Source organism: Phaenicophaeus curvirostris, chromosome 2 (assembly GCF_032191515.1).
Source record: "Phaenicophaeus curvirostris isolate KB17595 chromosome 2, BPBGC_Pcur_1.0, whole genome shotgun sequence".
In the NCBI taxonomy this organism is placed as follows: domain Eukaryota; kingdom Metazoa; phylum Chordata; class Aves; order Cuculiformes; family Cuculidae; genus Phaenicophaeus; species Phaenicophaeus curvirostris.
The window spans coordinates 99,328,498-99,389,445 of NC_091393.1; the positions used below are offsets into that span (position 1 = coordinate 99,328,498).

General features: G+C 41.6%; 1 protein-coding gene across 1 annotated transcript; it reads left to right on the forward strand.

Annotated features, from left to right (window-relative positions):
- Window positions 1–23,267: 23,267 nt before the first annotated feature.
- Window positions 23,268–59,926, forward strand: JAG1 (jagged canonical Notch ligand 1). Its single transcript, XM_069850155.1, has 26 exons — window positions 23,268–23,614; window positions 24,269–24,574; window positions 35,425–35,476; window positions 40,912–41,166; window positions 42,155–42,215; window positions 45,991–46,121; window positions 46,428–46,547; window positions 47,005–47,118; window positions 47,677–47,790; window positions 48,592–48,705; window positions 49,104–49,150; window positions 49,725–49,898; window positions 50,399–50,549; window positions 51,055–51,219; window positions 51,748–51,861; window positions 52,437–52,550; window positions 52,661–52,774; window positions 52,899–53,015; window positions 53,526–53,553; window positions 53,670–53,755; window positions 54,538–54,651; window positions 54,879–54,988; window positions 55,070–55,306; window positions 55,629–55,760; window positions 56,220–56,370; window positions 56,958–59,926. Exons 1-26 carry the CDS (start codon window positions 23,519–23,521, stop codon window positions 57,413–57,415), a joined length of 3,675 nt encoding a protein of 1,224 aa, XP_069706256.1. The 5' UTR covers window positions 23,268–23,518; the 3' UTR covers window positions 57,416–59,926.
- Window positions 59,927–60,948: the final 1,022 nt, after the last annotated feature.

Sequence of the window (60,948 nt, forward strand, 5' to 3'; positions counted from 1 at the left end):
CATCTCTAAGATCAAGCCAGGCTTCCAGTTTGGCTTCTCTGCACACAGTAGAGACTGTACCAATGAATGCAGGGAAGAGTTCATTGAAGAGAGATGTAAGGGAGATGACTGGTGCTTTATGTTTCTTCTGCAATGAAAAGAATGATATAGAAGAACAGAATAAAAGATTAGAAATACTACTCTGTGATCTTCAGGTTTAGGCAGAGATCACCTACTCTGGTTTCTAATGTAAAAAGCAAAAAGGAGGCCAGTGGCCATACACCATAAGGGGTGTGCATATCCCAGAGTTTAAGTGCCCAAATGGCACATTGAAGGCTCATGGAAACTGTACCTTAAAGAGGCTCCGATATTTGGCAGTTAGATTCCGTTCAGCAAATCAGGTACTAGCATTAAGAGATGCTACTACTAGGAGTGAAGGAGGCTGTTGCTTAGGCAGAATATTGTCTCCCTTTATTTGGAACAATTGAGAACTATAAAGTAATAGGAATAAAACAAATAAATACAATATTCTGTGTGGAAGAAAGACAAATCTAAAAATCCCACCAGAGTTAAAGCCCATAAGAAAGACAAAGTAGAAATAAGAGAAGTTTAAGCAGTAATTTTCCTTCCTAGCCAACAGGAACTGTGTTTCCTTTCAGGTAATGGCTGATTCTGAAGCCATAAGTGATCTTTACGGTTTAGTTAACTTATGCAAGGGAGGTAGAATATTAAATATACAAGAGTACTATACTGGAACAGTAAAAAAAAAAAAAGACATAAATACTCTGTTACTAATTGGCAGCTGAAAACACAAGCTGATATCAGGGTCAAGCTGATACTAAAATGTGAGGGGGGGAAGGAGAGAGAAATTCTGTTGAAAGATTTAGGAATAACCCAACTAGAATTTGCCAAGGAAAAGAAGCCAATCCTCCCAAACTGAAACATAGGGGTCAGGGACAGTTCTGATAAATATGAGAGACAACATACAGAAAAGGGAGACCTGTGGCAAAAATATGAGAGTCCACAGAAACAAGACATAGTTTATGAGTAAGACAAGCCAAGACAACATCTGGTATTTGGAAAAAGATACCAAAACTGCAATGGCTCACATCATTTTGGCATTTGCAAACTCTTGAAGGGAGGTACTGGAGAAAGTCCAGTGCAAAGTAAATTGCCACTGCGTGACTAGCTCAGAAGTGGTTGTAGGACATTAGATAATGCTGCAGGGGTTGAACAGACAGCTGAGAAAATGGATTGTTTCATTCAAGTTGGACATAAATGCACAGGACAGTTTGATCCCCCCAAAAAGCAATATTTATGCCACCTTGTCAATACTAGTGTTGACCATAGAAAACAGCCAACTAACAAGCAAACTTTTGTCTTTACTAAGGAAATGTAAACTAAGAATTGAGGTGGATAAACTAGAGAGGTACATTGTGTAGCAGTATCAAGAGAAAGTACCTGCTGTGGTAAAAACTTGTTAATGGATCTTCTTAAGCGTGCATGTTCACGACAAGGTACCAGGACAGAAACAAATGAAGAATTTGATATAAACTTTCAAATGCAAGTAACTCCTCTGAGTATATAAAACTCAGAGAGCCCAAGCATATGGTATTTTACACTCCTGGTAAAGTGTCCCTGGAAGCTAACAGAATATTTGAGCAAGATTATTGTTTGAGAGTAAGCAGAGGAGCCAAGAGTCAATTCAACATCCATTCAGATTAAGGGAAAAAAAATGAGTTCTTCGGGTGAGTATTGCCACCTTCATTCTCTCTCTATCAAAAAAAACCCCAACTCCCAAACTTTCAAATGTGATCATTCAAGCAGTCAAAGAGAGCAGATACAGAGATCTACTGGGAGAGTAGTGTGTGACATGAAGACAATGCTCAGTCTAACCATCCAACATTCTTCTCAGAAGACAATGGCAGGGAACAGAGGCATATCACAAGTAAAATGCCATATCATAGTAAAAGACAGGAAAAACTGAAGGAACAAGTTAGAAGTGCCAGACCTAAGGCACGACTACAAATTAAATCTGAATTCTCTCAGAAATATCTAAGGTGGTACCAGCACAGACTTGACAGCTGGGATGCTGAGGTTCCTGAAGACTCACAGCTTGCTGTAGTGGCACAGAGCATCTTGGACATTGAATGAATATTACTAATTAATTGATAGAGATTTAGACCACATAAAATTCTGTGTTAGGTTAACATTTTGCGGGAAATGTGCAAGTTGGATTTTCACAGAATCATAGAATCATTAGGTTGGAAAAGATCTCTTAGATCATCGAGTCCAACCATTCCTATCCGCCATTAAACCGTGTCCTTGAGTACCTCATCCACCTGTCTTTTAAATATTTCACACAGTGTCATATTCAGTAAAGCTGGGTCTGTCAGAGACCTTGGCTCCAAGCAGTTTTTGCACGGCGGAGGACTGGATGCTACTCTTCCTTTTTACATTTCTCTATGATGATGGTCCCCTGCCAAAACTTGCAAGGTTGTACCTATATCAAGTTCATGGTGAACAAGGTAAGGCTCTGCTCACTCTGATGTAATCTGAAATAAATGGGATGGACAAGTGATCAGATTAAAGAAGTGGGTCAGATCCGCGGCTGGCGCCACTCCACTGACGTCAATAGAACTAAGCTGATTTATACCAGCTGAGTATCTGGCCTAGAGGTTTCAATGTATTTAGATAAAATAAATAAAAATGCACATAAAAAGCTCCCCTTGAAAGATCCCAAGTCCAAACCCTTCATTCCTAAATAGAGTAAATAAATTACAAGAAAGCAGTTACTGTAGACATCACTTGGTACAAGTCAACAATGAAATGAATAAAGGTCAGGCCACCCTAAATCTTTCATTGCCCCTTACACTCCTGAGTGAGAAAGAAACTGATAATTCAGCACAAAACCACCTTAACTCTGACACAAAACAAATACCTTAGTAGTAACTGTTCCTGGAATGAATAGGTGCTGTCCTTTGCCTCATGAAACATTAACTTCAATCCACATAAGGCAACTGAGGCTACAAAATAAAGTTTAGCTTCTGCCCAGAACTGGATCATAACTTAACTGCTGAAGAACAGCAGTGTTTGTGGATTATATACAGGAACGTAAACACTTTCTGAAAACAAATCTACATGCATAGATAAACTTTCAGGTACTCCTCAGACTTAAGTTCACACCCCACATCCTTATCCTAAGTCTATTACAATTTCCTTTGGAAAATGTTTCTATAAATGCTGTTCTTCTAAACAATATTTTGAAAATACGACAGTCAGACAATATGTGTGCATTGTAATACTTTGTCCCTGGTGAGAAAATATTTAGCTGTTGATAGTGGAAAACAACAATAAGAAATGGAAAATCAGGCTTATTAGAACAAAATTATAAATCATACACATTTCTGCATCAAAGAAAAACAGGCCATATCCTCAAATTGCTGGAAATGATTGTTGCCCTGCAGAAATGTCATAGCTTTGTGACTCACATCAAGTAAGTGCATTGGCGCACTTATCATACCAAAAAGATAAAAGTTTAGATTCACTTATTTTTACAAATGACACCAAGCCGTATGTATTCCATGCAAAAGCAATCTAACCTGTGTTTCCACAGTGTTGTGGCTTGAGCACAGAAAGTGCTTTGTTCACGCTGTGTAGACTTAAAGCACAAGTGTTTCCGCTGAGGCCTGAGCAGAGAGCTGGAGACTTTTACCATATTTAAAAGTCCATCAGAAATCATGTATTCAAAAAGCAGTCAAATTGTCTTGCTGGACACACAGACTCAGTCTGGCATCTTCCAAGTCTCTACTGCTTGTGTTTGCTACAAGAAATTTGTGTGTTTTACAGATACAAACTCCCCTCAAAATACTTGCAAAATAAATAGATGATTTACATTTATCTGTTTTTCCTCACTGAAAACCAACTATTTTCTACTTCCACATTTCAGTCTCAGTTTTGAGGTCTGACTGATTCCAGCTTTCTGCTGTCTTGGAACTCAAGTCTACACTTGCTCTGTGCTACAGAGAGCATGAGCAAGGATGCAAACGGGGAAGGCTGACTTCCTAGTCTAATATTTCCTTCTCTGCGTGCAACTATCAAAGCCTTCTTTCCTGCTGTTTCTTTGAGCACTAGAAACCGTTCTCTCCAAACATCTACCCTAGGCAGTTGTACGCAGAATAAGTCTGCTGCTCAGCTTATGCTGCCAGCATTCCTAAAATGTTACAGCTAAGCACAGAATTTGACCTATAGCACAGTGAAGGAAAAGTTCCAACATAAAACGAGATATCCATTCCACAATCTGAATTCCAATAAGCAATTTCCTTTTCCCAATGTACCACATATTCTCATCAGATGGGCAATAACAGACAGAAACCTTGCCATTTCTTATTTTATTTTTTATAACCCATAAAATTTCTTCAAGCAATTGTACATATTTCAGGCTTCCCTTTGATCGCTCTTTGCAACAATGACTCTAGGCCTTTGCCTAGGTATGATTCCTCAATCCCAGTACATACAATGGAAGTGCCCTAGCCCACAGAAAGCCTTCTCATTAAAGCTCTAATCTGTTCCACTACATTCTTGCAAGACAGAATTATCCAGCTTTAAAGCATGCCTCAATAGTGAGCCGTAATAAGACTGATAGAAACAGCTTAAGTAATTGGATTGCTATATGGTATTGAATGTCTGACAACAAAAGATATCAATCTCTATTCTACTACCGAATCTTTGTTCCAGCAATGAATTCATTTAGTAATGCACTTGGAGGCTTGCAGTCCCTGCAAGAGAAATAACAGACTGTGGACACAAAAGCAGGGCCATCTGATGAGCACAGAGAAAGCAACTGTGCCATTCCAAGAAGTTAATTACAGTGAACAAAAGCACAAGACTATGACTTGTTGACGATTACCATAATCACATTACTATAGTCTTCTTTTATTCCCAGCAGCAGAGGGTCTATTCTTTCTTTCCATTTGGCACTGTGCATCATATTTGTGTTTTGTCACCTGAAATGTATTGTAGAACAGACTTCGCTCTAAAGATAACTGGAAACATCACACTTCTGCTTTCGTTTCTTTTACAATTTATTCTCTCAAGACTGATTTATAAATACTATATGTAGATTATCTTTTTCTCAACTTTGAACAAGGATAACGTCTCCCAAGATTTTCTCCAAATTAAAATTTGTAAAAATGATTGCCTATGAAAAAATGTGCTTATAACAACTAATACTTCTCTGATTTACATACATTCTCGTAACTCAAACACAAGAGAATGGTTCACAACATATTCATTACACCCACACCGCTTCTGGAGGGAAAGATATCACACACTTGCATATAAACTAAAAAAGGATAGATTTGGCCTACATCTAAGGAAGACTTATTTTTACAATGACGGTGGTGAAACACTGGAACAAGCTGCCCAGAGAGGTGGCAGATACCCCATCTCTGGAAACATTCAAGGTCCAGCTGGATGGGTCTCTGAGCAATCTGATCGAGCTGAAGATGTCCTTGCTCATTGCAGGGGGGTTGGACTAGAGGACCTTTAAAGGCCCCTTCCAACTGAAACTGTTTTATGATTCTATTATATTTAACAATGTTTTAAATCCTTCTGGTTACTCCTGATTTACTCCACATAAGGTCCCTTCTAAGAGCATGTGACAAATATTTTGCTTCAGACAAAAACAAGCCCTGGGACCCATTTTTTTCATATCTATTAGACATACTAATGTACCAAGGGGCTACGATACCTATAATCAAGGGAGCTAAGAGGCATCTGTGTCTGCGAAAACACTAAGTTTTCAATTCCATATACCAGGGTACAAATTTTTAACTGGTGCACATCAGCCTAGCACAAAGCTGGTTCCAATAGCTCCACACATATAATACAAAATACAACAAAAATAAAATGTAGCTAGATCTCTTCTTCTTCAAAGTAGCTTAAATGGCATGGTGAAATAGTTCCCAACCACTTAGACTTACTCAAGTGGTGCTGTGCCAAAAGCTGTATGAATTTATTTTTTTTACCACTACAATCATCTTCAGCAGAGCAGTAAGTATCTCCCTATTTGGAGGGCAGGGAGAAATGATATTACTTGTAGTGGGAAAGACCAGAGTAGTGTCCGTTCCTCCCAGAAAGCTCCAGAAACAAGATCCCCAAGTGCCTTCCAATAAAAGGGAGAAATGAAAAATAAAATGGGAGAATATAAAGATCACCAACATTCTCTGCTGTTCAACCAGTGGATCATAAATTAGCAGAACAATGCCTTTTAACTTATCAGCCAGGGTATCGAGCATGCAGTCATAGCAGCAACTGAAATGACGAGTGCTAATTGAACAATCGAGCCCCAAAGAGGCTAACGAAACCCTACTTCACCCTGGTTGGTGACAGAACACCTTAGCTAGTCATTACAGCCCACCTCTTGCCTCTGTAGAGAACTACCTCTATCACAGTGCAGCTCCCAAATGAAGGAAAAGGAGTTTTAGTGAAGCATGGTTCTACAGACCTCAGCTGACCAGTGTAATTTCTGCTTTGCTAGAATGCATCTCACCCAAACTGATCCTTTTCACACCCCAAAAAAATCCCTTCTGAACCAGCCAAACCCTGAAAATTTTCAACCAAAGCAGGACATGCTGTTGAACAAGAAACTCCCTGGCTGAGCCCTAGGAAAACCCACTGGATGACCACATGGCAGTCTGATAAACGTCACCCACCATTGACTGGAATTGCTCTCTGTGGTAGAGTTTGACACACCACAGCACATTTCCTGTCATATGCAACCCATATTCCAGCAACAGACCATCAACACCAAAAACCAAGAATACTCATCTCTTCTGAAGCATTTCATCTATTCAGAATGGCAATGCACTAGAGAGCATGGGACACAGAACCCAGTGTTCAAACATGGAAACTAAGGCACCAAATGGCCTCTCCAGTTAAACCTGGAGAGGAACTGTCTGGTCTCTTCTCACCAGGCCGCCTCCTCTTTCAGCTGTGAATTCAGGAATACTCCAAAAAAAGTTTAGTGTGAATTACGACAGGTTCTAAATCCAGGCCTGTTGGTTTGGAAACTCTGAGCAGTATAGACACTTCCCTATGCAGAGTAATGATTAAAATCAGCAGTGCTGTGGCCTCTCCTGAAACTTTCTGAAGATTTATTCTTTAAACAAGAGAATGATTTATTTCAACAATTATCTTCAGGCAGATTAAATTATGTGCTTTCAGGGCTTCTATTCACCACAAAATTAAGAACACTGGGTGCCAGCTATGGAAGCCCCATGTTCCTTTGAGACTCAGCACTGACAGACACTCATCCTGACCCAGGAGAAAGAGCTGTCTCTTTCCCATGGCCACAAAATGCTATCCCTGACCTTCTGCTTGGCTCCACCATTTGCACAAATCCTTTGGCTTCCCCCTACTTGACCTCCTGCAAGTTGCAATGGACATATAAGGCACATGGCTTCCCAGGACTACACTAGGCATGCTCTGGGTCGGTGTCAAGACAGAAGAGTTAGGCTCTGAAAGGACTGACTGATTACAAGCCAGATGCCCCAAAGCAACAGCATTTCCTAAGAGTATCTGTTTTAAAATGCTCTAAAACACCAACGTGGGTTTTCTGGTTTTTTTTTTTTCAAGGAAGCAGTAGCTTTCAATGAGCAGGAAGTCTCCACCAGGAACACCGAAAGCATTTGGGGTTTTTTTAGGGACAAAATTTAAGAAAGTTTTTCCTGCGTTATACGAGGGAGGATCCTAGCTTCAGCTAGCAGTCTAAGAGTATATTTATCATCATGCAAGGCTACTTTTTGGCTTTGATAAATCAGGCTGAAATTGAAACGGAGGGAAGGTGTTGGTGAATTCTTACTGATAAATAATCTCTTCACCCCCAAGAACCTCAAATCCAAGCTTAAATAAAGTAGTCCTTGTGTCAAGTACAGTTTTGGAAGCATGACTCATACGTTTCCTACATTGCTAGAACCCAGATCTCTGTTTCATTTAGAAGAACCCTCAAATGCCGATTCTCTTTTTCCCTTCCCACTCCACTATTTCTATTTCCCTTGATTTCAGCTTTTGCTCCCTTTATGGTTTTACAGCTTTCACTCAGTAAACATAAGCCTGTTATTCTGTGTATACTGGACTTGTTCCTGTTCTTTTCACCACAGACCAAGATGCCTTGAAATGAGCCATTCACAATGCCTAATGATTAGTGTGTCGGCAGCAAGACGCTCTGAAATATGGAGGGTGCAAGCCTTCCTAAAACATGGAATCAAAAATTAAAGATACCGAAATGTACAGGAAACACTAAAATTGTAATGCGATCATCTTGTAGAAGACCACAGGCCCTGAACTAACAGATTTTCAGTACCACCATGCTATGAGTCACTATCAATTTACCTCCAGCAGCAACATGAACGATCATGCTCAGGCTGAAAAGTCATGCTCGGTGCTGCAGCTCTCCTGTAATTTAAATACCTTTATTTTCACTCAGCTGTAATTATTAAGTAGTAGCAGCAGAGCATGCCTACATGGCTTAGCCAAGCCATTATTTTCTTAGCAATAGAATTCATTATACTTCAACTTCAATAGTCTAAAACCTAAAAAATAAGAACCTTGAATGAGATAACTGTTGTGAAATCTTTTCTAGATGATTGTTTATAATATACGGGCATCTAGTATAAATTTTATTACTTTCCTATTACAATAGGGTTGCTATGCAAGTTCTTTGTCCAAAATATGAATCCACAAGAAGGAGAAAAGAGAGCAGAAACAAGAGGGGACCAGAGATTGGCAACTGAGGTGCCTAGAAGCTTAAAGAAATATCTGAAAAAAAACAGGCAGAAAACACCAGGTGTATAATTGTTAAATGAAAATGAGATGACAGATACATAACAGATCAAACATGCAGAAAGTGAGGCACGTCTTATTCAGCTTCTCTTATAAGAAAAGACAAATGTTTTGCCAAAGAAGTAAAAAAAATAATATTTAAAAGTGATTTAAGAAAAGTCTCAATATAAATAGTTAATCTGTGGAACTCTCTGCCAGAACAGCAACTGGGAAACCAAAAATGTTGCATTTTAAAATTAATTAGTGGCATTTATAACAAGATACAATTATTATAATTCATTATAAAGCACTCTGATTCTGACCTGAACTACTAACTAAAGGCTCAGGATGTTTTTTTCCCTTAGGTAAACACTTAATTGCTTTCTAATTTCTTTGCTCCTTGTACTAACCAATACTGACAAATGTTATCACACTGGATATCTTATCTGGTATGACAGTGTTCGTGCTTCTCTTTTTCTTTCCTTCTTACATAACTGACTTCTCTATAGTATAGTGATATTAATAGCATTTTCCTTTTTTAAAAACAGTGCCTTGAAGTTGTTAGAAATCTCTTGATGCAGGACTTTCATAGTGAAAGTGCTGCTTATAGAAAAATTATTCTGATTATAGCCTTTTGTTGACCAAAAGCCAATGACTATTTTGAGTGAGAATACAATTCTTGTGCTAGCATACATAAGCACGACAGATACTGCAAAGGAGCCACACTGTAATAAAAGCAGTAGCTATATTAACAGTTATGTAAAAGCAGCTGTTTCTAATGTTTAAGGAGCTTCCTTACAGGCTTTTCATTTTCTGGAAATTTGAGGGCAATTGTTTATTTATTTTTTTTCTAAATCCTGAATCAGTTTTAAGCATGGTCAAAGTTATCAAATATTTAATCATGCTTTAGAAAGCTGTGTCCTGATGAAAAAATTTATAAAGTAAAAACCCCACAGGTCCTTTTAGATCCGTTTTCAATCTATGTTTATCAACACCTGTTGAGTCATCAGAATGAAAGATTTAGCCTTGCAGTCAATCCATGGGACACACAGCAAAGTATTTCAGCAAAAGTACCTCAGAATACTGATGTCTTCAGTTTTGTGTTAAAGTACATATTTCACTTCCTGCCTCATTTGTTTTCACATTAGGCCTGGGCTAAGTGCTTATTCTTCAGCAGGCTTCCTTACGCACTTTAATTAACTTTATGCCTCTATACCCTTGTTCTGTCCCAAATAGTTAAACTCTGTTTAATGGACTAGGGATTCTTTCCTAATCAATACAGTTGATCTCCGATACCAGGCAACACTGCTAAGCACAACCACCACAATAGTACTGAGACTTGTCTCACAGGAATCAGCCTTTCACTCTTCAGCTCTGTCCAAGGCCTTCACCAAGCAATTTGTTGTCCTTAAAAAAATTCCAATTCCAATACGACTTTCTATATAGCTGAGGCTGGCTAAACACAGCGGGACAGTATAAAAACTCCTGGATTCAATGGGAGTTTTTCCAGAAACTTTGAAATTCTCTCTATAAAATTACTCAGAAGTTGTCCAGCCTGTCTTGGGGCTGGTCTACTCCATGCCTTTCATCAAGGCCTCTTCAAACTTCCTCCCATCAGTGAACTTCCTCCCAAAACTCTGCAAGTCCAGCACTTTCTCCTCTGGTGACCAGGATTACTCAGACACTGGATGCCGAGTGCTGACTGAATTTCAGATCTGCCGCCATATATCTATGCTTGGGGATAATCCTCTTTCAACCAAACCCCCCACATTTTTTGTAACCTTAAGACACATAAATAAAGACCACATTTGAGCAGAATAACAGAAGTCACTATATGGACATACTCTTTTTAGAATGCTGGTTTTATTTTGCCAGCTCAGGCACCACAGCTTTGCGTTTCAACACATGATGTGGATAGGTTGAAACAACCTAAAACCTAGGCATGCACAAACTTCAGTACAGCAACAAATCTTCCCAATCACTCACCATGAACAACTGCAGTGCACTCACCCTGCCTACAGAACACCACAGACACTCTTTCTAAGGGAAACATCATGCTTAGAATCACAGGATAGTGAACTGTCAAGTCTTATTTCCCTTCTTAATGGGTTAGCAAAAGGGCTGACATTTTTTTACAAGCATCCAACTTGTGAATTGATAGTGTTTACTCTTCGCTATTATTTTTAAAGAAGCCTACTGTGACCACAGTACAAACATCCCTTTTGCTGCAGGCTGCCCCTTTGTCTAACAATCTGATACATGAAGCCTACTGACTGGTCCAGTGTTCTCGAAGAGATGAGCTTTCCCAGATGCAGAGCTTAAACTTCCACTAGTCTCCATTCAGGGTAAAAGCGGGCATGTTAAAATAAGCTCAAAGAACTGGCAAAGAATTCCAGAGAGCTACAGAAATCAAAAACTGCTGGAGGAAATTTTTGTTTGTCACAAACAAGCCTCTATTGGTACAGTGCGAAGGCATTGTTTTCCCCCTACCCCATAGTAATCCCTGTGAGAGTCTTAGGAAGAGGAGCATTTCTAGAGTAAACTGCTCTTCACTCAATGAGCAGGCATCTTTTTGTGCACAGCCAAGGGGAAGATGGGAAGGTAGGTGACATACGTGCTATGTATGGGATGGGTGCAGTAGCGCCTGCCCTTCCTGATGACAGGCTGCTCTGAAAAAGCAGAGAGAAAAGGAGAAAAGTAGCTGCTTTCTGTGAAGAAGGAAAAAAAAAATGAGAGCGAGAGAAGGAAATAGAATCTTTCCAGCTACAGCAAAGCATCAATCCAGCTTGTGTCCTGTCCTCCCATCTAGAGCCCTGAGGAACTCGCTCTGCTCCAGCCTTAGGCAAAGTGGACCAGGGTGCTTTCAAAAGGTATGTGGCTGCAGAAGTAATAGGTGAGGAGTGAGAGGTGAGAGGCAGATCCAGTTCTACATAAAGAACAGTGGCTCCTAAAGAAGTGTTGGTGTCTCACTTTTTGGCTTAGATGAAATAAATTACCTTCTGCACAAGAAAAGTGTTGTTTCCTACCAAAGGTGAAGTAGCCACATAAGCAGCTTCTTCATTTGGAGAGGCACGTGGAAGAAGCTAGCAGGACAAAAGAGACAGTGAGAGGTCTACAGGACCCACAGGAGTGAACACAGCTATCCCAGAAATCCCAGCCTCTTCCTGTCTGTTCAACAAAGGACCCTTCTCCCTTCTGCAAGGTTCTTCCTCTTGTATCAAGAAATCTGTGAATCAAAACCCTGAGGAGTTTCAGAGTTATACACCTATCACTTCATGAAGATGCATTCAAAAAGGATTGGACAAGTCCTTAAGCCAAAGAGCAACTTCACTGCAACAGCTGTCAAATCCCTACTGTTTCAATGAGTTTAAAAATATTTAGCAATAACTTTATATTTTCAATCAAAACTCATTCTGAGGTAGATTTGTACTCCCATATATAACACATAAAACAAATCCATTCCAATTTAACCAGCTAATACCTATGTACATTCAGAATTGTTCTGTTCTGAAAATGTGAAAGTTAAAAGTACCTAAATATTGCAGGTTTAGTTATAATGACTTGATGATGTGCTTTAAGAGCACTATGGGCAAGTGGTAAACCAAACATGTTTTGCCACAGACTTAGGCAGAGGGAGGCTCAGAGAGGCTAGCGAGAAAAGGAAAGTAAGAGATAAGATAGAGTGATGAAAGGCAAAAGTTGATATCAGTGAGATCTGGTGCTGAGTATGCCCCTTATATGTTACTTTCCAAATACAATGGACATGCAAAAACAGGCTGGAAAAAATACTCTGAGGAGAAAAATCTATAGCCCTATATGCTCCTCTCAAGTATCTTCTTTAGCAATCTTGCTTTTGGTTTCAGTGTAATATGAACAGACCTATCTACTTACAAAAGCTCCCCTCTTCCCACCAGCCCTGTTTGTTATTTTATGTGTTTCTGCATCATTTGCAGAGTTTGCTTTGATCTACATTCCTCCTGGATGTGCGGTTTCCTTTTCAGCTACCAAAAGGAAAACTGTTTGGTTTGAGAATTTGCTTATTTTGAAGCTCTGCTGGACCAAAATACCTATTTTTAATCCAAATGATCACAGCTCAGTGCTTTCAGCTCTTCAGCCCTGTTTGCCTTCCTTTCAGGAAAAACGTCTTTGAAACAATAAGTGACCTCTTCATACTCTAATCAAATTGCCAAACTGTAATCCTAGCTGGCATGAATGAGAGCATTCTATTTGCTACAGCTGAGTTTGAATATTTACACTCATACATAATTCAATCCATGAATTGCTTTTATTTTAGCACCATCCTGAAATGGTCAATATTTTGTTCCACATCTGACAGCCAATAACATATACCATGCTGCTCTAAAACATCATCAGAAACAGCAATTATGAATTCTCTCAATAATTCTCTATTACAGACTCAATCTTTCTTCCACTGATGGCAGAATTCCTGCTGCCTCCAAGGGTTGGCTGGGCTTTGGTACATTTGTAATATGACTTTAAATACTCCTGCACACTACATGTGATGGTGAATGTAAAGCCTGAGCCATTTTAATCCTTCCTCCTTCTCCAATAAGCATCACAATGCCACCACACTAGGAATAGTCCATAGACAAAACACAATTCATAAATAACAGGTAAACAATCTTCAAATGAGAAGAGAAGACAGGACACATCCTTGGAATGACTCTTTGACTGGAAAACAGGATATATTCTTCAAGGACCTTGCAGGAATAGTCCCAGAGGAAAACTAGAGATTAGATCTTCTCTTCTATGGGGTTAGGCCACAGGAGTTAGCTTGGGAAACAATTCAGATAAACAAAGCATTAGCAGGAGGAAGGACACTGTTAGATTTCTCTTCTGAGTCTTTACTAGATGCAGGCCTTCACGTCAAGCTCCACGTTAAGAACTTAGTTTCAAACGGTAACAAAGGATTGACTGACATCACCAGGATTGGAAAGGGGCAACCCTCTATGGTTCTGGAGACTAATTAACTATTGTGAGACCATTCTTAATGAGATAGCCTAGAATTAGAATATCCTGATCCACTGAGTGAAAGCCAGGGAAAATGTGGTTAGTACGCCTTAACAAATACACAACTCCTTCTGTAAGAGCAAATGTAGAAGCTGGGAGGTTTTTGCTCTTTTCATCTGCAGCCTAGCATACTATATTCAGTCAAAGGCAGATATGCTCTTTATGAAAAATTTTTGGTTTAAGAAAAAAATGGTAAGGAAAATATGTATTCAAATGCATGTGCACACACAGACATTGACACATGTAGAGTTACATAAGTAGTGGGGGGAAAAAAGGTTCCTACTTTGCAAGAAGAAAAACATTCCTCATAAAAATACAGCTATGCCCACTTTACTAGAGTAAATGTTAACAAAACATTTATCAAGGATGAGTAACTGAAATGTCTAAGAATAGCTCCCCTTTTCCATGTGGATATATGCGAGGGGGAAAAGAAGCAAATACATGGAGCAATGTGTATGCCTACCCTGGTAAGCCTATATGAACTATGAAGAGGCTGTGCTGGAAGAGAAGACACATATGTAGAATATCCAAACTTCAATCTAAAATTAAGAAAACAGAAGTTGTTTCCTTCTAAGTGTATGTGAATGAGGCTACTGCAGATTCTAATGTAAAACATAGTGGGTTTCTGTACATACTCTTTTGAAACACATTTCTCCGTATCATTAAAACAGAAGATTACTAATAACGATAGATTAGAACATAGTGATGGTGCTCTGCATGGTTCACTCTGCGAAGCCCGTTTCTCCATCTCAGAAAGTGAGAAGAGTAAAATGTCACACAAGAGAATTAGTACTCAAGGCACCAAAATAGTAATGCCAGTGAATGATTCAGGGAAACACGTGGTTTCTTTTTTCTAGATTTAAACTATCCAGAAACATATCTAAATTCTAAATCTCAGATAAATAAGCTAAAAGCAGGAAACATCACATGTCCCAGATAGCAATGTGTTACAAAAGCAGCACATCAGGGTTGTCCCAAAGCAGACTCCTCCGAGCAGTGCCTGTCCCACTGCCTGCACTGCCACAGCTGCACTGCCTGCCATCTTCTGCATTGTCAGTACCACAGCTTGCATCGTTAAGACTTGAAACTGATCCACTTCAGTGATTAGGCTGATCCAAGGACACGGAGAGAAGAGGGGGATTTAATGGGCAGGCGGGCAGGAAAAGTCTTTTAACACTTTAGAAAACATTGACTTGGTGGAAGGAATTGGCTAGCTCAAGGGATTAGTAATGAGATACTGAGCCCCTTAGCTCTAGGTCACCACACTGAATCTGGTCCAGGTCAGTAGAAATCAAAAGCTGTTGCTGTTCAGTGGCCTTCAGGAAGTCAGTTGGTGGTCCTACCCCAGCTACTGCTGGTAAAATATATGTACTGTCATTAAAGATAAAAGTTGGCAACACTTACAGGAAAGATTTAGGACTGGCACAGCACAGGAAAAGACTGAACAGAGGAAGATGTCCCAGCAAACACACTAGGCTGGAACTCAAGAAAAATGAGCTCCCTGATCATCTACAGACTTCCAGTGTGACTTGCAGTACGAGATGAAGGATTCTGTTCAAGAAAACTTTGTTTCCTAATTGCTATGGTCCTCACAAGGCATAAATGTCTCCAAAGGGCACAGTAATTGCTGAATTCAGATCCTCACCTTTGAAATGGAAGTAACTAGCTCACAGGGTTGCTGCAGGGTGATTTACAGTAAACAGGTGATAAGACGCAAAAGCTAGACAAGAAACCAAGATGGGTGAGTAAATCCTTTCTACCTAAAATCAGCTCCCCTAACTCCAAAGCAGGGCATTTGCTAAGTATGCACAAGGCTTCTATCTGCAAAGGTCTGTGTTTAATGTACTTAAAAAGAACAAATTCCCTTCATAGCAAAAGATGCCCCCCAAAAGCCCTCACATTTCCCCCGTTGCCCAGCACAGCAGCATCAAAAAATCCAGCTACTCCCAGCTTTTATCCCACCTAGGATGAAATTCTAATGTCTGTGTTGTGCAGAAGGTCAAATAGATTACAATAGTCCTTCTGGCCTTAAAAACTATGAAATTGGAGAGTGAATCACAAGGTATCGGTAGGCGGCATAGCTCAGTGATAGGGTGTGATATGGCAGAGTAAATCCGATGTTCTTAGGCCGTGTGAAGCTGGGAAACTGACATTTTGCCTTCTTTGTTGTCCCTTTGGGACACTGAGAGAGAGATGCAGGTTATTATAATAATAAGCCTGGTCCACTCTCAATGCAGCCTAAGAATATTGCCTCTTACAGGAGTGAGTGCGTGAAGGATTGAGAAACACTAGTTATTTTCAAACTGGATTAAGTCTTTCAAAAGCTAATAGGTTTCCAATGAGCTGTGGTGTTGCTGCTGCAGCTGCTCTAATTTGAGAATAAAAGAATGCAGGCTTTGTGCCTAGGGACCTGTTATTGATCTGAGCAAGGACGATGGAAAGGAAGGGGGTAGAGGAGGGTTATCCTCCTTTCAGCTGGGGTGGGGGCGTTCTTTTCAAAGTCACATTATCTGCTAGTAACAACAAAGCCTAACCCCATGACATGCTGCTCTATACAGGACTGCACTTGTTGAGAACTAAAAGCATTAGAGAAAAAAACCTTTTCTGGCAACCTTGAGCAGCTAACTTCATTGAGGGCCCACGAGACTCAACAGATGGGTCTCGGGACACCCTCATTAGGAAACGCGCCCATCCCTTTGCATCTGGTGCCCTGCTCTGCTCTGTGCCACGCATTCATTAGCATTGCAGGCTCACAGATTCCTCAGCACGTGCTTCCAATAAATATTGGAAAGAAAGGAGGGGAGGGAAGGCACTGCTTGGAGCAGCAAGATGAAGGGTCACCCACTAGGCTGGGAAATCCTTCTACACACACGCACACTCCCCTGCAGCCCCAGAGGAGGTAGGACAATAAAAGGCAGCCAACCAAAAATGTGCATTTAAAGGGACAGGTGTGGAATTGCTTCTATTCAAGTTGTGGCAGATTCTCATTCGTTCCCCTCTGCCACAGTAAATAAAAATCATCATTACATTTATAAAAAAACCTCAACAACTCAGGGCAACACACAGACTGCAAGAGTTTGTGGTCCTTTTCAGACAAAAAGTGGGTGCACATTGGGTAATGCCATTACCTTCAAAGAAATTAATTGGTTTTAAGAGTCTAATTCTACAGCCAGGCTCTTTTTCTTTCAGGTCTTCATTAAGCATGTCTTGCTGCCACATTGCCACAATCATCACAGTTGGAACGGTCTGGGACTCAGGGCTGAGATCAGGAGCAATTGAAGGAAAAATCTTCTCCCATGTGTTTGAAAACGTTGTGCGACAGAATGGCTGACAGGAAGGCAGGAATGTAAAACCTCTGGAAAGAGCAAAGAAAAATCTTTAATCAGAGAAATGGGGTGACAGGGTACCATATCTTGATCATGGTCCCAAGAATATGGCTTTTTATTTGCCATCTCTCCATCATGCCCCTAGCCTATTCTTATTCCTTTCCTTCTCATCCACTCTTGTTTCCACTGTCCTGCTAGGAGCTGCAGGCACTTTTATCACAGCTGACTCTAGAGTGGGACTGGGAGAGGTCAACCAATTAACTGATGAAGTTGATGCAGACCTTGTTCAAAATGCAGTTTTACTACCAAAACTCCCAAATCAGAGCAGACTCAGACTCTTCTGGATGCTGCTGGCTCTAATGTACAGTCCCATCACATCTCTAACTGCGTGATTAGTGCCAGAAAAGCCCTCAAAGCACAGGCAGGTAACATCTACATGCCAGCAGCACTGTTGTAACATGCAAAAATGGTCAAGGGTTTTTTGTTAATTCTTGTGTTAAGGATAGACATAGAGAAAGCCATTTTTAGCCCCTTTGCACAAGACCTCGTCTTTCTCCATACCACCAAAGAGGCTAGCCACCCTCTGGGGCCTGTGCTTTATCTAAAAATATTTAGCTGATACCAAAAGGTTCCTTCCGCCAAGGACCGGGCAGTGTCTAGGGACTAGATAAACAGAGGTCATTTTGCCACTGCATCAGTGAGGTCACTCCCATTCACCTAACTTTGAGGCTCAACTTACTGGCCATTCTAACAAGTTACTTAAGCGAATCTCTAACTTAAATTTTTTTGTTCCTTGATTTAGGTACATTTATATTTTGGGCTGAATCTGGATTTTAGTAATCCTTACTCCTCTGAATGTTTCTTCATGCCAAATGAAGCAACTCCCTTTATATCACCCATGCAGGATTAAGTAAGGCCAAGGCCCAGAATATTAGATGAGCCATGGAGTAATGGTGGGTAAGGGCAAGAAGTAATATGCTATACACCCAAATTTAAATTTGTTAATCGCAACTCTCTTCTTTTTAGTCATTTCCTTAGCTAAATGACACTCCTGTATGCTTCAGTCTTGCACCCTTAGGATATTTGTGTTTGCGAATATATTGAACATATTATCATATGCATTTAACAATGAAGAAAAAACAATCTATGTGAAAAAAACTTGACATTTGATGCTTTCATAATAAGAAAACAAAACTTGATCTGAGCATTTACTCAATAAATTTGGCTAAAAGAAGCACCCTTGCAGAAAAACATGAGGAAAACTACTAGAAACTTAAAAGCATCAGCTGTTTATTGGATACGGGGCTCAGTCTAGGTTTCAGTGCAGCCTTTTCTACGACTGACAAGAATAGCTGAAGTTGCTGCTTATCAAATGAAAGTGTCATCTTGTCTGTGACAGATGTGCCAGCACTGCTCAGTGTCATAGTCTTTGCACCTAGTGGAAGCTACTCTAGCTTGATAATCTGTATCCCTACTCAGACCTAAAACTGTAGTCTCAGCTCTACCCTGTTTTTAGAAAGCAGGGATTTGAGACCAAATCACTGGCGTATAGGAATCCCACCACGGAGGAGAACTGAAGGACAAAGCAATTGGGTCCACAGGTTAACATAGAGGCATCTGATCCATGAAGGGTTAACAGAGAAAGAATCAAAAAGCAGGTTTTATATACCTATAAAGAGAGAGCTAAGGTACAGAAAAACTAAGGGGGAATTTCAAAGTCACAAAATGCACAAGCATGCTATACACAACGGGGCTTAAAATTTTAATTCTCTTAAGCATCTGTGCTCCAAGGAAACAGGAAAGTAAGTGCTTGTAGCAGCAAACTGGATTTGGGTCTCTGGTCACTAGAGCATTGTCTTCTCCAAAATCTTTTGTTAACTTTAGAAAGCTTGCCTAGAGGTACAGCTATAAGAATTGGTTTTGTGGAAGTAGGCATGCACTGCTCAGAGTTTGGTAAACTGTGCTCTTTCTCCTAACCTCTGCCACTTGCTCAACTTTCTCATCAGACATAGTTTTCTCTCCTGATCCACCTGTGAAATAGTGTAACATGGGGTGTGGCCTCCCCACAAAACGCTTTCTAATTAGTTTCTAAACATTAAATGATTATGGAAGTGCAATTCCCATTCCACTCAGGTGATGAAAAGCTTTACAGGAGTTCAATCTCACTTTGTAATTAGAGAAATTAGCTTTCTAAGTTTAGATCACTCAACTGTGCAAATGGGTTCATCTGCTGGAACGTGTTGCTCTGAAATGTGTGTCAGCCAAGCAGCACGGCACAGTCCCTATCTCTGCCTCCGCCAAACTTGCACAAGTGGGGAGGTCAGTTCCAGTACAGCAAAAGGAAAATAAAGTGTTACGGGTGTATTATAGGAAAGGCCTTATCTAAAAGCTCACTCGTCCGTGATTGACTGTAGTGATATGCTCTTCTCGGTGCAACAGGGAAGCTTAACTCCGAGATAAAGGATTACCCAAGTGGATGAAATTTTCACTCTTTCACTCAGTTTGTCCAGAATGATATCTAAAACTGCAGCAAACAAATTTTAGAGTGTGGCTAATTTTGAGAAGCAAAACTATTGTTATAAAACTCCACAGAGAAACAAAGGGCTCTTCTAGCCTTTTCCTTTGCTCTGAAATAAGGCCATCAAGTTTTAAGAGTTCTTTATGCCTAAAGATTCCAAACTTCAACTGATGTTTTCTGATAGTTCTTCCTACTAGTTTATTGAAGGCTGATGCCAGATCAGCCCCCCATGATTATGCAACCATCTTGATCTGCATTACGAGAGTAAACAGTTTAGTCATTGACTGGAAAATGAGATGGATCAGGTCCCTGAACCAAGAATTTTTCCAGGGGCATCATTCCAAACTTACCTTCAGGTATCACAAATCTAAGGAAATCCTGTGGGATTGTTCACAGCCATGATTCAATGAGTCACTGAGCTTTAAAAGGAAATTACAACTTTCCTAACACAAAGAATTGACTTCACGACACCTGACCCTGTAAGCCAGGCGCTCCCTCTAAAGGCTGTGATCCTCATCCCACCGAAATCATGGTCATTCACCCAGTTGTTTCAAAAAAAGCGGGATGTAACTCCATATTAGGAAACTGATTCAGGCCCTAAGAGAAGTACTGTCTGTAACACTGGACCTTGGCACATTAGATGTTTGCAACAGCTTCCAGTGTGGATGTAGTCTAATTATGTCAGAATAGGAAGATCAGCAGGAAGTAACTTTACACAATGTAAAAAGCTAAGTGCCAAACATTGGAAAGTTCTTCACCAGCCTCAAAGGAAGACATGTCAGCTCCACAACTCATGAGACACAGATGTATATAAAGCAGAGCATTACAGCAGGAATTTTACGTGCAACAGTCTCAGGTCACTCAAAGCAACTACAATTCAGGCCCCCTGCACACATGCAGCAATTTGTACATTACTGTATATGCAGTGGAATGGGCATCTGGAGAAGACCCTTGGGCTGCACAATGCACCACTCAGCTGGTTTTCAGTACTGTTGTGCGGCAACGAAAGATCTGGCCTTGAGAGATCAGTGAAGAAAAGCAGGAGACAGGACTTCAGGGGTGAAATTCTGTCCTTAATATGTTAAGGTCGTTTTGCTACTGACTTCTGTGAGAGCAAAATTTCTTTAAGGGCTGCAAGGGAGAGGGTTTGCGCTGTGCTTCTGCACTACTCATGTTTTGCCTTGGTTTACCCATCAGTAATACTTTATGTCTCAAGACATCAGGAGGCTTAATCCATTAGTGCTTGCAAAGCATTTTAAGTTGTCAAACAAGTAATTCTGTTTAAGGGCAGCTACGCTGCTGAGTCACAAGCACTGTGGGAACCAGAACTCTGGATTTCCTAAGCTCTGGAGTCAAACAGGTAGAGTAACCTTCTGCAGAAAGGCCAACTCCAGACCTGCCCTAAAGGTACGGAGCATACCAGCAGGCATGAGGGTATTTAAAGGCCCAGAGGAGCACATGTGTGGCACTTGTGAATGAGTAACATCCAAATAGGCCGCGGAAGCTAACCAACACCCACTGAAGAAAAGGAGAGAGGCACTGGTTCTTCTATCACCAAACTGCAGCCACTTCATGGATGAAACACAATGAAGGTTTACCAGCCTAAGAAAAGTTAATGACCACAAGTCAGAAACAACTGATACCGTCAGAACTTCCAGGCTGAGTGAGGCTGAGTATTCAGCAACCATGTACCGCACAGGCTTGCCAAAATTGTGGGTATATAATCTAAGTTTTTAACTCACAATTGGGAAGTCATCTGCAGGAGCCTAATGAAATTACGAGCATGGTTCTAGTGGTAGAGGCACAAGTGCCACTGGCTTCACAGCCTTAGACACTGTAACAGGACGAACCTTACCACAGCCAAGAACAACCATGCACTTTGCTTTTGCCATAGGAAATGAAAACAAAGGAGATAAAATTAGGTCCAAAATCTTGTTTTCCTCTATACCACTGACTCTGGTGCGTAAAATAGACATTCACACATGTACTGTATTAGATCAGGGTGGACTAGGAGATAGGAACATAAGAATAGCTGTTGTGGGTCAGACCAAACGTCATGTAGGCCGAGTTCCTGTCTCCAGCGCCTCAGGAAGAAAGGGACAGCGATGCAGTGACAGTTCCCAGCACATTAGCCCAGCTTCTAGATCAGCGGCTCAGGGACTTCCCGAACAAGACGCAAAGTTAGGGGTGGGGTTTTTTTGGTGAAATGCCCTTTGATGCGTGGCTCTTCCTCTGGGAACCAGTCTGAGCCTTTTTTGCTACTGTGCAAACTGTTGGGCTTCTCCGTGTCCCGCGACAAGGAGTCCCACAGGTAACTCCACCTGGCTACGTGCCTCCAGATCCTGCTCCTCTGAGGATGTGGCTGAGAAAGCCCCACGCTCATTCGGAAGCTGAGCTGCTGGGACACAGAATCGTAGAATCTCTCAGTTGGAAAAGACCTTTGAGGTGATCAAGCCCAACAGTACCTGTCCACTCCTAACTCACGCCCCCTAAGCACTTCATCTAATCCTCTTTTAAACACCTTCAGGGATGGAGATTCAACGACCTCGCTGGACAGCTGTTCCAGTGCCGGATAACACTTTCAGCGGAGTTTTTCCTAAATCCCAACCTGAACGTCCCCTGGAACAACCTGAGGCCGTTCCCTCCCGCCCCAAACCGCCCCGAGCCCGAGGGCGCCTCTGCCCCCCGACAGCGCCGCGGCGCCCCGAGCCCTGTGCCCGGAGCGGCGCCCGAGGGAGGCGCCCTGCTCCTTCCCTCCCGCGGCACGGGCGATCCTCGGTGCTGCGAGGGGATAACCGGTTCCACGGGGGCGGCTGGCGGCTCCGCATCCCCCGGGAGAGCCGCCGGCCCCGCTCCCGGGGAGCGCCCGCACCGCCCGAACGCTTCGGGTTCCCCTCCGAGGGAGGCGAGCAGGGAACGGGCTGCAGCTCCCGGGTGGGGAGAATCCCCCCCGCTCCCCGAGAGGGCGAGCAGGGAAGGGGCCGCGGCTCCAGTTGCCGGGCACGGAGAATCCCTCCATCCCCCGAGGAGGCGAGGGGCCGCGGCGGGTAGAACCCCCACCCCCCCCCCATTCCCCAAGGTGGCGAGGAGGGAAGGGGCTGTGGCCCCAGTTCCGGGCCCCACCGCCATCCCCCGAGGAGGCGAGCAGGGAAAGGGCTGCGGGTCCCGCTCCGCTCCCGGGCGGGGAGAACCCCCACATCCCCGGCGAGGGCGAGCCGGGAAGGGGCTGCGCGCAGGGCCGGGCGGCGCGGGGCGGGAGGCACCTGCGGGAGGTGGGGCGGCCCGCGACCCCGCCGCCCGCCCTCCCCTCCGCCGCTACCTGCCGCCCCTTCCCTCCCGTCCCCTCCTTCCCCCCGGCTCATGCATATGGATGGGCGCATGCGCGGGCGGGCGGCTTCCCCGCCTGCCGCCGCGGGCTTAGATGAAGGCGAGCGGCTGCGGGGCTGCAGACAGGCGGGCGGCTGCGTGCGGCGTGTGCGTGTGTGTGAATGTGAGTGAGTGAGTGTGTGAGTGAGTGAGTGTGTGTGCGTCCCGGGGGGGGTGGGGGGGGAGGGAGGCTCGGGGGGCTCGCCGCGCCTCCTCAAAGAAATAAAAGGATCGGGATAATCATCGCGATAATAATAAAAAAAAAAAGAACGACGACAACAACCCAGCAGAAAAAAAAAAGGAAAGAAAAGAGGCGAGAGAATAAGGAGAATAAAAGGAGGCTGGGCTGCTTTGCATTGGAGACCGGGGCGCTATTGAAAAGCGGCGTTGTCCCGCGCTATATTAGAGCGGGGCTCGGCGGGCAGCAGCGGCGGCGCCTCCTCCGCCCCTCCCGGAGCCAGCGGCACTCGGCGGGATGCGGGCGCCCCGGCGGGCAGCCGCGCCGGAGAGACCCCTCGGCCTCCTCCTCCTCCTTCTCCTCCTCCTCCTCCTCCTGGCGCTGCGGGCCGAGGTACGTACCGGGGGGCGGCGGGAGCGGGGCCCGGGGCCGCCGGGCTCCTCCGGCGGGAGCGCGGAGCGACCTTCGCGAGGGGGGCTCCCTGCGGAGAGGCTCCTTCCCGGGGAACCAGAAAGGAGATTGCTGCAAACCGCCTTTTTTTTTTTTTAATCCCCCTTTTTTTTTTTTCCCCTCTTTCCAATTCGGTGGCGCTGGGGTGGGCGATGAGCAGGGTCCGAGGCTGTTAGCCCCGTCCCGGCTGCCGCTCCGCGGGTCGCTTCAGCGAGATCGTTTGGCTGCGTTTGCCCTCGCCCAGGCGCCTTTGCTTCGCTTTAGGTTTGTTTCCTAGCGCTTTAGGCACCTTCCTCGCACTGTTTTTTGGAGTTGGCACTCAAGGGTCTTATTTTAGCACTTATGCGTTATTTGGTAGGACGATTTATGAGCGTTTTTAGTGGGTGTCTGCTTGGGAAAAGCTTGCAGTGATTGCTTTTTTTTTAATGTTGTGCTTCTTGAAAGCACCCTGGAAATTACTTTCTCCTGCCTGCAGAGTTCTTGCAAAGTTTGGGGCAAAAATCGTGAGGTAACTGTCTGTTTCTTGTTTTGTTTGTTTTTTTTTTCCTTTTTTTTTTTTTTTTCTTATCTCCTCCGGTTCTTTATTGGGATTAACAGGTGACTTCAGCGTCGGGACAGTTTGAGTTGGAGATCTTATCCATGCAAAATGTGAATGGTGAACTGCAAAATGGAAATTGCTGTGATGGCACCCGAAACCCCGGAGACAGAAAATGCACCAGAGATGAGTGTGACACCTATTTTAAAGTTTGCCTGAAGGAGTATCAGTCGCGAGTCACTGCTGGAGGTCCTTGCAGCTTTGGAACCAAATCCACTCCTGTCATCGGAGGAAATACCTTCAATTTGAAGTACAACCGGAATAATGAAAAGAACCGGATTGTTATCCCTTTCAGCTTTGCCTGGCCGGTGAGTTGCGTGGCCTGCCCTGGCTCTGCTTCTGTTGGACAGTGGTGTCCGAGATGGCCATAGAGAGCTGAGCTCTGACTCCTGGTGCAGGAGGAGAGGGACCAGGATTGGGGAGGGAGCAGGCATCTTGGCACGAGCATTGGGAATTTGCAGCACAGAAATGAGTAAAAATGTGGTGGTGTTTTTGTTTTCGTTCCCTGGGGCTCACAATGCACAGCCTGTTAAATTTGAAAGTCAGATGTGCAGTGAGGGGGATCTAAATGGGTCGGGGAAGCAAACCCAGTATCTCTGCACTTTACAGCATGAATAAGTCTCTTGAGACTTAGAAGGTCAGAAGTTCATTTTCTTTTTTTTTCTTTTTTTTTTTTAATTTTTTTTTTCTCCCAACCAGTGAAGTCTTGGGCTTAAGCCAAAAGAGCAATGGGTTAGGGGCTGTAGAGGGATCCCATGTGAAAAGTGTGTGTCATAGCTGGCCTCCTTCCCTGGAGCATGTTTGGTAAGGCTTCTTCTAAGGGGAAATCTAGCTGCACTGCTTGCTGTTGACGGGAGCTGCTGTTGCTGCTCTTGGTGAACTAGTTGCCAGCTTCCTCGGGAAACTTGCTGTGTTTTGAAGGTGCTTGTAGACTGTAGAAGCTAAAGACTGAGAAAAGCCTGGCCTTAGTTTCTGGTCCGTTTCACCCACTCATCCTCTAAGTATACCTTTTCCTGGCTACTCGCCTCTGTGGTCCATACGTTCTGGCATCCCTCTAGTTTTGTTCAAAACTCAGTGGCTCGAGGAGGTGTGTCTCTTTGCCAGGCACTTCTGTAGCGTTGTCCACTCTGGTGAACACAGGTCAGCCTTTTAGAATGGCGAGATGGAGGACAGGTGACCTCTTCATTAGCTGAAGCCTACTTTGTTGTTGGTCTTGTAAAGAGCACTTACTTAGACCTCAGTGCTGCTTGTTTCTTTTGGGGTGCTTGAGGGTTGGAGCTTTGATACAGTCAGCTCTGCAGAGGTGTCTTCTCCTTACTGCACAGAAACTGAAGACTATCTTTCCAAGACAGCCATCACCCAGGATAGACCTACAGATACAGCATTCAGGGCCATAGGATTTCTGGATATAGGAGGCTGCAGTGGCCTTGGGTGGTAGGACATGTGCTGTTTGGTGCCCGGCAGTGCTGTGTGCAGGCAAGCAAAAACTGAGGGTGACTGATCTGAAGGGGTTATTACACGCAAACACACACCCCCCAGTCTGTCTGGGATGCTGTGATATGAAAGCTGAAAACTCCCAAATTTATGCTCTCGAGACTTATATTTAGAGATCACCTAGGAAACAAAACTGTTTCCCCCTCCCTCTCCTTCTCCAAAGGCGCTGAGCAGACAGTTTCCCACCAACTGCCTTAAGATATGTTGATGCTCAGCAGTTTTGAAAATCCAGTCATCCTAACCTAGATGCCTAAGGTTGTTTTTGCGATGGGAGGAGGGCTCTCATGTGCATGTAGGGGAGGGGTGAATCTTGTTTCCTATCCTCTGTCACTATCGCATCTGGCAAGGTGGAAGCATGCGTAGACTTTCCGCTGCCTCCAAAGCTTGGCCCTTCCTAGTCAGATAAGGTCTGGTTGCTGGGAGCGCCTGGACTTTTTCTGGGGGGAGGAAGGCCCGCCCCAAAAGCATTCCTGCTCCAGTTGTGATGTAGACACCCACTTTGTAGTCCTACGGCCAAGTGCTGCAGGCAGCCATGTGTTCTTGAAATGGCCTGTGCTGCCTCCTACCTGCCTCCTCTGTCAGTTGTGACTCCTGGAGTATTGAGGGCTGGAGAGGCATACGAGTGAAATAAAGGATATAGTATTACAAAGTACAATAGCAGAGTTAACAAAAGTATTTTCTGTTGGAAGTGCAAGCCCTCCTTTTTTTTTCTTTCTTTTTTTTTCTCTTCTCTTTCTCTTCCTTTCTAACATGAAATGAGATAAAACTGTTATCAAATATGCCATCAAAGGGATAAAGAGCTTTGTAAAAATCTGAGGTATTTGAAGCTCTGCCAATGGCTGCTGTGCTTGTGTTGCAGATTTTGACTTTTTTTTCCAGAAAAGTCAGGTCCATCAAGGTCTTTAGTTTTCCTGATTTTTAACTAGCTCTCTACCCTGCTTCCAGTAATTAAGTGCTTTGAATGTGAAGATGTGTGCGTATGTAAAAATGATGTGAAAACTGATCACATTGCTTCTAATAACTCCTTTCATAGTGTTGAGAATGGAAATCTGTGCATAGAGGGTGGATTTGGGGGGGTGGGAATCCTGGGAGAAGTTTCTTAAGCTTGCCTGCATCTTAGTAAAAGAAATGCTTCTATTGTCCTGCTGAATCTAATTGAGCACTGGAATCCTAGACTAGCAGCAGAACTCCAGTGCAGCCTTTGAAATGTGTAAAACTCAACAACTTCAGACACCCTGGTTCCTAAGACTGGATTTTTTTTGAATAAAATCTTGCATATTCCCACGCAGAAATGCACTTTTTGAGGTTGTGATGGTAGTCTGTTTGCAATTATCAAGCCTGCCTCCCAGCTTTAGTTTCCAGAGGACACCGCTTTTATGCTAGCCATTGTGACTTTCAAATGGCATTTGAACAAAAGAATATCTAATGTGGCAAAGCTCCTATTTGTACTAAAATTGTGTACACAAATCACTTCAGGCGTTTTGAAAGCTCTACAGATAAAGTAGTAAACTTAATTAGTCAACTCAAATCTGATGCTGAAATTTCAGAATTTAAAAAAAATCTTTAGTTGAGTGAATACTGTTGACTTCAGTGAAAGCTTCAGGCTAGCATTGCATTTGCCAGTGTGGCTAATCATGAGAGGTGTCTTTGAATACATCCAACTGAAAATTACAGAAAAGGTAATAGGAGCTAAACCAGTGTGTTAATCATATTGCACTTGAAAGTTCATGCTCATCTCCGAATATGTATGTTTGCATTATACTGTCTGAAGGAGGCTTTTCTTGGATGTTCTGGCTTGAGTCGGTAACATTAAGAAGTATTGTTGCCTTGACTACTTAAAATAAAAAGAGATTTCTTTCTTTGTCAAGCCCCACCCTTATGCCGTTTGTGAGAAATAGCTGAATTTCCTTACAGGTCTTTATTCATCATGCAGGAGAGGAAGAAAAGAGAATGATGTGATTTAAATGTATTGTTAGATTTGGCTTGTTGTAACATAGATGTGATACATCAGAGTCTTATTAATAACTTATGCAATTTGCTCTTTTCAGTTTTGATATGTACCCCTCTGAATAATGGGTGTGGAGATGGTGGGCCATAAATTAATCTAAATGATGGGAGGTTTAAGTAAGTTGCTAGGAAATGGGGCAGCAGACCAGCATAAAGGAACCAGAGTGCGCCAGAAAGCTGCCCCTGCAGTAGCTACCAGTTCTTCAGTGAACTGAAATAATGGTGATAATGATGATTTAAAAGAAAAAAATACACGTAGGATTGCTTCTTGCATTCATTTTGAGACTAGTGACTTTGTTGACAGGCATACTTGGCTTATGAAGCCATATGGAAAAGTATGGAACAAAAGAATTTCCATGTTCCACTTGTCAAAAGTCTGTCTCAACAAGTTTTGCTTCATGGTAGACACATGCTCTTCTCTGACGTGAATCACATCTCTTGCCTTTTTTAAGGAATCAAACAGCATCCCAAGTGTGATGTGTGCTCTAGCTTAAGGGAGGTGTGTATGAATTAACTAAGCAAACCTTAGCACTAAACTTTTAGTGAAAGAGAGATCTTTGGGGGTTTGGTGAGACCAAGTAAGAAGGAGGTCAAACTTGGCAATTCCTTTGGTCTGCATAGTTCCAATTTCAAACTGCTCGTTTATCCTGAAATTATGATCCTTGTAATTATTTAATATTGAGGCCAATTGCACCAACACACCAGGAAACTATTGAAGTGGAAACAAACCCTCCAGTATCTAAATGACTTCAGTGTCAAATACAATTAAAAAGAGTTTTGAATATCTTATTTCATCCTTACTTTAAAAAATATAGTAGTCAGCCTTTCCCCTTTTTAATGACAAATCTTACTGCTGCTGGTTCCTGAAGACGTAAAATGTTTTCTGAGTAGGCATTGTTTTTTCTGGCTTGAAAGAGATAATGAAAGAGCTCTAGTGTTCAGGGTTTGTTGGGTTTTTTTTAAGCTTCATGAACCTTTTTCCCGTATCTTGACACAAGAGGCTTCCAAAATACTAATCTGCAGCTGATGTTAAAGTAACATCCTTTTGAATCTGAGAGAAAAAAATCACTTCTTTCAACTGCTTTTTTTTTAACAAAACAGAACTTTTTTTTATTTTGTTTTTCCCTCCCTTCGGTTAACCTTTTGAAAACTTTTGAAACAAATGCTGGATGTTTTTGAAGCTTTTCTCAAAGAATGCCTGATAAGTCATCCTGGAGCATGAGCTGATTGGAAGAAATAATTATAATAACAAAATGCGTAATAATCAAATCCCCTGTTGTGTCATTTATTGTTGATGAGTAATTTAAGAATAAATCTTCAGCACTCAAAGGGCAATGTTTTGCCTAGGATTACTATCCAAAATGGAGATGAGAGTATTAAGTGACATTTGAAGCATAATTAGTATCCACAAGGCTGCTTTTTCCCGGGAGTGCAGAGAAGTGGTGCATTCATTCAGAGGTTTTGGACATCTTACATGTTCTTAAGAGTCAGTTGTGTTCTAGTTTGGAACTTTATCTTCTGGGTAAATCCATTTGGCTATGTTGTCGTAATATATCTAAAAATAAATCCTCCTCCTGCCTGCTCCTAGAATTTTTGTTCTTGTTAAACTGGAGCAGGCCTTTAATATAAATTCAGTGGCAGCTGGATTTAGCCTGGCATTGAAGCTTATTTCTAAACTTTCTCAGACTACGTGCATTCAGCACTGCCAGCTTGTTTATGCAGCTGGAAGTCTGCATGTCTGAAAATGCATTGCATGAAATTGATGCTTATGCTTAGAAGTCTAGGTAACTCACGGAAACTTACTGTTTTGTTGCAGACTCAGGGCTAGAATAGAAGTAAACTAGCTCTGAAGCTAGTGAAGTTGGACGTTGGCTAATTAAGTGAAACAGTGTGCTGTACAAGAGGTTTTCACTCTCATATGTGGCACTTAGTGCAACTTCAGTTCTTAAGTCCGATGCCCTGCGGTACATGCGAAACTATTAAGCTACAGTTCTTAAAAGTGATTCTGTGTAAAGAATGCTGGCGACAGGGTTGCTCTTGAAAGTTCAAACTAAACTTGACTTTGCATTTCTGCTGATGCATAGAAGTTTTATGTGTTAATTGACACAGTTCTAATAATTTTAGCAGGTAACCCCTATGCCTTAACGTGGGGAAAGATGCTAAAACAACCTGTTGCGTTCATGTCTTGTTGGTTTGTGGAGTTCATGGTTCTGTGGTTACTACTCTGCAGCATAAATTACACTCATTATTCTTGTAGCATTCAGAAGAAACTGTAAAATGTGGAGAGAAGTGGTTAAAGTGGTTTGTAAATAGTCAAACATCCAGAGTCCTTTACCAGCTCAACCCAGTTCTTATGCACTTAGGTAAATAAGTAGAAAGCCTTCTTGTTCAGGCTTGCTCTATGTGAACCTGACTGTTTTGCTTGGCTGGCTAGTAGGTATTCTCTCTATTAACCTTGCCACCCTTTTGTAACTGGTGCATTTAATTATCAGTGGGATGCTTTAAACAGGTAGGGGGACTGATAAGAGCAGGTAATCTGCTTGTAGGGGAAGGTTGAAAGCAACCATTGACATCTTGGCCTACCTGCTAGTCTTTGACAAGTGGGACTCTGTGAGAAAATAACTTGGTAACGAGATAAGGAGCTGATTAAAATGCTGTTGTCGTAGGATGCACAGTTGTAGCTGGGATCGCTTAAAATCATTAACTGGAAAAGAAAAAAAAAAACAAATTAAAAAAGAAATGCTATACTTCTTCCTTTTCTTTTTTTTTTAGAGGAGGGTAGGAGGGAGAACCCCAAGTCTCCCAGCTCTATGCCAGTACATTATTCGGTTAATGCATGCTAGTTTTATGATTGGAATACGTTGTAGATCGGCCACCCAGACAGAGGCATTGACTGCTAATATTAACCAAGAACAATAGTGTGGCCATACTGACTGCAGTGAGGATTACAGAACATAATGGGGCCTATCCAAAAATAATGCTAATACAGGACAAGCAACAGGAAGCAGCAGTAGACTCAGCATTGCTCGGCTCCCAGACAAACCATGGACTTGCTTCACACAATGGCAACTTCAGCACATTATGTATTCACAGGATACTCATTATTCCAGCAGGCTTGCCAGATCAGAGATCAGCCTGGTTTACTGGATGCTTAAGCGTATGCATAGTTTGGATAGCGGTACTTTTGTGTCCTTCATTATTTGGCAGGAGGGTGGCAGTTGTATCGCAGAGATGGTCTTGACTTTGGTTACTGGCTTGGCTTGTGTTGAGGCAGAATGAGGGGAAAACTCTCCTGGAAGCTGCTAGTATGTTTGAATTTGTTTTCATGTCTTCTCCTTTATGTGGCAGTGAAGTGTGTACTGGCACTAACAGCAGTGAAGGAACTATTCAAAATGAAGACTAAAGGTGCTCTGTTTTCATGTGGGAATATTGTGATGAGGCTGTCAGCTGGGCTGCCTGTTTGAGGTTCTGCCTAGTTCTTGTCTATAGTCTCTGAGGCGTGAGATCATAACAACTGAGACCATTTATATACGCAGAGGTGAGGGAATAACAGCTTGATAGGGTGTTGCCTTATCCTTGCATAGGCTGGCCCAAAGAGGAGCTTCCTGATGATGTTGCATTCAGTGATGGGTTAAGAGGGTTTGGTTGTTTCCCTTATTTTCCCACGTACATCCATATCTCCACTGGCTGAGGAAGCAGTTGTCTTGAGCTTCTTTGAAGGAATATTCTGTTGCCAAAGTTGACTGATTGACCATGGCATGACTGTACGATGCATCTGTATGTTGTCATCATGACTTGTCACGTGCCAACAGGGGTGCCCAAATGAGAGCCCTGCTGACATTTAGAGGAGGTGAGTTTGTGACTAGCCTTCACTCTGGTCAGAGATGCCCTTGGGTGCTTTGAAATACTCCATAGTTTCCCACTTCCCTATTTCACCCCCGTTTGTGCTAAGGGAGAGAGGATTGCTGGAGCACCTGATAATTTGCTGTGGCCAGCTGGGACAGCATGCCAGTCTCCTAGCCTTCTTCCTCAGGACACAGGCAGCAAGCACCAGTCTCAAACCGGTCTTCAATGCTGTGCTTGGCTGGCAGAGTATGAGGAGAACTTTGCTGGGCTTAACCTGCTCTCCTTGTTTGGCAGAGGAGGAGCAGGCACAACATCCAGAATGCAGACTTCCCACTGCATTTGTCTAGTCATGGTTTCACATGCTCAGCAAAGCTCTTGTATGGTTTAACCACAAGGATAGGAGGGAAAGAAGTTTGACTAGTCACCACCTTTTTCAAAAAGGAGGCAGTCCTTTCACTAATGAGCCTGATGTTTTAATCTTGCCCTGTCCCACTGACTCGCTGAATGCCTTTAGAAGCCAAAGTATAAAACCACCTCCTTTTGGGTGGATGTCTGGATGAACAGAGGGAAGAAGGTCATCAAATGAGAACTTTAAAACACCTTCTGCTTGCTTAGAGCTGCTAGTGTTTCATTTAAATAACCAGAAAAGAGATTATATTGTCCTTTCAGACCTTTAAAAGGGACAGTTTCTGATGGATTTCAGGGTCTTCAAAGTTTTTCTTGAGCTGTATTATCAATGGGTCAAGACTAAATGGTGGTATCTTGTCATTGAGGAAAATAGCTCTTGTACATTGGTGCTTTGTTCGTTTTTTTGAGTGTGAACTTAAACATTTCCGTCCTCTCATAGCTTAACTCATATGAGTTTTTCTTGAATTTGACCATGCTGCTGTTCAGCCCTCTGGACTGATCAGACTGGATGTTCTGCAAACTGCCAGCTTGCTGTTTTCTTTTTTTTTAAGCTGCCTTTCCTCACCAGTCAGAATCTCTGCCTTCTGGTCAAGCTTGGGTTTACAGTGGCTAATTGGGTATGATTCTGGAAAGTTCACTGCTGCCTGGTTACCTAGGACATTGCTTTGATGGAATAAGGTGCATGATGTGGAATTCTTGTGTCTGGATATATATATATATTTATTCAAAGATGGGCAGAGGTCATCTGTGGGCATGGGAAAATTTAAACCTCCACACTGTAAGTAGTCATTACTGAGATATCTGAATTGTTGATCTATAGAGTGGGGATGATATGTACTTGTAAAAAATCTCAACAGTGCAGTCTTTGCACAAAACTGTGGGGTTTGGGTTTGGTTTTTTATTTTTTTTTTTTGAGTGTGCTTTAGGGAGGGGTGTGTTGGCTAGAGAGGTATGTGATAGTTGGATTGCTGAGGGGGGTTGGCTACTGTTGTGGGGCTGTGGGTGTCTATGTGCCTTTTGTTTAGAAATGTCCCATCTTGAACACAGTGTCTTGTCCTTTTTTTGCCCCATGCTGAGAGGGACTGAGCCAAGAGATTAAACTTTCATTCTTTGTATTATCCCTTTTCAGGACAGGGATTCCTTATTTAAAATATTCAGATGAGGTGAGAAGGGGGCACATAGACCTACCCTAGCAATTCCCTTGTTTCTATTCTCCTGCATTTTGTTTCCATCCAGTTAAACAGAAGTCTCTTCTCTTTAAACAAACTCTTGTGTGGCGTTAGAAAGTGGTCACACAAGTATCTAGCAACAGTAGCACTTAGAGCTAGGATTCAGCCTTTCCTTTCCTTAAGGGCTAGGTGTGTTGGTAAACAATCCTGAGAACCAACCAGGAACTGTTGCTATGATTTTAGACAAAATATCTTCCAAAACAATTATGCAAGGCTGAAAGAAAAACATCTTTAACTTTATTGGAAGTAGTACTAGTTGCCATAATTCAGTCTCTATATCATAATATCTTTTCCAAGCTTGCAGTAACATGTTGTGCTTGTTTCTCTCAATGTTGGTAGTTAAACCAGTGAGGAAGCACCCAAGGTAGTGCAATCTGTAATATGGCTCAAGAGTTCAATTCTGGTTTGGTGGGGTTATTTTTGTTTTTTTTAGTTACCTCCAACTTGTGTAAGGACTTAAATCTGTTTTAAGCAGTGTTGAATGATCATGTTGTGTTTTGTTTTATTGTCAGGGTTTCTATCAAGTTGACAGACCCGGTCTAGAAGAGTTTCATGAAATATTAACCAAAAATGGTTTGGACCAATAGAGCCTCTGCATAGAAGTTTGTGCGCATGTCTCGGCTTGCCCAGCTTTGCTTACTTTTGAAGCATTTTCCCACAGTTATCAGTGAACGAAATGGAATCCTAGTCTGCTTTGAATATGAAACATATTTAGGCTATATTCCAAGCCGGTGTCCATCACAAACTAGGTTTTCATTCAGAGGCTGCATGCTGTGTCCAGTCGTGAGAAAGCAGTCTGCTTCAACTTTTTTTTTTTTTTTTTCCCCTCCTTCCTCCCCCTCTCTTAAGGAATTTCTGCCATGCTCTTGCACCTTGTAGCAGCTTACTCTCAGAACTGTACTTCTGTTTCTGTTACAGAAAAGGTTTTAAGTGCTGGATTGCAATTGAGCACAGATACATTTGAGAAGAAATAAACTTCACAATACACAGCTTCTGTGGCAAAGCATCAAAATTATTCATGGAGAATTTTTATTTGTTCTATTATTGTTCTGCTAACCAGAAAAATGTTACATCTATTACATCATTTTTATAGTATTTATTATTCTTACACTGTTTACTTTTCTGGTCATATTTTTTCTCATTTTTTCCTCAGCTTTTTTCTGGGGGGAAGTGGCATTTTGTTTTGGTTTTGAGTCATTCTGTGAGTTTGGATATGGCTGGCTAAATAGCAATTCTAAAAGATACAGCCTGGGTAGTAATATCTCAGAGTAGAGCTGGGGGAGGAGAAGAAGTTTTAATGGCTCTTGTTCTCAAGTTAGGATTGAAGATAAAGGTAGCTTAGATGTAATAGCTGGCATCTTTCCAACCCACAGAGTCACTTCGGTTAGTTTATGCTTATGATTATTATTACTGGAGTGCTAGCGAGCTCATTGGCAGATTAGTGCATCTGTAAATGTGACACGGGGTGGATAGTGCATCTTCCCTTTCCCTGCTATTCCAAATAGTCTGATCTTAGCCTTTGTCTTACAATGCTTCTCTCTCACCCCACCCCCTTCCCATATCCATCAGTTCTTCCCTCAGTTACCTGATACTTGTGGGAGCTGCGATGTCCCTCATGCAGACAAAGCTTTCAAAGGGGGTGCTGAAAAGCAAAGTCCCTAGAGATTGCGCTGTCAAGGCAGAGCACAGTAATCTTGGCAACACTTCTTGCTTTCAGGATGGCTGGGGGAAGGGACAGCAAGACTACTTTTCTGTGAATGAAATCCTTTTGAAGCGTTTTTTAGTGGGGGGTTAGTTTTGTGGGTTTTGATGCTGCTGTGCTAGCCTGATGTTTTCTGTCTTCCACATGCAGTTCTTCTATACATGCTTTATTGTGGCTACAGCATAGTGTCAAAGGCTGTGCTTCCTGGTTAAGTACATGAGATGCATTAATGATGACAAAGATGAGCTATCCAAGGTGAAAGGTCTTCTAAGTCAGACTGGATAAGGTAGCTTACGAGGTTTCAAGAAGATCATGTTTGTCTCGAGTATAATCTATTACCTATTTATGTTTTCAAGTGTTCATTTCAGGGCAGAGAACAAGGTTTTTATTTTTAATTAAAATTGTCATGGTTTTGGTTTGTTTTTCTTACAGTCATGTGGCTTTGAAACTAACTATTATTTCTCTTTTGCAGAGATCCTACACGTTGCTTGTTGAGGCATTGGATTACAATGATAACTCTACTAGTAAGTATTCATTCTGCTGATTATTTAATTCCGACAACTTGGTTTCCTGTCCACTGACAGGCCTTTGGTAGTCTAACTAGTTACTGTGAAGCAAAGCATGAGGAAAAGCTCTTCCCCAGACAGTTTGGAGGGACTCTCCAGGCTCTGCAGCAGCCTGTCTCCCTCACATTGCCTGTAGAAGGCGAGTAGCTCACTCAGCTAGACACAAACGGCTTGATGCCTAAAAATACATGCTTTTAATTCTCTCTCCTTAGGGAGAATAAAATCCAAGGAATGGGCTTCTTCAGGTTTTTTGTTTGTTTGTTTGGAGTTGTTGTTTTTTTGGGTTTTTTTTTAATTAGGAGTGATATTCAGAAGCCTAAGTCTTATTGACCTGGAACCTCTCTATAAACTATGTACTCACAAAACTGAACTTACTGCTTTGAAAAAAAGCTCCATAAGACTAGGTATAGATATCCATCTAATGACTGTAGATGAGAAACAGGAGTGATTACCAGCTCTTCCTTGGGAGCTGGATGTCTAGGAATTTATATTCAGGGCCTGAAAAATATTTACCAGACAGCACCTTGCAGAGCTGGCTGGAAATCAAAGGTGGCAATCTTTCACCTGGAATGTCTTTGCTTGGTTTCAGAAACTTTCTGCTAAGCTTTTCCTGTTGGCAAGAGGAAGCTGTGTAGAGTCTCTTGGCATATGAGCTGTTCTGCTTGTTGCCTACTGTTACTGAAGTAGGTGGGCAAAATTAGCTCTATTTTCAATCTAAGGCCTTAATAGCGTGTGGTAAAAGCCACAAGGGATAGTATGAATCCGAGTTCCTAAATATTTTGTTGACGCAACAAGCCTTTTCTTTCAGCAAGGAAGACCGGTCTCTCTCAAACCTTATAACAGCTTCTCATAGTCCACTTGGGAATGCCAGGTGACAGCTGCACAGTAATGAAACAGAGTTCATGCTTCATGGAAGAAAGGCCTTTGTAGAAATGTGCACAGTGCTCTGGTTTAGTTTAACTAGTGAAGAGTGCACTGCTTGGGAGTGGCCTCTGAGTCTGGGAACCTTTCTTCACAGATCTGCCCCTCCCTCCCCCCACCTTTTTTTCTAATATACGTGGGATGTCCTGTTGGTTCTTGGTTCCAGAAAAATAACTTGTCCATTGCAGATGGTTCATGTAAGCTGTCAGTGATAGCCACGGTTTGCTTTACAACCAGCCACGTTCAGTACTGTTGCAGTATCTGTGATTTCAGCCCTGCCCCAGTGCAGTCATCGAGTGGTGGCCAGGAGACTTCTTGTCTCTCGACTATGGGATGTTTTATGGAGGAGCAGAAAATAGATAGCTGCAGCAACAGAGCTTGAATTCAAAATGAATGTCTTGTTTACAGTAGAATCTGAGATTTTTTTTTCAGACTGGGTCTCTGCCACTCTTACTATTATTAGAGCTCATCTTTTTTCATGAAACAACTTCATTTCCAAGGCTACACAATGACCCCTTTCTTTGCTTTCATGTTCTGGAAGTACAATTGTCTTCAGACAAAATTGCCTCATTTCTCAGCAGTGAATTTGACCAAGTGCAGACATGTTCTTACATATGTTCCTGATTTGCATTCCTGCTCTAACTTTGCTGTCACATAGCTATCCATAGGTCTCCTCAGTCATTGTACTACACAAAGCTCTTCCTTTGTACTTCCTTTTTACTTATAGTCAGCTTTCCCATAGGTGAAGAATAAGTCTTGGAAGAACTAGTTGAGGAAATCGTTAGAACTAAACAGTCATATTCATATAAAATGATGAATTTTTTTTTGATGTCCAGGATTTTCTTTTACCCTATTTACCACTGAATTGTAAGGACTCTGTGAGAGCTTTCTCTGTTTCAAAAAAAAAAAAAAAAGTGGGTTTGGTAGGCTTTGTGTAACTTTTCAGTAGCTCTAGCATCCTCTGATCAATGCAATCATTAGGAGATCCTAGAGTGGATGCTTCCTTCCCCCCTCTACATTCCACTCCTCCTACGTTCCCTTTACCACATACTCTCTCTTGTCTCACTTCCAAGAGTGGCTTGCAGTTAAATTCTGGCCCTGTTCAAGCCGATGAGAATCGTGCTTTGTTGGAGCCAAGATTCAACTTAAATGGTTTTCTTACTCTGGTTCTAGTCTAGATGCCATCTTGCTACTGTCGCTCCATACATAAAGCTAATGGGGCTGACATTGCATCTCAAATTATGTCAAAGAACTATTGTAAATTACTAGTGTCAGTTGCATGTGAATTCCAGTTGGGCATAAGAAACTTCAGCACAATGTAAACCAAGCCATAGCTGGAAGCTGCCTGAAACAAAGACTTTTAAAAATAACTGTGGTGTCCTTGGCCACCTAAACTGTCTAGAGGAGTCTGGGCTTTTTGTTGTTGTTGTTTGCTTCCTAATGCCGCATAGTTATAATTTCCAGAAACTGGAGCACTGAAAAGCAAAGGTGGGCGGTCAAAATAGCTAATTTCTCTGTGCCTGAAGTATTTGATACAGTTGTCCACTGAATGAAGAGACATATTTAGAGCTTTGAAGTGTAGCCACTAAAAGGGCTCTGACAGCAAAATGCAGCATTGGAAGCCAAAGATGTACAGGAAGCCTCACTCTTCTACTTCATCAATTTCTAGTTGGTTAATGTTTCCTCTAATTTTTTTATCAAAGCATGGAATTCCGAGTCAGGTGATGTCAGGGAAGTTAGGAAGATAAGATTGCGTTCTCTCAAGCCTGGGTGACTGCTTCTTTCTACTTACTTAACCAGTCTGCTGCTTTGGGATTGCTTACTATAAAACGTATAACATAGTTGGTGCAGGCTAAGAATGGAAGAGTTGTTGCAATGCCTCCCCTGAGGTCTGGGTCAGCACACTTGTGTAAGTGCGTACTGACAGGTGGGAATAGGGAGGGGTGGAGAAATTTTTGTACAAGAAGGAACATGCTAATACTTCATTGTGAAAACTGTGGGTAATGGAAAGGGATCTTAAGTCTGAGAGACCTGACTTGAATTTAAATGTACGGTGGTGTCTTTATAATGTGTATAAAATGAACAGTTAGCTATGATCTAAAGCAAAATCGCAACTGGTTTTCATCTGTACCCTTAAAAAATAAAGTCTAGTGGACTCATAAGGATGTTTCCCTTTGGGTTCAGCCCATGGTTAGGGGCTTAAAGGAGCCGGTGGCTGGAGTGAGATGTCAAACAGCATGCTGCTGAACGAGCTGGCAGATAAGGGGAGGAATGGTAGAGCAGAGGCAAGAGGAAAGATCTTTTCCCAAAGTGATTGTTCTTCTGGTGCCACGGACTGAAACAGCTGTCAGTGGCATCTCCCCAGTGGGGAACAGGAGAAGACTGCAAAAGCAAGGTGGGGGGGGTGGGGAAGTTTGCAGAACAAAATTGAATGTCGTTCCCCTTTTCTTATGCCACTTACAGGAGAAAAGGATAGAGTTGTCTTGCTCACAAGAAACAGGATGTCTTTATGCACAGACTCAGTATTTGGGGAAATGCATTTGCTTTCCAACTGTGCTGTAGATCGGGGTGTAGTCTTGGCAAGTGCAGTAAAGCCATGTTTAGCACGCATGAGTGGAACTATAATGGCTTGACTAGTCCCATTCAAGGCAAATAGATATGCATCTGCTTAAGTACCTCTTAGAATTAGTCAGTGATCTTGTTGATGAGATCTAAGAGTCCTACACCTGCACAGTACAGGACATGATATTTCTCTGGATATACCAGTATGTAAAAGTCCCTAGGCATGTACATTACTTATGAATGGGATTTAAATTAATAAAGGCCTGCATGCGTTTGAAAGTCTTTCACGTAGATGTGGGATTGGGGGCTTAGTGCCAACGAATAATAAAAACTGATTTAAATGGAAAATATTATAGAACCAGAAATACCAGAAGGTGAATAAGAAGTTGTTGCCCTTAATTTCACACTGTAAACACTTAATGAATGCTGTAGTTTAAAGCCAAGAATACCCCCCAAAATGGGCAAATACTTAGAGCGTTTGTGTGTTAACACTCCTCTGTGGTTGTGCAGCAAGTGCTTTCAATTTATGCAAAACTGCAAACAAGCAGGCAGGATCTAGTGATGAATCGGTATCTGAGGCTTGAGGAGCCTGTTGGAAGTTCTTTTGGAAAGCTACAAATCAAAGGTCCTTAGCAATACATTTAAAAGTATTTTAGATGAAAAATTGTCCCTACGTCATCTTAGCTTTATATAGCAACTTCATTAGTCTTCAGGTCTGCATTATGTAAAATCCCTGAACTTCCTTTTGTAATTGTTGGAAGAACAAGCTGAACATTGTTATGTTTTAATTCTCAATGCTTAAATGTACCGATACTTCACATGCTGCTTTCTAGCACATCCTTGGCAAAGTGCACTTCTACCTACAATTCTTCTGCCATGGGATTATGCTCCCATATGCAGAACAGCATAGCCTGGTACTTAGTTTTGGTTTGGTACTATGTCTGCAAGGATATTTGGCTGTTCTATGATAAACCTTCACTTGGCAGTCAAATGCTTGCTAGCAGCAGGTTGTAAGGCAGTGTCAGATCATTTAAGTCACAAGACCTGGACTGCAAAATGAAATACCACAGATATATACAAAGTTCTGAGCTAATGTGAAATATTATTATTTCTAACCATAATTTAGAAAGTGTAGGGTTCTAAGAGCCAGAAGACTTTTTGCTAGAACTGAATGTCGAGTACAAAGCCTAACTTTGAAATGTTCTATAGAGAGAATGGGCACCTATAGCACATATATGCACTATAATTGGAGTAATTGGAGTTCTTTGCTTTGAGCTCTGGTAGTGTTGAATTTTTAGTGTCAGGTAACATCTGAAGACACAACTTCCATGGTGTTTCTTGGCCAAAACATGATGAGATCAGTGATGTCATCTGAATGTCAGAGTTGCTAGTTTTCTATTTAGTGTTTACACTAGAGTCCCAGAAGGCTGCAAACCTTTTGTGGGGCTTATATTTAGTTTGTAGGTATTGCTTTATGAGGCTAATGCAGTATGAGTTTTTCCCAAATAGTCCAGTTAAAAACAAAACTAGTACTGTTAATGGAGAAGACTAGAAGACTATATTATGTACTATTCTATTGAAGCTAAAAGTAAAAACAGCTGAATTTTCTTTAATCATGAACTGTATGATTGTTATTGGATGTCATTACACTGCAAAAGATGATATAAGTGATTGGCAGTAAATTAACAATCCCTTTTGATTTCAAGCTTTGCTCAGTTTGATAATGCTGCATGTGTGTTTCAGTTAATGGTTTGTAGCTCCAGGGCAGCCTTATCTTACTCTCTAAACCAGAAAATTAATAAAACCAACTGGCTGCCTTAGAGTCTTGCCTGCAAAGCTAGAGAGCTGTAATGTGGGAGGTAATGATACCTAAATGAAGTTTTAACCTTGACATCTCTTCTGACTTCTAGGTCCCGATCGTGTTATCGAGAAGGCATCCCACTCTGGCATGATCAATCCAAGCCGTCAGTGGCAGACTTTGAAGCATAATGCAGGAGTTGCCCACTTTGAGTATCAAATACGTGTGACTTGTGCAGAACATTACTATGGCTTTGGCTGCAACAAGTTTTGTCGACCAAGAGATGACTTCTTCACTCACCATACCTGTGACCAGAACGGCAATAAAACCTGCTTGGAAGGCTGGATGGGACCAGAGTGCAACAAAGGTTTGTGATGAATGCTTGACCCCAAAGTGTTCAGTGGGCTTGAGCAGGATTTAAGTGCATCATATCCAAGTTGCAATTCAGTGGTCAGTTTGTGCAGATAACAAGTCCAAGGACTGATGGGGCAGCAACTAACTTTTCAGACAGAGAACTAAGGGCAGGAGAAGACTAGTTTCTGCCTTGTTTTAAAATCTTGGGGAGGTCTGACAAGGACTGGGCACTTAAGCAGATGTGTTCTTTCTCCAATTATCCACATCTTTGCCCTTGGGAAGAAAACCCAGCCCATTGACTTCAATGGGAGTACTACTGCTGACTTCAGAAAGGATTTCCCCTTTGGTGCAGAACTTCAAGACAAGCAGGAAGAAGAGACTTGTTTTAGAGCTGACCTGGCAAGTGTAAAGCTTTGGTGTCTGAAAAAGTCCCAGGCTGTTTGTTCTACCTGAGAAGGTGTTTAACATATTTATTAGGGAATGGCAACCTTCTAGGGGATTTCAGAAGAAGAAAGCAGGACTCTGAATTGGAAGAGACTGTCAGCCCGTCTTGCTGAGTTTACCTCCAATATGAATAGATGTTCATCTTGGTGTTCTGTCAGTTCAGACATATGGTGCAAAAACTAATCCAGAGTAGCTAGAAGTTGCTTTGAATTAGATGCAAAGCAAGGGAGAGTGGGCCAGTTCGCCTGCAAAAGACTGAGAAAGGAAACCTGTAGACTAAAAGTGACTCGCTAAGGCCAGACGGTTTCTCTTCCATAGAAACAGCTTTTCAAAGAGTATGAGGTATCGTTCCTCCGCAAAGCTAGCTGATAGATTTCTTATCACAGGGAGCTACCTACCTTGGTTTTCCTTCCAGGAGGCTTGATATGAAACACTTGTTAAAACCTTGGATTTAGTAGGATTACAATGCCGGTTAGAGATTAAAACATTCCCACGAGTGTGAAGATGGAGGAAGCAGGCAGCATGCTGATACTCTACTTTTTTTTTTGTTTTAACAGCCATTTGTCGTCAGGGATGTAGCCCCAAGCATGGTTCTTGCACAATTCCTGGAGAGTGCAGGTAAATGCTCCCTCTCCCTCCCTGTTTCCCCCAGCTCTCCCAAATAATTGAATAAGTGATGCTAAATACAATAGGAGTGGGGAGGGAGGGTGGTTTCGGAATCATGTTTTTGGCGGAGGCACATTATTCATGCTGGCTTGCCCAGAATAAGGGAGAAGCAGGCTTTTAATGCACTGATAACTTAAAGAAGCTTTTGGTTTGTGAAATGGTGGCAGTGGTGGGGAGGGGGTATGTGGGATAAATTGTGTGAATGCTGCCTTATAAGCACTAACTAATTTTTTCTGCATAAATAGTGCAAATGTTTTGTGGGTGTGGGTTTTTTCAAGAGCCTGATTAATAGGCTTTTTCAGCTACAAGCTTGAAGTACAGTGTGGCTTTTCTCTCCTCTTCTCCCTTTCACTGTTACCCCTTTCCTCCCTCCCACCCCCTGGTTTCTTTCTGTCAGTAGGCAAAAGTCAAGCATTCTTTAGAATGGGATTAGTTAAATCTCTCGGTTCCTTTACCATTATGAGCCAGGCTCCAAGTGCTGAGAGGTTAATAGCTGGGATGAAATCTTGTCAGTAGGCTCCGATGAATGCAGATTTTTGCTCCTGTGCTTTGAAGTCTATTCTGCCCTGGCAAAGAGAGTGAAAAGCAGAGTATGCCCATAACCCTACAATTAAATATTTGGAATGCCTCAAAATATACAGAATATATTTAGATCACAGGGAAGTTTTCTCCCTTACTAATAGAGGGTTAATAGATATTAAATGTGGATATTCTTTATCAACAAACAGGTTGCAAGTTACTTCATGTAACGCTTTATCATATCTGTTTACATGTGGTAGAGAGCTGAGGTCTTCTGAGGTTGCAAAGTCTTGATATTGATTCCGTGTAGGAAAAGTTAAAAGTGAAGCTTGGGTATTCATGAATAAAACTTGGAAGTCTGAAGGAGCAGAAAGTAATTTTTCTGCCTGACAAATATATTGGTAGATTCTCTATTGCTGAAAACTTTTGCATGAAGTGGACTGCTTTTTTTCTAGATAAGCTGTAGTTCAGACAAGAGGTAAAACTGGGGTGTCTGACAGGCTATACTGTACAGGAAATCAGACTGAATAGTCACAGTGGTTCATTCTTTCTGTGTCCCTATAATCTATGCTTCAAAACCAAACCAAAACAATACCAAAAAAATCATCAAGGAACATTGTGAAAGTAAGGTAGGAAGTAAACTCATCCTCCACAAAAGACGTGGTAAAGTGAAGATACAGGACGGCTGTTGTTCAGTGATTTGAATGTTTAGCAGCACTGATATAAGCTGGTTAAGCCCTAGAACACCAAATCTAAATCTTTTTTTAATTAAAAAAATCAAAAAGCCTAGCAAGTAGTAGAAAGTATCAGAGGGCCAGATGGTGAGAGGAGTTTATCAGTCAAGGCTACCAGTGATTTGTGCTTCTGTCATCAGAATAAACATGCCTTGTAGGGGTTGCTGTCTCCTAGTCAGAACAACAGGCTTTGTTTCCAGTTTTTTTTTCTTTCCTTTCTCTTTCTAAGTCTCTTACCTCCCACTCACTGCCCAGACATGCACTAGTGCTCTTATTTACTTAAGGTGCAACTTTCCCACACTTGATTTGCATAGTCTTGAAACAATGCTGTCCTTCTGGTGCTTTCAGATAACTTCTCCTTGCCAAGTTAGACCAATATCTTTAAAGTGAACACAGAAACAAGATTTTATTTTCTTTTAAGTTTTGATGAGTCATATGGCTTGTATGTTACAAATGCAACAGAGTTTAAAAATAACATCCCAGCAGAAACTGCTCTGGGTTCTGGTACAATAGACAACTTGCAAACATTCTTAAAATATCCTTTTCCCTTTTGGTGCGAGCCACTTTCTTTAATGCAGACCAGCCAACAAAACCATATTTACTCATGAATCACTATACAAGGAAAGTTAACTTCAAATTTCTCATGAGAAACTGCTGCATACATATTATTAAACAAGAATTGTTGCAGTAGATGCTCTTCTGGAATTGATATCTAACTTTTTTAAATGCCCATAGCCTTATCCAATTATGGTTGTTACACTTTGAAGCTGATGTTTGAAGAAAGTCATATCTTTGGCTCTAAAGCTCATGGCTTTGTTTTTTCCTGTGTGCTATTTTTTTTCATTACTTTTCTCTTTGTACTTCTTTTAAAGAAAACAAAAATAACCCACCCCTTTGATTTGGCAGAAAGCAGTATAATTTTTGTTTTGGATACCTGTTTTTGCAGGTGAGGTGCCATAGTTTTGCTTGTGTGCAAGCTTACAGGTACACTGCTTTAAATACAATACAAACTAAAAGCGTGTGTTCCTATATTTTGATCTTTTTGCATTCTTATTATATTTCCTATACAGAAGGATTTTCTAAGAGCTACTTCAGAGAGGTTGTTTTGCCTAATCTGGTTTTCTTTCATGGTCTTTGCACACAAAGACGCATAAGTTGGACTAGCTTTTTTCTTTTTTCCTTTTAACACACAAACTAATAAGAATTTCCCATTGACTTTTAATAGGCTACTATGGAAATAGCGATGAAAAAAAAAAGCTTAACTAGGATGCAGTTTGTCACCTGAGATTTTTAGAAAGGAAGTCAGACTTACCACTAGCGGTGTGTAATTACCCAATGGATAGCTTCTTCTAGCTTTTTCCCATGAGAAGAAATTGCCAGTACAAGAATGGTGGGGGGTTTTATAAATAGAAAGCTTAGCTGACTTCTGTACAGATGAGGTTTGTTTTCATAATTTAGCGACAGCTTAGTGCATAATTGCTGCTGATCAATTACTCTCAGGACCTGTTAATGAAATACACTACCTCAACAAACCCTTGCTTTTCATTTTCAACTTGTTTTCCTTGTTTCTATCTATAGATCCACTCTAATTTGAAGAATCCTTGGTCTGCATTGATAGTGAGAACTAAATGCAAGCCAAAATGAGCTTTCCCTTAAAGAGGCTTTACTTTAAAAGAACATCTTCCTTTTAAGTATAGAATTCAGGTAGCTCATTGATAGTGGCCATAACTAATGTAAATAATAATAAATTTTTCTCCAGACATGAAATTGGGTATGTTTTAGTTATTCCCTGAAAAGAGATTAGAATAAAAAAGCTCTGAAATACATGGACAGCTGATCTTTGCACACATGTAAAATCCTAATGTGCGTTCTTTTCTTTCATCTCTTACTGTGGCCCAGTCCATACTTGCTATATAGTTCAGAATAAGGTTAGTTTCTGGTAGAATAAAGAACTCCTAATGCTTTGCTGCTGCCTTGTTGAAGGCTCAGTGTTGGTGTTTATGGTTTTGTCTGTCTTCTGCAAACCCAGCATGGCTGAAACACTTGGAACCTTGTATTTGTGAGGATCGCTGGATGACTATTGTTTCTGCTGACTTTCCCCCTCTTCAGTTTATAAAGCACAGTCAAAGTCCAGAGATTGATTTACTGTGCACACCCACCCTCTCTGCCACATTTGTGTGAGGCTCCAAAAGAGTATTATTGTGCTGAATGGCCTCATGCTGGTTCTCTCAGAACAGTTATTCATTTGTCAGTAGTCTGGCTACAGAGACCTTGGCAAAACCACTAAAATGTTTGTTTACAAGAAACCATCAAACAAACCTTAAATAGCTTGTCCCCTCATCCTTCCCTTCTCCCCCACAATCCCAGTCTTTCTCCAAGCTTTGGAGTTCCGCGCTCCTGTCTACATAGAACAGTTCTAACAGGTTTTTGGTTTCTTTCCCTGTTCTGATTTTTTTTTTTTCCTTTAAACGAAGGTGTCAGTATGGATGGCAAGGCCAGTACTGTGATAAGTGCATTCCACACCCAGGATGTGTCCATGGCACTTGCATTGAACCATGGCAATGTCTCTGTGAAACCAACTGGGGTGGTCAGCTCTGTGACAAAGGTATGTTAATCTTATGGATAGCCAAGCGTAACACTTGAATTTTAACAGTGGCAGACTTAGCAAGAAGGGAGTGCACACGAGAGTGAATGAACCTCCTGAAATGTAGTGGGAGTGTTTCATCCTTCAGCTACTTAGTGCTGTGTTCTCTGCTGTTCTGGCATTGACAACATATGTGCTTAACTTCATCCTGTCCTGCTCTTGTGTGGGGATGTATTATGTAAAGGCTCTAGAATAATGGAACAAACCATGCACCTGGTGAAGTTTCTGTTGTTCAACCATGGCTTTAATGCTTCTAATCTCTTGCAGATCTGAACTACTGTGGAACCCACCCACCCTGTTTGAATGGTGGTACCTGCAGCAACACTGGCCCCGATAAATACCAGTGTTCTTGCCCTGAGGGCTACTCGGGACAGAACTGTGAAATCGGTAAGTGTTTGATGCAGGCACGGGGCTGCTACCTGGCAGTTAATTCTTATCAGCCTTTAGTGTCTGGTTTTGGATATATTTTATGAATCTGTGGAAAAGTCAATTTCTGTTATTAATTATGATGTCAGGGCAGGCTGCAAAGATCGACTTGCTTGTTCATGCTTCATCACGAACAGTTGGTATCTCTGCACATCAGCCTTCTGCTCACGGGAGAGATCAGTATAAGTTGTGTTGTCTGGCTCTGACTCAAACAGGTGCAAGTCAGTGTGTTGATGAGCTTAGCAGGGAAGATGACTTCTTGCTGGCTAGTAGCTTTTGATTCACAGCTCCCACAGGAGTGCAGTACATCAGGAGTGATGATGGCATGCCCAGAGCAGAATTGTATAAAGGGAGGAGTGGGGAGCTTCTGGTGGTATTGCTGTAGTTTCTACCGTGATGTACTTCTGTCCTGGTGCAGCGGAGCACGCGTGCCTCTCTGATCCTTGTCACAATGGAGGAAGCTGTTTAGAGACGTCTACGGGATTTGAATGTGTGTGTGCGCCTGGCTGGGCTGGACCAACTTGCACTGATAGTAAGTCCTTCCAAAATTGAATTAAAAATGTGCTAGTTTGTTGGTTTAGATCAGTCTTTCTAATCCCTGATAAACTTGCAGGGCAGCCTACTTAACCTTTCTCAGCTTTAACCATTGTTTCTTAGCAGCCATTTATACCATCGTACACTCTCTCCTCCTTTGCTTGTAGCAATTTTTTTTTTTGTTAAATGCCAGGGGAAGGAATGGCTAATGGCTTCTTTAAAGAAGCAGAACACTGAATTTTTGTAGCATTCTGGCAAGCTTCTTAAAATACTGTTAAGAGAGATTTGCAGGATCAAAATCTGACTTCCACTTGCAAAAAAGCTACAGGTGTAATCTTCTTACATTGTGCTTTGACCCCCCCTTGTGCACTACTGCTATTTTTAAAGGAGGCTTTTGCTGAAGTCAGAATAGACCTAGAAATTCCAAGTGGAAGTCCCATTGCCTTTCTGTTCCTCAGGGTAAATCCTAGTAGTAGCAACCACTTATCAAATTTGTCAGTTACTGACATTGCATGTTTGGTAACAGAGCTAAGCCTTTCCTTATTCTGCATTACAGATATTGATGATTGTTCTCCAAATCCCTGTGGTCATGGAGGAACTTGCCAAGACCTAGTTGATGGATTTAAGTGTATTTGCCCACCTCAGTGGACTGGCAAAACGTGCCAGCTAGGTGAGAACTGCTTTTTTCTTTGTACAATATTGCTTAGGGGCAGGAGGAAGATAAATGCAAAAGGGATCATAGTCCAGCAGGCAAGGGCAGTTGTGCCCTTTGCATTAGGCACATTTATGGCTCTGAAGCTTACAGACATATTCTGGCACAGTATTAAAAGTCGGTGTTTGCAGGATAGTCTCAAAGCATAGAGTGGCTTCCCTAGTAGTTGAAGGAAATAGTTAACTAAGCCAGACAGCCATACTTTAAAACATAAATGAACTGAGGTGGGAAGGATGCATGTGTGCACCTTCCAGTACTGCCCCCACATGTGTTTCTTCTTTCAGCCTGTGAGAAAGTTGCTGTATCTCTTCAGCCATGTCAACTCCTCCAGACCAAGGAGTTCACAGCTGGGTTCCAAAATGTGGATGATCTTATGAAGAATGAGCTGTCTGCATTCTTTACAAAACACACTAATCCCAGTGACCAAGCTGCAGCACTCCTCCCTCAAAATGCTCAGTTAGGATGGGGTGGGGGTTGCTCTTAATGAGTGGCTGGGTAATTATCAAATAATTAGTGTAGCCTGTGTGATCTAATTGCAGAGAAATTGAAAGAGACTTCAGAGACTGATGTATGATTGACTTTTGTACTTTCAAGTCGGCTAATCCAAGCTGTACATTGAGTTGCATTTAGAGCTGAGCGAACTGCTGATTATTGCTGTGAAAATGAGCTTTTTTTTTTTTTCTCATTACCCACCCCCACCTCCCACCTTCCTCCTGCCCCAAGAGCCCTGCATTTAGCTATTCACTTTGTTTTTTTCAGATGCGAATGAATGTGAGGGCAAACCCTGTGTCAATGCCAACTCCTGCAGGAACCTGATTGGCAGCTACTATTGTGACTGCATTACTGGCTGGTCTGGCCACAACTGTGATATAAGTAAGTGTCTATATCCTTAGGTTTATTAAAGGCCAGTTGTGTGTGTGCATGTATGCGTGCCACTGAGCTCTATTTAAATATCAGGCAGAGTCCCAGGAGCTGATGTTTTTAGAAAGGGAGTAGTTGGTGTGGAATGAAAATACACTATTTTATCGAACTTATTAGTCCATAACATAGCTATATTCTGATAAAGGGACTAAAACAATGATGTGAAGTTTCACTGCCTCTAGTAGAAGAATTGCAGAAGGTTCCCACCCATTATAATAACCTTATCTCAAAGAAGGCATGCAGGAAACATGACAAAAGGTTTATCTAGCTGCAGTTTCAGAGTGACTTGAACTCTGTATCTAGTGTAAATATATAATTTTTGCCTTCTAACCATGCTAATTTCATTACAGATATTAATGACTGTCGTGGACAATGTCAGAATGGAGGATCCTGTAGGGTATGCTACGTTCTTGTTTTAAATTGGTTTCCCTGAGACTTGCAACAGTAACTCAATCATTTAAGTCCACACACAAATAGTGTGGAAAAAAGCAATTAGCTGGTATAAATAGTCATTTCTTGGAGCTGGGGGGAGGGGCTATGTCATGCTACAGCGTGTCAGGGTATATATGTGTAAAATAGCAAGGGCAAAACACATAACTGCAATAAATGACTCGCTTTCACTGCCAGAGTTGCCAGTGAATGGGTTGGTGATTGTGCAAACTACCTACTGTAAATGTACTGCAAATCCACTTCAAAACGTGGATTAATGTATCTTCCTTGGAAATGAAGAGCATAAGCCAGTACTAATGTGTTTGGGTGTGTGCGTTTATTTTTTCCCTCTAAATACTCTTGCCTTGGTTTAATTTGAGCTAGTTTTTTATGCTGGTGTCAGGCAGCATAAGAGGATATATCCTTTTTGGACTGTCTTCTTTCTTTTTCTCCCTCCTTTTTTTTTTTTTTTGTTTTTTAATAAGAATGTATCAAGAGAGAGGAACAAAAAGTTAACTCTAAACCTTTTTGTTCCTTTCCAGGACTTGGTTAATGGTTATCGGTGTATATGTTCACCTGGCTATGCAGGAGATCACTGTGAGAAAGACATCAATGAATGTGCAAGTAACCCTTGCATGAATGGGGGTCATTGCCAGGATGAAATCAATGGATTCCAGTGTCTGTGTCCCGCTGGTTTCTCAGGAAACCTCTGTCAGGTAAGAATCATGGGTGAAAGACAGGCCCTCAGCCAGTGGTGTTTCTACCGGTGCTCTGGATCTGTACACTGAATGCCTTGCATCCAGTGAACCATAGTATAAAGTTGTACTCGATATTGCTGTCAGTCTGCCAAGGAAGCGCTTGATTAATACATATTGGGAGGTAAAAAAGAAGCCAACAAAAAGCCCTCATGACTGCTGCAGATTCTCTTTGTTAAACAGGCTGCAAGTATTTGCATGTCAGGTTTTGTTGTGTGCTAACTATTAACTTTTAGTGGCTATTTAATATCAAGAGTGCTGTCTGCTGAAATAGCTGCAAGTCTAACCAAACTGCATTATGAACAATTCATTGAGGGAGCAGATAAAAAGGTCAGATTCCACAATGTCTGCCTGTTACAGTGAGGGAAAGTTATGATAAAACTCGTTTCACTCAACCTTCCCCCATCTTATCTTTTTTCTCCTCCTTTTATTTCCCTTCCCTTTTTCTGCACTACTTACAGCTGGACATAGATTATTGTGAACCAAATCCTTGCCAGAACGGTGCCCAGTGCTTCAATCTTGCTATGGACTATTTCTGTAACTGCCCTGAAGATTACGAAGGGAAGAACTGCTCCCACCTGAAAGATCACTGCCGCACAACTCCTTGTGAAGGTCTGTGTTACCTCGCAGGTGAATGGGAATGACTGCAATAGTTTCTGCCCCTCCTCTGGCTATAGCCATAATGCAGCTCCAGTAGTCAGTGGAGAAGCCTTTGTATAAAGGGGCCAAACGTTCCCCTGTGCGTTATGCCTCTGTTTGTAGGAGTTACTGAATATTATTTGTAACTATAAGCAATTTGAAAGAATGTTATGTCAATGTGGACATGAAACACAAGTAGCACATGTTTGTTGAATTTATTCCAGGCCACAGACGTTGTCGAGCAATCTTTAGATAAGACACAGTGATTATTTTATGTAAAAACACTTAATATAGGTCTTGGTCAAAGCAGCAAGCATAGTTGGCACGGCTAGGTTTAGAGTTGGATTTGGTGACCTTAAAGGTCTTTTCCATCCAAAGGTCTTTTTAAATTCCAATGATGGACCTTTAAATGTTGCTTTTAGCTTAAGAAAACAGACAGAATGGGCAATCCTGATGCAGGCCTTTGCTTTTTCTACAGTGATTGACAGCTGTACTGTGGCAGTAGCTTCTAACAGCACACCAGAAGGGGTTCGTTATATTTCTTCAAATGTCTGTGGTCCTCATGGGAAATGCAAGAGCCAAGCAGGTGGAAAATTCACCTGTGAATGCAACAAAGGATTCACTGGCACCTACTGTCACGAGAGTAAGAGCTAAAAAGTTAATTTATTTTACTGTTCCGTACTCCTTTTTGGAAAAAGACTCCATCCTTTCCTCCCAGACTGCTTTAAGGCTTCTTTCTTGTAAGAAAGTGAACCTTGGAACTGCTATAAGTTTTCATATCCCACTTGGGCGAGGCAGACTGGAATTTGCTAGACCTTCGGGAAAGTTAACTGTAACAAATCTTCTGGCCTTGATTTGTAGGTTTTTAAAAACCTTATGTATGCAAGTTCTGAGGTAGTTAATAGTGGGGTTTAACAGAGATCTCAAGGACTCCTGATTGTTTTCTCTTGTTATGTTTTTAATAGTAATTGTTAAGTGGTAGTCTCATCACTGTGCACTGTTTATCAGCTATGTCCCATCTTGCTTATAGCCCTTCTCTCAAAAGGGGCTTAGAAATGGAAGTAGCACCAAAGAGTCTGCAATAATATGGTGACTTCTAGTTGTTGTACTTGTAGTTTGATTTTGTTTTCTTCTTTTTTTTTTCCCTCCCCTCTCCTCCAAACTGTTGCAGATATTAATGACTGCGAGAGCAACCCCTGTAAAAATGGTGGCACCTGTATTGATGGCATAAATTCCTACAAATGTATTTGTAGTGATGGATGGGAAGGAACGTATTGTGAAACAAGTAAGTTAACAATACTTCAGCATGCAGAAAGATCTCTTGGGGAAACCTCCAGAAAGAATGGCTGGTTTTGTCTTTAAAATGATACCGACCAGTGCTGGTGGGTTTTTGAATCTGAACTAAACCCAAGTTACGAAACTGGACTGGGAGTAGAACCTGGCTCTCCCACTGTTCAGCTTTCTGCTCTGCCCTTTGTGTCTCTTTCTGTAAAAAACTCTTAACGTTCGTATGTACGGTTTTAGGAATGGCAAGTCTGTAGGTCACATTTGTATTCTGTCAGTCTCTGGAATACAAGTGAGCACTCTGCTCCTGTCCTCAGTTGATGGGATAGTTTTTGTAGTAGGCCTTTTCACTTCTTATTTACTGAACAAGATGACAAACAAAATGTAAACAATCTGGAGGAATGTGGTGAAATATTCTTAATTCCTGTGACAGCCCTTAAAGTGTTGACTTAAATGTTTAATCCCTGATTGAAACACAGACCAAAATTAGGGATGGGACATTCACCTTTCAAGCATGAAGTGTTTGTCAATTCCATAAACACTGCTTAGCCTCTTTTCTCTCCTTAACATATCTAGATATTAATGACTGCAGTAAAAACCCTTGCCACAATGGAGGAACTTGCCGAGACTTGGTCAACGACTTCTTCTGTGAATGTAAAAATGGGTGGAAAGGAAAAACTTGCCACTCCCGTAAGTTCAGCATTACCAAAACATAACAGGCGTGCTCTGTTAGGCTGCTTAAACTTGTTGCACTGCATTAAGAAAGCTGTGGTATCAACACTAGTTTGGGTTCTCCACAGGTGACAGCCAGTGCGATGAGGCAACATGCAACAATGGAGGAACATGTTATGATGAGGGGGACACTTTCAAGTGCATGTGTCCTGCAGGATGGGAAGGAGCCACTTGTAATATAGGTAAATATCCTGCACAATCACCAGCAAGCAGATGTAGCACTGAATCTGTGACCTCAGTTTTTCCTCTTGGCTCAATTTTGTCGGCTTTCTAACAACTTAGCGGCAAATCTTGTTTCTGTTACAGCAAGGAACAGCAGCTGCCTGCCAAACCCCTGTCATAACGGTGGTACCTGTGTAGTCAGCGGGGATTCTTTTACTTGTGTCTGCAAGGAGGGCTGGGAAGGCCCCACATGTACTCAGAGTAAGTTGTCTCTGCTTGAACTTTTCCAGAGTGTTGCATGATGAGAACATTAGCTCATCGTGTCACCCCAGGAGTCAAGATTGAAACCAGAAGTGAAAGCTTGTTTGATATAGGCTTTAGCATCACCTGAATCTTTATTTTTATTGACTTTATGTGATAGAGCCTTGACCTGGGCATGAGAAAGTTGCAAATGAGCTAAGTGGAGACAGATGTTGTCTTGTTTTATCCCTGCATTCTTTTTCTACAAGCAGCTCTGTCTGCTTCCGTGTTTTTTTTTCCGTTAGATTCTTTACAAGGATCTCTTCCTGTGTACATGTGTTCCACAATGTAGTTAACAAATTTTGTGGTAGGAGCCTGGAATCAATTTAGTAGAGAATTTTAGCATATTTTTGTTGAAGTCGTGCTAAGAGTAACTTGGGCGTTAGGGGAAGTTTGATCAGTCTTTCCTGACAGTACAGTTGTATTAGCCAAAGTCTGCATATTTAATGTTTGTCTGTCTTTGCTTTGCAGACACAAATGACTGCAGTCCTCATCCTTGGTAAGTTTAATGTGTATATCTTTCATCCTTTGCTTTTTTTGCTGTTTTAGAATTCTAGATTCTTTTCATCTGTAGCAGTGTTATATATTAATGAGCATAATAACTTTTCTTTATAGTTACAACAGTGGCACTTGTGTGGATGGAGACAACTGGTACCGCTGTGAATGTGCTCCAGGCTTTGCAGGTCCTGACTGCAGGATCAGTAAGTGTTTCAGTAGCACTCTGCCTTGATTTTTTTTTTTTTTTTTTTTTGTCTTGCTTGGATCTCCTTGTGAGGCAGTCATGTTAATTGAGTTAATTGGTAGATCAAATTAATGATAGATGTCCCGTGTCTTCTGTATCCATACCCAGATCTGTAGCAAATGTGGGGATGGCAGGAACTGCACAAAAAATGGAAGAAATCCTGAATTCCATTCAGCTAGGGCTGAAGTCTCTTGGTTCAGCTGAGTGGGCAAAATGCCCTTCAGGGTAGTCTTCTCAGATAGAATGTGTTTGTGTGGCATAGGTGTCAGCCAGCCAAAACCCTTGTCAGTTAATCCACCTACAAGCCCTGAGGTCATGTATGTACTTCCCTGTAATTTAATAATAATTACAGATAGGAGGACACTAACACTTTTTTTTAGTAACAGCCATGGAGATAGAAGTTTCATAGTAACAGTACAACTGGAAAGGGGTTTAGTATTGTCATCAGTTGAAGATGGGACTCAAAACTAGAGTACATCAAAGGAGAGGAAGTGTGAGAAGGAATGTGTCCTTGCCCTTGAAAAACTTAAGTAGCCATAGGGGTCAGGTTCTGGTCTTTGTTAGTGCTACACAGCAGAAACTTCAGAGAACTCGCTACTGGTGCTGCGACTAAGAATCTGTCTCTGAGTAGGCACTAGAAAATGAACATAAAGCTCTAGGAGGAAAGTCTCTTGTATGCTGTTCTGACAAAAACAAAGGATACTAGAGAGTAACTTTCATTTCCTCTCCTTCCCATCATAGATATTAACGAATGCCAGTCTTCACCCTGTGCCTTTGGAGCTACATGTGTAGATGAAATTAATGGGTACCGTTGCATTTGCCCACCAGGTCGTAGCGGTCCAGGATGCCAAGAAGGTATTTCAGATGTCATAGCTGGTCATAGTCCTTGTAGCAAGATCTGTATAATTGCATGTTAACAAGTTTGTGGTTATATGGGTTGGGTTTTTTGGAGGGATTTGTTTGTTGTTTCAGAGCAAGTATCTTTATTGAAGCAAACTTATCACTACTTTTAGATAACTTAGGAAAGGGGGTTTGTCACTCTTCCCCTTTTAAGTTCATAATTCTGTTGAATTTTTCTTCAGTTACAGGAAGGCCTTGCATTACCAGTGTTCGAGTAATGCCAGATGGGGCTAAGTGGGATGATGACTGTAACACCTGTCAGTGTTTGAATGGAAAAGTCACCTGTTCAAAGGTATGGCTGTGCTGTGGTTTGGGTTATCCTGTCTTGTGTCCTGTAACCAGTGGTTACTTACCGATATTTATTCCTTTCTAGGTTTGGTGTGGTCCTCGACCTTGTGTCATACATGCCAAAGGCCATAATGAGTGCCCACTTGGACATGTTTGTCTTCCTGTTAAAGATGACCGCTGCTTCACTCGCCCTTGTGCTGCACTGGGTGAATGCTGGCCTTCCAATCAACAGCCTGTGAAGACCAAATGCAATTCTGATTCTTACTACCAAGACAACTGTGCCAACATCACCTTCACCTTCAACAAAGAAATGATGGCACCAGTAAGTAGCAGAATGTAGTGTGCTATGCTGCAGCACACATGCACTTGCTTCCCAGGGCACGAAGCAACTTTGTTTGACTTGTAAAAGTTGACGCTCCATTGTTGTCTAAGAAAGCAGAAGGCATAGAATAATACATGCATAGATTAATACAGACTTCTACCCTAAATACTTTTGTGTCCTGAGAAGAATAAATGATGATTTGGGAAATTCCACCTCCTCTTCCCTTGAACTCCTATTTCTTGACAAAAGCCTAATTTTTGTCTGTGTGTTCATGTGCACATATTTTTTTTAAAAAAATCACCTTTTTTTTTTTATCCTCCAGGGACTCACCACAGAACACATTTGCAGTGAATTGAGGAATCTGAATATTCTGAAGAATGTTTCTGTTGAATATTCCATCTATATTACCTGTGAGCCTTCGCACTTGGCAAATAATGAAATACATGTTGCTATTGTAAGTATTACTGGAATATTTTTAAATGCCCTAATTGCTTGGATATGTGTGCAACATGTGGATTTCATAAAAATTGTAATTCCTGGCTTTGTCATCACTTCGTGTGGTTTAGTTTCCACCCCAATTGCCTTTAGGAACAGGGAAGAAATCCTGGTTACATGTACATACCTGAAAGCTACAATCTGGTGGCAAGTGTAATGGTGGTAGTAAAACTTTCTTCTGTTCTATTCTTTCTCTTGAGCATTGCTTCCAGGGGTTTTTTTTTGCTGTCGTCTTGAAGATGGGGACAAAAATTCTGCATGATTGGTTTCTGCCCATAGCTAGGCTCTTTGTTTGTTTCTAGTTTAAGTATTAAAAATACTGAGAGCCTTAACTGATTGATTGTGAAAGTTCATAAATAGCAGATTGCCCACGCATCTGATCTGGCATTTGGCACTAATTGCATGACTTCTCCTGTAGTCTGCTGAAGATACAGGGGAAGATGAAAACCCAATCAAAGGCATCACAGATAAGATTATTGACCTTGTCAGTAAGCGTGATGGTAACAACACATTAATTGCTGCAGTTGCGGAAGTCAGAGTACAACGGCGACCAGTTAAAACCAAAACAGGTAAGCTTCTCCTTATCTGTGAAGACTTGCATGCTTGCCATGAGTAGAACAGCCTTTATGAGCACGTGAAGTTTTTCTCACTTTTGAGATTTGTAGCAAGTCTGAGAATCTCTGCCTCTTGGCCCTGTTAGCAATGAGAGGCGGCTTTGCACCTGGATCCAATACGTTCCAAAAATGCTGTACAACAGCAGCCTGACCCGTTGAACGGGCTGCTACTCTTCAGCCCTCCTCACGCAGAAATAAGGCAGTGGAAAGCTGGTGAAGCTCTGAAAGCTCCCATGTAATTACCTGGCAATGCCAGTGCCCCAGTGCGATGAGTGTAGCAGTAAGGTTGGAAGTGTCAATTAGCTGTCTGCAGAGCACCAGGCGTGTGCTGGCCTCTGCCTGCCAGCCACCAGCAGAGAGAGAGAGAGAGATAACTGGAGCAGGTATAGAGCCAAGTGCCCCAGGGCCAGGAGATATTCTCCCTCAGTTTCCCCAGTGAAAAAATAAAGACTTAAGAACTGAGGTTTTGTTTTTCTTTGTAGAAAGCCTTGACTGAAATACTTGGTTTGCAGCAGGGGTAACAGGTCTCGTGTCTCTTTCAGATTTCTTGGTGCCATTACTGAGCTCAGTCCTAACAGTAGCCTGGATCTGTTGCCTGGTAACTGTTTTTTATTGGTGCATTCGAAAGCGCCGAAAGCAGAGCAGCCATACTCACACAGCGTCTGATGACAACACTACCAACAATGTGAGGGAGCAGCTGAATCAGATAAAAAACCCCATTGAGAAACACGGAGCAAATACTGTCCCAATTAAAGACTATGAAAACAAAAACTCTAAAATCGCCAAAATAAGGACACACAATTCAGAGGTGGAGGAAGATGACATGGACAAACACCAGCAGAAGGCCCGATTTGCCAAGCAGCCAGCATACACTTTGGTAGACAGAGATGAAAAGCCCCCCAACAGCACACCTACAAAACACCCAAACTGGACAAATAAACAAGACAACAGAGACTTGGAAAGTGCACAAAGCCTAAACCGAATGGAGTACATTGTATAGCAGACAGTGGGGTGCTGCCATGCAGGGCCTTTAAATATCATTATAAAGGCACTCAAGAGCTTGTAGTTCTTAAACTGTTGTGTAATATTTGAGTCTAAGGCTATTATTTACTTAGAATCCCTGTGTTAATTTAAGTTTTGACAAGCTGGCTTACACTGGCAATGATAGTTGCTGTGGTTGGCTGGAATACCAAGTGCTGCATTTCACATCTATGCAAAACTAGTCAAAAGTGCCCTCGTGTAAATTCAGCTGTAGCTGATGCATCATGGAAACGTTTCATAAGGTATTATATAGCCTTATTACTTTTCCTTAGTGTTAATTTTTTTTTTCTGCCAGATGTCCCGATTTATACAGTTTCTTTAGAATAATGCATTTTATTTATATTTATTGAATTTGAGGTTTTTGTATATTGGTTTTATGGTGACGTACAACTAGTTCTGTATTTGAAAGTGCCTTTGCAGCTCAGAACCACAGCAACTATCAAAAATAAGTTTATTATTTATTTTTTTATTGTATTTTTGTTGGGGGCGGGTGGGGGGAACTTGTCAGCAGTTGCTGGTAAATGAAGAATTTAAAGAGGAAAATGTGTCAAAAATAGAAGTTTGTATAGATATGTAAATAATTCTTTTTTATTAATCACTGTGTATATTTGATTTATTAACTTAATAATCAAGAGCCTTAAAATATCATTCCTTTTTATTTATATGTATGTGTTTAGAGTTGAAGGTTTTTGATAGCATTGTAAGCTTGTGGCTTCTCTATTTTGAATTTATTTTCTTGTTACATGTTGCCTATATGCCAAAACTAAGGTGTTCTAAAATAGTTTATTTTTAATAGGATGGGCTTTCATGCCTTGATGCTGGTTTTTGTACAATGTCAAACGTTTGCAACACCTTCCATAGTATCACTTTAAGACTATTTGTAAGTACTGACTGAGGCAGTTTAGATAATTAGACTAGAAAAATTTTTTTTGCTGCTTTAGACTTGAAAAACGAGTGACAGGCAGATAATCTGCTAAGAAGCAGTTTAAGGGAACAAAACTGAGCTATTACTTTATGTAGATGAAATGTGAGTGGTTGCATGTAATATCAAATTAGCGTGTGAAGTTGGAAACACAGCAATCTTAATTTTGTAAATTCTGATTATTTTTTTCTCACCATGAATATGTAATACTGAACCACTTGTAGATTTGACTTTTTTTGTAATCTACTGCATTTAGGGAGTATTCTAATAAGCTAGTTGTTGAATACTTGAACAGTAGAATGTCCAGTAAGATCACTGTGTAGGTTTGCCATAGATTACACTGCCCGCCTTAACAAGTGAGGAAATCAAAGTGCTATTATGACGTTTAAGATCAAAAAGCTTATAAACATAGTCATCTTGGTGGTTAACCATCAAGATCATGAAGATACCTTGTATTGTGATATTAGTGTTATATGAAAATGCATCTTTGATGTGTTGTTCCTGGCAATAAATCTTGAAAAGTAATATTTATTAAATTTTTTGTATGAAAACATAGAAGAGCGTGGAGATTATTGAGCATGGAGGCACTCCCAGCTAGCAAGTGATGCAGAAACAGAGGCAGGTGACAGGCTGTGTTTCCAAGACCCGACAACTGATTTTTGTGGAGGCAGGTTTTTGTTAGATTGATGCCATGTTCCCCTCTCTGGCTCCGAATCTAGCAGAAGGGGTGTGAAAGCAGCATCTTCCCTCTGTGTACTTCTATGAGGAGGAGGATGTGACTGGAATTGTGCAATGAGGCTAGTTTGCATAGGCCAATGAGCTACCACCAGATAGTAACCAAATCTAAGCAGCTAGGCAAGATCCAAACTGCTGACCTGGGTGGGAAAGGAGCCATAGATTACAGTGATCTCTTGTGGGCAAAAGTGCTTTATCAAGCATAAAATAAACTTAAAATATTCAATGCAATGGCTTTCCATGCTTAACTACTGCAGTCCCTCCCACCTCACAGGGGTGTGTGTGGCAGTATGGGTCAGCTGCGTGGCTACTTTTCTTCTAGCACCCTTTCCTGATGAAGCTGTAAATTTGTTTAGCGTAAGGCATTCAAACAAATCTGAAGGAACAATTAACAGTGTGTAACAAACTTGACTGAAAAATACTATAAAACAGGGTCCAGTGGCTCCTTGTACTTCAGCTCAAACCAATCCAGTACTGCACCGTTAAGCTTCATCCATGTTTTGTTTGTAGCAAACAGAGATACTTCATATAAAGATTGCTGTAATAGGAATACAAAAAACCCTTAAAAAAATCTGATAGCAAGACAAACTCTGTCTTGTACCTTCTTTACAGCTGTCTAAAAAACATTGAAAAAAACCTGTTCAGTGTTACTTTTTATTTCAACCTCACTTTAAAAGGATATTTTGAACTTCCATTCACTACCACGAAGGGCAGACTGCTCTTACCCTTCACAGTCACTTGCCCCATAAGTACTGGAGGCTCATCAGTTTACTGCCTGCTGCAGGGGAAGGCAACAGGATTGGCTTAATCTGACCACTTCAACAATTCCTCATCTAACAAATCCCATGAGTATTTATTTCTCATTATTTTGTGACTTCTACAATTAGCAATAAAGCAAACTAACATGTCACGTCTAAAAAGCCTCTTAAAGATAACAGTTTTCCACCTGCATTCCAATTTGCAATTTCAGAAGTGAGGCTATTAGCAGAATTCTTTTCCATACTTTTAATGTTGAATTAACTGTACAGTTCATGTAGGTATGAAATTCAGCGATGCAGAAACCAGCTACTCTTTCTAAATGACTGACGCATCTATACTTGAATTCATAGGAGTAAATCTGAGTGCCTTCTATTAAACAAAACCAAAACAAAAGGGAAAAAAAGGGGCTTTTGCTAGTCTTGGAACATATATTAGTCAGGCTACTCTGAAACCTACTGAGGCAAGTCCTAATTACAGACTTTCATACAATGACAAAGTTGCTTGGAGCTCTGGACTCATAGTAAAACCCAGGCTCCTCAAGCTTCAAGACTTGTCAAAGCCATGAACACATTATTCGTTCATTCATTCCTTCTTTCATTCATTTATTTTCAGCCTTTCCTGTGCAACAACGTTGTGTGTTGACCATGCAGTTTGTTACAGCAGTTTCTCCACACACAGCCTGTTCTTCCCATGTAACTCACAATGCTATAAAATTAGAGCCACACAAGTTGTACATGGGGAGGGAAGAGAATTCTGGGAAATTGCTAGAATATTTTTAAATTACATCCTCATTTCTCAGTATTATGTCAGAAATTCACATGGTTGAATAGAATACAAAAACAGTCTTCTGAAGTCCAGAACCACCACCAAGCTGGTGGTTGCTATAGGGAGTGTTTTCCATTGTCATGAAGATGTACCAATGCATGTTTATTTTTTGTGGAAAATATCCTTTGCCAGTTCACAATTTACTCCTCCGGGAAGATACATTCTGTTTAGCCAAGAGAAGTTTCCCTGCTGCTAGCACGTGTTGTTCTTTGGAACCTTATTCATCTAAGAACTGAAAAATGTGTGCTTCC

What these genes read in the sequence shown, in the direction of transcription:
- JAG1 (XM_069850155.1), top strand. Translation starts at nt 23,519, where the DNA reads ATGCGGGCGCCCCGGCGGGCAGCCGCGCCGGAGAGACCCCTCGGCCTC. An exon ending in GAAAAGTCACCTGTTCAAAG is followed by an intron (nt 54,989 to 55,069) that starts GTATGGCTGTGC and finishes ATTCCTTTCTAG; the next exon opens with GTTTGGTGTGGTCCTCGACC. An exon ending in ACCAGTTAAAACCAAAACAG is followed by an intron (nt 56,371 to 56,957) that starts GTAAGCTTCTCC and finishes TGTCTCTTTCAG; the next exon opens with ATTTCTTGGTGCCATTACTG.